General features: G+C 37.0%; 2 protein-coding genes across 5 annotated transcripts; both read right to left on the reverse strand.

Moving 5' to 3' along the window:
• Positions 1-13088: 13088 nt before the first annotated feature.
• On the reverse strand, positions 13089-57831 carry LOC129260715 (zinc finger RNA-binding protein-like). Of its 4 annotated transcripts, XR_010296696.1 has the most exons (21): positions 57610-57802; positions 48225-48428; positions 47799-47983; positions 47089-47277; positions 46411-46700; positions 45167-45352; positions 44037-44226; positions 42816-42929; positions 40418-40599; positions 30645-30790; positions 29945-30194; positions 27163-27359; positions 25684-25864; positions 24637-24775; positions 22501-22586; positions 21013-21108; positions 20369-20480; positions 18859-18956; positions 17364-17511; positions 14868-15279; positions 13089-14487 (listed from the first exon to the last, which is right to left on the reverse strand). XR_010296696.1 is itself a non-coding variant. In XM_054898667.2 (20 exons), the coding sequence occupies exons 1-20, from the start codon at positions 57657-57659 to the stop codon at positions 15197-15199; spliced, it is 3126 nt and encodes a 1041-aa protein (XP_054754642.2). In that variant the 5' UTR covers positions 57660-57831; the 3' UTR covers positions 13089-15196. The 4 variants fall into 4 exon arrangements, 1 of the variants encoding a protein (XP_054754642.2); XR_010296698.1 differs by lacking the exon at positions 22501-22586; XM_054898667.2 differs by having other exon boundaries at positions 13089-15279; positions 57610-57831.
• Positions 57832-59209: 1378 nt separating this feature from the next.
• Positions 59210-60811, reverse strand: LOC135157757 (uncharacterized protein K02A2.6-like). The gene has a single exon (XM_064114578.1). The coding sequence runs from the start codon at positions 60809-60811 to the stop codon at positions 59210-59212; it is 1602 nt and encodes a 533-aa protein (XP_063970648.1).
• Between the last annotated feature and the right edge of the window lie 11278 nt (positions 60812-72089).

A 72089-nucleotide genomic window follows, 5' to 3' on the forward strand; every position in this document is an offset into this window, starting at 1 on the left:
CCCTTTCACAAAACAAAAGTCACACTTGGTGATCGTGCATTTGCACATGCTGCCCCCAAACTATGGAATAGCCTGCCAATTGATATAAGAAGCTCTCCATCATTGACTCTCTTCAAATCAAAATTAAAAACATATCTCTTCAGTTAAGAAAGTTTGCTGTGTAGACATAAGTAAAAAGAGCTCTGAACAAGCGCAGCTGAATATATTCAAATAAAAGCTGCGCTATACAAATTAATGTTTATTATAATGTTTATTATTATAATATAGTGCAAGTGATTTCAATTCAATATCAAAGTTGAGGGGCTTGGGATAATATATCTAAAGGAATTTTTTTGAAAGAATATTAAGGTTTATAGCATCTTCTTCATAAGAACTTATTCTGTAGAGCAGTACATCTTCTTTAGCTTTAATAAGTTTGAGGTCTAGGTCTCGGGCCCCTGATCCTGACATGGAATAGCAGATACCTAATCAGGTCAGTAAATGTCAACTAAATATCACCATCATGATGGTGAACTGGTATAGTACACAATCAGTTGTACATTGTGTATTGTGGGAACATGCATGGATCTATTTTACAGCTCAATGTAATATGTTCTTACATATAAATAGATTTATAGGCAGTGGACTGATCAACACACTGCAATTTAAGCATCGTCGCTACAATATATACAATATTTCCTAGTAAAACATTTGAGGAAAATTTACTTTATTAATACTCTGACAATTAATATTTTGATGTTATAATGTTTTAGATTCGTCATCATAGACATGGGTATTGCTGGCATGCAGTTTATAAGAAGCAAAGACGAATTTGATTTTTTCATTCACAACCTCAAATCAAACGAAAATCTGTATTTTTACCATTGCTCTGGGAAGCATTATATCAATATAATATAGCAGGAACTAATGCACATCTTATAATACCCCCAAAGTGTGATAGTTATAGATGCGTAAATTTATACCTTTAACATTCAAATTAAACAAACATTATAAAAATCACATAAAGATTAAATCTGGACCCGATGAAACGTCATATTATATTATTCTGACAAATTTTTATTCCATTACAACCGCGTAGACGACGAACATAACCTACCTTGCGTATACGTAGTGCTATTTCAACATCGTCGGGAGTTGATCGCATAGACGTGGCCAACGACACAACGTAGTAAATAATGGACGCCATTATCACACAAACTTTGGTATTCTCACAAACAATTTTAGATATTTTACAGAGGCACAAATAGTGGTTAAAAATAGTACTTTGAGTAAAGAAAACTTGTAGGAACGCCTAAAGTCAAGACTATCTGTGGCGCCTCTTTATGTTCGTAAGGAGCTCCATCTTGTACTTTGTTGTGTCTGGTAATGGTGCTGTACTTCACACTTGAGATGTTGTTTTGGTAGACTACATATATACCTATTATTCATTGGAGTAGTCATTTAAGATAGGTTGGCTTACATTCGAAAATCCTCTTCGATGCAATCCTCTTTGAATCACTTAGTGGTCAAGATAGGAGTTCCACTTTAACAACATATCAATTAAAACATACCCTCACTTAACTTTGCTTTCGAATACGTAAGTAATTCGCATTTTGTAACAGCATTTCATGTTTCTTAATACCTGGTAAAAATTCAAGAAATGTTCTCACCCCTCTGTTTCTTGCTATGAAAAAGGATGAATTATCACCAAAACCTTGAAGCTATCAACAGCTTTAAAATCAGATTTTTTTATATTGCGTTAGGGAAATCAATTAAACTAAAGCTAAATTTATTTCTTGATTATAATGATGGGTATATACAGAATTTAAGGGAGAAACAAAAAAAATTCTTAAAGAAATATATATTCTTATAATGCAGTAGAAATTCATGTAATTTACAAAAATAACAAAATAATTACGTTCCCCTAAAATCAAAATATATAGCTTTTTAACTATAAGGTTTTTAACATTAATTTCTTGGTCATAATACTACTACTGTAATTGACTATTATCTCTGTAAAAAAATGATGCATTAGGTCATACATGAAAGAACGCACATTGAAAATAAAATTTTGTCATTTTTCCATGAGTTACAAAAGAAATTATCGGAATTCAATTGTGAAAAAAATCTGGTTTGATATTGAGGTGATGTAGTATTTTCTTATTCATGACTAAGCCCACTTGACATATCCTGATATATGGGGTGATATTTTGATAGTTCAACCTTTGATAGGTTTAACCCTAAAACAACAAATTTAGTCTATATACACTTAATTCCATTGAATGCTAGATTTCATCTTCTTCAATATTCATGATGAAGACAAGATACCAAAAATTTGTCAGGGTAATTGTATTTTCATACATCACAATAATTAATTTGGACAACTTTTTACCGAAAGATCTGTATATTTTTTACATAGTGTTGACAACTGACATTCATAAAATTCTGGTGTAAATTAACTCATAGGTTAAACCAAACCATGGTTGTGAGAATACATCCCCATATTGTGTTTGCACTCGTCAATGAAAAGATTTTTATGGAAAATATCCGTTGTTCAGCCCTCCTAAATTTGGTAAATTCCAACCCATTCAGTTTAGTTGCAAAATAACAGATTTCGCATGCAAAATGTGTTGTAAATTTCATAAATAAAACGCCTTTTAATACGTAATTATTATATCATATTGAGTGAGTACACATTGAAAGAAATAGCAGAAATGCTGAAATAGACTCTCATCATGGTATAAAAATGTATCGTCTGAACTTTGAAAAGAGACAACTTTGCATTTGATGACTGAGTGCACGTATATGGTTGACTTAAAATATTAATTTCATTGTCAAATAAAACTTCGACAATAAGTATAAGAACCTTCTACCAAGTTATTTAGATGATTTTTCTTTTGTTGTTAGATACTTACACCATTTTCATTCCAGGGAACTTGCTTTTTGTGCTCTGCATAGTTACGTTTCAATGTTTATTCATAAAGTGTTGATTTTATTAGTTTTCACACGACTTAATCGCAAAAGGTATTCACATATCATTTTTTGTTCTTGCATTTAATCCCCACCCTCTTCATGTCTATGTGATCATTGCTAGTGGAGTTATGATCCAAATATTTTGAGGGGCCAGATCTAGCATATGAGGCAAAAAAAATCAAGAAAAAATTGTGAGCGATTAAAGCGAGCGATCAAAAAATGTTAACTTTTTTATACAAAAATCTTATTTGACAAATCTTGAAGGTTTGGAATTCGTGAGTTGGTATCGATTTTTGATCTAGTTTTCTCTTTAATATGCTATTTTCTTCAGATTATTTGTCTTCCCCCCCCCCTTTTTTTCAATTCGTGGGAAATTGGCTCATTATTGTAGACTCTTGTATTTGTAGCTATACGTCACTTGTTCATGTCACACCAACACCGGTGACGTATGCAAGCAGTTCCTTATGCCAATATAATAATAATCAATTAAATCATCTGGACCATTCTATCTTTCATTATAATCACCCCAGCTGGATGGCTATAACTTCTTCATTTGAACCTAGTTCTATTTATAAAATGATCCTTGAAATTATTTCACCTCTGTCCCTTCAACACCTTCAGGGGCGGATCCAGCTTTCGCCAATAGGGGGGGGGGGGATATTTACCCAGATTTTCCCATTTGTTTCTTAGAAGGGGCAGTCTTAACAGTCACTTCTTAGCTTTATTCTCACAAAAGTATGAATAAATGATGTCATATCAGCTCTAATTGAATAGTACGAGCGCAAGCTAATTTTTAAAGGAAATTTCATGTATTTTGTCCTGAAAATTGAACATTCTGAGCAATGATTGTGATCGTGAACAAGATGTGTATATAACTAAATAATTACTGCGAGCGCGAATCGCAAGCAGAATTTTTTAATATACGTTCTGGCATGATAGGAAATAAACCGTAAGGACTGTTTGCATGCAGATACCCATGAAAACAATACATATTACAACAATCAAATAATGCAAAATTTTGACCTAAAAAATGGACATTCTAAACACTTTTTGTAATCATATACAGAATACGTATATAACTAATATTTCATGCGAGCGCGAAGCGCGAGCGAAATAAATGAGATTAAGACCTAAAAACGGGACACACTTTTCATGTTTCGTAAATCACAAAAAAAGGATGACTAATTGGGTATCTTCCTACATTAATAATGCGAGCACGAAGTGCGAGAAGAAATTTTTTGATATTCTGATATGAATCTGGATAATTCAAGCACGTTTTGAATTAAGAACAAACTGCGTGTCTTTGAGATTTAGACCTAGAATCTAGGCATTCTAGATACATTTCTTTCATTATGAAAATCAATAAAACGCAAGCGCGAGCTGGAAAAAAAAATTGATGGCGATCTAAAGAGGGTCAATTCATCAAATATCGTAGGAAACTTGTGAAGTGGATATGGATCGTACTTCACAAATGATGCGAGCGCGAAGCGCGAGCCGATTTTTTAATATTATTATTTAGACCAAGCACCCGGGGAAATTGTAAGGACATTTTGTCATCATATGATAATGAATATTTTCCTATTCCTCTTCCTAAGTGCGAGATGAAACTTGTCGATATCGATATTTCATTCTGAAAAAAGGGACAATTTCATTATTAGGAATTCATGAAACTGTTACCTTATTTATCAATCTAATATTAATGAGAGTTCTAAATCTGTTGATATTAAGGCCTGAAAACCAGACATTTTAAGCATAAAGTTTAAATATTGTTTTACGGCCTACTTGTGCACATATGGTAATCCTCCTATGCAGAGCTAAAATCGGCCGTTGATGGAGTGCAGGAGACCCTTGTGCAGGAGAATGTCTTGATGCGCGCAGTTGCAGTAGCGTGGTTTACCTACCAACAGAATGCGGTGCCACTGCAAGTAGGCCTGGGATCGGGCCGGCCATTATGAGGCTGTAAATTAAACATGGATATAATACCTCCTTCGTACTTTTCTTTCTGTTTTTTCAGCGTTTCTCTCAAGTTAAAAGGACATTTTTTTGGCGGGGTTGCCAAAAATAGGGGACGGGGCCGGCTCGGCCCTCACCCCCTTGGATCCGCGCCTGACCTTACTTAATCTTTATATCTTTATATAATGTATATGAATATACCAATTCAGTTAATTTATTCGTAGATAACAATTCATTACTAATCATTTACTCGTTAAAGCAATATACGAATATTAAAGCTACATTATATAAAGCATTAGATTAATATTTTAATACAAAGATGTTTTATTTAAAAATAAAACTTACTATTCAAGTCAACGTTCGCCATTCTGAATTGCAGGTTAAACTCGATTAAGAATGCAAAATTTGATAAATTTTGGATGATGAATGAAAATATGAAATTGAGTAATAGGGGTTAGTGTGATATGGATCTGAAAGAAATGACATAAAAGTATTTATCTTACCTATATATTATGATATATCTCCCTTTATTTATATTTCTCTATATAATGATTTACCTCAATACAACCCCAAATCCTTCCCATCAGCACAACAGAGTACTATATTACATATATTTAATGTAAGAAATGAATAGTCTGGTATTTCATTCATTTCCACAAATACGGGGGATGATGATGGCGATGGGCCATAAGCTCCCCTACCGCGTCATGGCCTCGGAATTTTCCCTAACGCCATTACGAAGCCCGTTTACCTTAGAACGTGCTCGCATTGGCCATAGTGTGTAACATGTATGCTACCCTCGCCGTGATGGCCAAAGACGGCTATAACAGGTCAAAAAGCATTGAAACGACCCGCAACCAATGGCACCATTGGTATGCCAACTATCTAGTCCTATATCATCCCCCGTCCCTGACTGTTAGTTAGGGTCTCCAATGGGAGGCTTGCATCGCTGTTCGTTCCATTATTACACAGGACCTGAGATGCTTGCTACCCGTTGACATTGCTTAAATTACAACAAACTTGATGGGCTAACTCATATCATACCTTGGTTTTGCGTCACAAAATTACAAATTTTCAGCCTTAACCATTCATACAATCTTCATTATAAGGTTTAGGAGCATGACCCCAAAAGTTTGATAATTGAATGTCTACTCAACCTCAGATTTATGTAAATTTCTTCTATTGTCTAGTAAATATTTTGATAAAATCATGGCACTGGTCATTACAGAAAATATAATGTTCACAGAATTTAAACAAAACTTACGCAGAATTATTTTTTACACATATGAAGATGTATAAATTTATAGATAAATGATATCTGCCAAACTATTTTTCAGGAAACTGTATAATCACAAAGTAATGAGCAAATGAAAAAAAATACTGATATTATTAGTTTTATCTTTATTACAATTATTATTGTTATTATTATTATTATTGTTATTGTTATTATTATTATTATCATTAGCATGATTAATATATTATTACTACTATTACTACTACAGACCTACAAAGTTCTTGGAAAGAATTTGATATAACGTTTCGCTCCTGAAGGACTTGGGTAGTATTTCCCCTGATTACACACTGCAAAAACTCCGGTGTTGATTTAACACCAGCCCAGAATCTATTGAAACAACACCAGTTTGGAATCAATCCGATGCTGTTTTAATACTAATTGGTGTTGTATAAACACCTATCTGGTGTTAGACCAAAACGAAACTGGTGTTGTTTAACACTTCTCTGGTGTGGACATATATAGATTCCGGGCTGGTGTTAAATCAACACCAGAGTTTTTTGCAGTGCAGCAGACAAGCATTTCAGTGAATGATTCCTGCCTTTAATATATATCCTGATCATGTTTTTCTCAATGACGTGTTGTAATTTTCAAAAATTCTACCAAACTGTTAATACACAATGTTTGTAAAGAGATGGAGCGGGAAATAGAACGAGAAACCAAACTCTCAATCACAATTGCCTCTCTATACCCGTCCCCTCATACCATCTATTCATATCTACCTCTGATCAATGGTAGAGGGGCGTGGCTCTCACTCTGCACTCTCTTTTACCCCTACTGAAAGACGTTTTTCCAAGAAATCGTTCCAAATCGGAAGACTGGCGTTACGTTTTAATTTTCTTGGAAAAGCATCGAGGCAAGCTTTTTCCAGCTAACAAGTCGGAAGTCAAATGAAAATTAGCCCATTGACATCTTTATGAATGAGTCAAGTTATATGCGTTGGTCTGTTATAGATGATATAGCTTGATACGATAGGTAAATAACAGACGAAGGGGTATGTATAGAAGGCGTATCATAATTAAGAGCAATGTAAAAGAAAATGCTAAAGATTGTAAAGAACAAGACAGTATAGTAAAAAAAAAATATTAGAAATGAAAGAAAGTGACAGTCTTTGTGCCAATCATACACTTACACCATATATTTTTTCAAAAGCCAACATGTGTATTCGATATAGTTCACTTGATATTTATATTTTCTGATATTCGAAAATAGTCCAACGTCCTCCCCAACCCCGGAAGTTTTCCCTACTTATTCATTCATCATAATAGATGACTATAAAAATGGTCATCCACCCATCTATGAAGTTACTATCTGATATGTAGCCTAATCATCATCATAAAGCTTGTTGATAGTAATAGATTAATTAACCAAAGCCTTGGTTTTGAGATAACAAGCAATATTGATGTTTCCCCTAATTTCTTAAAAGGTTTATTAGATCTTGTGGTGGTGTCTTTGAATAAAAAAACGTATTGTTATGTATTCTTCTCTTTTTTCCTAATCACAAGTAAGCAACAGAAAGAAAACTGCATCATTATGATTAAAATTTTATTAGAAAACTCTGAAGTACCGTGTTGAAGTACAAGTAATATGGGGATTAAGACCTAATCAAATTTAGTCTGCTGAGTTACATGGCATCATAATAATGATGTCATTGGAATAACCTTATTCTAACATAATCACAAACATGTAGCACATAGTCCCAGCAAAGAAGATCATAATCATAAATGGGCTATGTATTTCGTACCACCACAGGGCGTGCATTATTTGCGACAGTAGTATTGGCCTGGCATGTTTATTGAGACGGACGGGGAGATAGGTTTGTGATGGGGAGAGTATCCCGATGGAATGCTAGGAATGTCCGATGGGCTTATTTGGAGTGCACCAGCGGGTTGATAAGTTTTATCTCCATGCCGGAGAGGATGGGCTGTGGACAGATAGGGGTTACCAATATGTGCCATCTCGTGGTGTAGGGTGGAGGGGAGGGGGATCTAAGATGAATTGATCATTAAGTATGGATGTGGATTAGCCTGGTGATTTTTTTTTTCAGTCATGATCCCTTAACATTTCATCTCTTGGACATTAGTTTATTCAGATGTCAGTCATTTCGAACATATACAATATCCGTTACTACTTATGATAATTCAGTATCAGAAGTTGAAATTGTTACATCACACTGAAAGGAAATTTCTCTTGGAAATATTTCCTCGAGGAAATTAATTTTTATCATGCAATACGGGTTCAAATACTATATTGGAATTGACTCTTTATAGGACATCATGGTCATGATAAAGAATGATACATCGAGGGGACTAAAGATATAAGGATAGAGAATACATTGGGGAGTTTATTAAAACATCCAAGTTAATTTGATTTATAAACATAAAACTTGAAGAGATAGATTATTAAGATTTCCTCTTGACTGAGGGCAAATTTTCCGTAAGAGCAATCTCAGCTCGTGGATCTTCAAAGGAAGCGGCCGAATGAGCAAAAAAGTGCCAAACACGGCGTATTGGGGAATTTGCAAGCTTGTGTGGCGAGCGGGTGAAACTTGCTACCTTTTGAAATAAAAATGTATTATATAAAATTATATTTATAAAATGATATATCATCCTTTTCATTTCATTCTCTTTCCTTATGCATTTTATAAAACGACAAAAAATTTCGCTCGCTCGTAAAAAGATTGCCCCATCATTTTGGTTTTTTTTTGGGAGGGGGCGGAGCTCATTACGTCACTACCGATTACCATCCACCCCATCTCTATTTCACCGTATTTTATCATGAACTTTTTTCCGAAAGTAATCTTAGCGATATAACAACATCGTACTGTATTTCGATCATTTACAAGTTCATTGAAAGAGTGGTCTTAAGAGTATTTAATTTATTTAGGAGTTCATAAAATACCGTGTTATCTTTGTTCCTTGTGGAGTTCTCTTGTTTTAAGTATTTTTATGTTTGGAAGTATGGCGCAATTTACCAGGGGCCCGATTAAAATTGTGTTAATAACTAATTTGCAATAACATATTGAAATACTTAAATCATTGAATTTGACTGGCTGATAGTTAACTTATAATTATCAGGGGCCAGTCTTAAGCCCGGTCCACACTGTGCGATTCGTTGCTACCCGAACATTTTGTACAGACATTCCAACTAATAAAATCTTACAGATCAGAATTCAGAATCGTGGTAGAACTACTGAAATCGAAATTCAGTCCAGTTCGAGCCTCCCTGAATGAATAAAAACAAACTCAAATCCAAATCGCAATGACGTCATCATCGGCTGCGACTTGAAGCCGAATTATACTTTACTCCGACCACAGGGCTTGCTGCAAAGTAGAAATATGATTTTAGTATTCCTTACATTATGCCAAACTTTAACTAAAATAATTCTACTTCTTGGAACTTTCTAGAAAAATCGCGTCGCAAAGAATCGCATAGTGTGAGCTGGGCTTAACAAAGAGTTGCGATTGATCCGATCAATTGCAACTATGGAAAGCCAGCAAAGTCAACATAGAAAATGCATGTTTGTTCAAAAACATTTCTAGATATGATTGTATTACCATAAATTCATTGATTTCATGACAATTTGGTGTGTTTTCCTTTGTTAACAAGGACATTTTTCAAATTTTCTGTATAAAAAATTATGACATTGATGGATTTCCATGGAGTTATACGATTGATTGGATCAATCATAACTCTTTGTAAGACGGTGCCCAGGTATTTGTGAAATAGGGTCCATGTGTGTTAACAATGTAAAAAATATTGGGTAAAATTTTTACCACCACGAGGGTAATCATGTTTCCAAACGATTTTGGGCGGTATTTTACCCAATGCGGGAAGCATATTGTCCAGTAAGTTTTAAAAATAAGGAGCAATTACTTTAAAATGGGCAAAATTTTCATCACACTGGATAAACAAAATGCCCAAAAGAAATGCCCAATGTTGGTTGGACACATAATTACCCTCATGGAGCACTTTTACCCAATATTTTATTTTAGATGTAATGGTGGGAATTTGGAAATCGTTTTCCTGGCGCCATGAGAATCATGATAGTACCATTCGCGGTTCTACTGTTCTAGACTTCTATTTTGTATTCATGTATTTATTTTTGCGGGGGTGATGGGGGATTTTGGGAACTCAATCGGCGAGAGCCGAAGGTGTATATACCACATAAATATCGAGTTTTAAATGTGAATCTATTTTCTCTGTTCACTAGTCCCGAATAGTCTTGAAATCTCTTAGACTAATATAAAAAAATATTACGAGCGAGATGAGCAAGCGAAAAAAAATCATAATGGAAACGCTTTAGTTTTTCAACAAAGTAAGATCTGTGTCTACTTTTACTTTGGTATTTCATGTTTATTATATATTGTATAAATGGGAAACAGATATCAATGAATCAATAAAAATATGAATACTTTATATCATGATGTAATTAATAGTTGTTAGTTTTCCGAAACCATGAAGATTTATACATAAAAGTCTAGACCTATCCGATATCATTATCATTACAAACTTATACTCTTTGCTTACCAGGCTTAAAACTCATTTTGTCTTTTATGAACATGTAGCATGTTACCCTTTTTTTTTCATTCTTAGCTGGAATGCTCTTTAATCAATTTGTTCTCAGAGGGTTAATTTTTCTTTTGCTTATCTTTCAGAGACCCCCCCCCCCCTTCACTTAAAGTATTCCACTAATTATAAGACGGAATTCTTTTTGTTTTGACTGCTATCATTCGCTGTGATAAAGCATCTGCCCGCATGTATCAGCGGAGGTATGTGTTCCAATGTATAATGATATCTGTAATATCAATTAAAAGCGTTTCTGATACAAGGTATGCCCGGAATGTGACCGGGTGTACATTCTAGCCCGCCAAAAATCGCCCTCGCAGCCTGAATTGTATCTGATGGTTGATCACTCCCCGGAGAAGGGTTCACATCTTCAGAAGACGGAAAGAACGTGACGGTATTTTATTCTCTGATACAGATAATATTGAATGAATGGCTGGACCCTTACTGCCCTTAGACAGAGTTATTGAATATTTTTCTACCAAGATCTGTAAAAATTGGATTGACAACTGATTTAGTGCATTAGATATACATTGCTGCAACTTAGTTCATTATAAAGTAGACACATTATTCACACATGTATGAAAAAATGAAATAATTATGATTTCATGTAATAACATAATAAAGAGGAAAGTGGGGATGTGGCATCATCAGCCCATCTAATGAATATTCATGATGATGTACATATAACTATTTTCACAAAATATTGCTACATTTTAGAATTCAGTAACTAATATAAATAAACTCAATAATTTGTTATTCGATTTTAATGAAATTTTCAGCATTTTGCTTTGTGAATTTACTCTATTTATTTAGATATAAATATTTACAGTCCAGAGTACCCCTTCCGTTTGCAATTCGCTGTATTATGGAAATCAGGACTGGTAAATAATGGTAAGATAAAAACTGGACTTTCATTAACTAGTCTTTGAAAAAATGGGAGACATGTTTGCTGATAAGATAAATGTTATTGTTTCTTGGTTGTTTTTTTCTTGAATATTAACCTAATTCTAAACTCCATTCCATTCTCCCATCCAGGGACAGCGTAATGGGGTGGGGAGCAAGGGGCAGTCGCCCCTTATAGTTTTTAAGTACATTAGAAGGAAGATAGAAAAAAAGAAGAGGTAGAACAAATAAGAGAAAATTTAAAAAAAGATAGGCCTTTAATTCAAGCGAGAAAATGACGTTATGTGATAGTGTTGCCCCCCCCCCGCTATAAAAATACCGTCACCGTCCCTGATTCCATCTTATACCCCATCTCTCTCTCTGCGATTTAAAATTATATAGGACAAAGTAAGATATTATTGCATTGAATGAATCCATATAGGCATGAGTCATGATTAAAAAAAGAGGAACCGTAAAATGATCTTCACAACTAAATTAACACATCCATCCTCCCGTTCATGCACATATCCATCCACCCTTAAATCTATCCATCATTTCATCCCCCTTACAATCCATCCTCTCATTGCTCCATCCATCCATCCTTCAATTGATTCACATATGCACCTTTCCTTCTATCCATCCAATGAAACATTCAACTTCAACCCATTCATTCATCTATCCATCAATCTATCATTTCGTTCATGCATGTTACATTTATCTTTCCTCCCATCCATCCCTCCCTCATCCACCAATCCTTTTCTCATCCATCCTTCTCTCCATCCATCTCTCCTCTAATCAAGCTATCAATCCATTCATAAATCAGACCATCCATCCAACCACCCATCCATCCATCCACCCATCCATCCACCCATCCATCCAACCATCTATCCATCTATCCAACCATCCATCTATCCATCCATCCAACCATCCATCCACCCATCTATCCATCCATCCAACCATCCATCCACCCATCTGACCATCCATCCACCCATCTATCCACCCATCTGACCATCCATCCACCTATCCATCCATCCATCTATCCATCCATCCATCTGCCCATCCATCTATCCATCCATCTGCCCATCCATCCATCCAACCATCTATCCATCCACCCATCCATCCACCCACCCATCCATCCATCCATCCATCCACCCACCCACCCACCCACCCACCCATCCATCCACCCACCCACCCATCCATCCATTCATCATCCATCCACCCACCCACCCACCCATCCATATATCCCATCCATCCAACCAACCACCCATCCACCAAACCACCCATCCACCAACCCACCCATCCATCCACCCATCCATATGTCCCATCCATCCACCCATCCATCCATCCATCCACCCACCCACCCACCCATCCATCTTTCACACGAACAAACATACACCACATTGTCTTCTGACTTTAAAAAACCACATAAGATTTAATGGTATTCAATAGCAGGAAGGTTTATTATTAGCAAGATCGAACAATTGATGCAAACCAGAAGTGTGATATCTACAAAGATTTTTATATGAGCTCCACTTGATGAGAGATAACAATTCAACCTTGCAAGAGTCAAGCCATTTGTGATGTCAAGATGATAACGAGTTAACTCTCTTCACTGCCTGTTTAGTCATAAATAATCCAAAATTCACTGAACTTGTCAAAGTAAAACCTATTTCATGACTCCAAGTTACACTAGACTTATGCAAGGTTTAATCTATATTACAATTAATGAATGAAAATCTACTTTCACACACCACAGTCAAGATAATCCATGATTCTACCATTAAGAGATACAATCAATTTAGTAGATTCTCTGTATTTCTTAATACATACAGAAAACAAACAGCATAATATTTTGTTCACCAGTAGCCATATTTATTTGAAACTTATCATTTTTTTAAATTGGCAACAAATCCTACTCCAAGCAATGGGACATAACACTTAATAATTTTTTTCAGCTTCCAATTAACACTTCTATGATCATGAAATAAGCATGTGAGTAAAAGCTCCTAAGAGTACAACAAGTGATCACACATGTAAATAGTGACTAGATGAAATTGATCATTCTGGAGACATTCACCAAATTTGAATGTTGATGCAAAGAAGAGTAACAAAAACAAATAACAAAATATATCCGGACAAAACATCTGACAATATACTATTTCCAAAATTCAAGACTACTAGTAACTCATAATTAAAAGTGCAAAGAAAAATTAAGTTAAAGGCGACATCTATACAGAATCATAAGACAGATAATCAATATTTTTTTCCTCCCCCCTCTTTTTTTTTTGGTTGTAGTTATATTTTTGTGTTTCTTTCCCCAATCACAACCGACATAATATAGTTTAAAGTCCATTACCTAGACAAGGAACACATAAAATCATACTTTAAATCCTGTAAGCCCTCAACACTATATCACTAATAGGTGTGATCTACTTTGCAATTCATTACACAACATTTATCTTCACAGAATGAATCAATGAAATTTGTTATACAGCATATATACAAAACAATCATTCTGTTAATCTAGCAAAGTAACGATGCCCCAGTTTTTACAGCCCAGCAATTTTTCTTAATATGATTTCTTTAAGGAACCACTGACCTAGAAACAAATCAATACAAAAGAGACATGTTAGCATTGTCACAAACCACTCTTAAATCTTGGCATTATTAAAATCTGTTTCCATGGAAATAAACTCCTTTCTGTCACATTATACTTAAGAATTTCAAAGATCAATGATTCTGTGCAAGGTTACAGTGATGCTTTGTACAGTTTGAAATATGTAAAGGGTGTTACATTACAGTTTTAGTGATATAACTAAAGGCCACCGCACACCTTACGACTGTTCGCGATCCGATTTTGGAACAAATCGCATTTTGCTCATTTTCTGAAGATGTGAATTGAACATATCATTTTATTTGAGGTTAAAATTAATTGAAAGAATATTATAACCATTTTGAAAGATTGCAAGCCTTTATTTTGGAGTAAAGGACAAATTAGTTTCAAATCGTATGACTGCTATGATGTCATTACGACTAGATATTAAATTCGCTTTTATTCTAAGGATGATAGCATAGTCACAGATTTGATCATAGGTATTCATATGATGATTTAGAACATTACACAGTAAGATATTCCAAGTCTCAATATTAGCATCAAATTCTACATTTTATTCTGAAATCGGGTCGCAGACCAGTCGTAAGGTGTGCGGTCGCCTTAAGCTGCTTGTCCTTTTCATAACATTTTAAACATTAACATTCTCTACAAACCAGCTGATAAAATCGTACAACTACACCGCTTTTTAACACTAACATTCATAATGAGAAATAAACCTACAAGTGTGTTGAAGTAGCTTTTCCACAACAAATGAAGTAAGAAAATCAGATATCTACACAGGAACTTCACATGAATAAAAGCTTTTTAAGTGGCATTAGTAGGGAATATAATCTAGCAGAACAGATGGTATCCTTTCCTCGATGAATCATCCTTCAATGTGAGTAACGAGAGAAGGGTGTGGTAGGGGTGCAAATTATTACCTCTCAATATTGATCCTATTCTGTACCAGTCCCCTCTGGCACACCTGTCTCCATGCTGGTAGTAGTATCTCCTTCTTTCTTATCCTTCTTACCCTCCGCTGTAACAACAACAAAAACCAAATATTTAATTCAAAATACGTCTGTCTAAAACCCATGGGTGTGAGTGATCAGAAATAAAGCTAAAACAAGCAGAGTGTTAAATTGAAAAAGCTTTCATACCATTAGAGAAAAGCAAAAGTAAGCTAAAATAAGTTGAAATTACGCTGGAAAAAAGATATAAATTGTTTGAAAAAGACTTGCCTTTTTTTCCCCAACTGATAGCCAATTATGAGTGCTCAAAATATATTAACATTCCCACATTACTTCTAACACTATGGTTTGATATACAATATCATATTGATTAGGCCCGTTTTGAAAGTCCATTTTTGATGCACGTGTACATGGCATGTTTTTCGGTCGTGTACACGTTGTAAACACAAACAGCCAGCTATGATAGGTATGATAACTTGCGTTGTCTGAAGTTCCAATGTCTAAAAATTTCCACCAATAATTCATGAAATGATGATTACAATACTCACATTTTTTCACTTGATTTTTCTTTCTTATAAGCAAATATAGTGTTGAAAAATGACTGTAGATTGCTTTGATATCATAAAATCGCCAATCTCACTCGAAAGTTTGTGCGGGAGATCGGAGATGACACTGACATAACCGCCACTTGATCGCTAAGGCATGGTCACTGCAAGCAGTGTACACTCCTATCCCCGTGCACACACAGCTCAATTTGATTGTACCATGAATTTATCGCGCAATCCACAACTGGAGTTGAATTACATGCACTTCGATCATTGACCCCTATTTGAACCCTGAATAAGGGCAGGCTTTCTTGAATGTTGATAAACAATGCGCAGAAGAAGGGGTGGGGGCAACAGTGGAGAGAGAGGTTGGAGAAAGAAGAGAGAGAGGGAAGATAGTTGATCGAGAGACGGAAAGAGACATGTATAGGAGGGGGTGGGCTAGATTGAAAGAGCTGGAAAAATCAGGCCAACTCAATTTTTAATCCTTTCATTTTATTCCTTCATTTATAATCATTCATGTAATGTATACATTCACAACCAGATTAATTTCATTTTAATCATCTATACTGCATTATTTGCACACATTATCTTCCTCTATGGTTCAAGTCATAACACAGGAAACATGCATGTCTTTGAGTGCACAATCCACAACTAGAGTTGACCCCTTTAATACTGAAACCCACTGTGAACAAAGGGCGGGTCTACAGACCGCACCATGTGCTTTGTTTGCATAAAAGTTGAGAGTTCATTAGGAGGGGGAGAGAGTGAAAGGGACATGGGGAGAGGGAGGGGTTTCAGACAGACAATATAGTAGAGAAACATGCAGTCAGAGAGGGGGGGGGGGACAGAGAAAGGGAGGGGGAGAGATAAACAACCTGATCGGAGTGGAGGAGAAGGGAAGGGAGAGAGGGGGAATTATGGGACTGTGGATACAAGAAAGAAAGAATGAGAGACGGCAGTGGAGTAAAAGAAGTCAAGGACAGGAGGGACATAAGATAAGAGGTCAAAACAATGACATCATAAAAGTTACGTCTTGAGGTCAACAAATTTTGAACCTTCGACGAACACGTTGATGTGAGCTGAAACATGAACGAGAGTGAGTGTTTGGCTTAACTTGTGTCTAGAGGGAAATTTAAGCTGATCTTGACTGTTTCACCTGGGAATTCCCGGTGGGAATTATGTGTAGTGGTTTCTTGTGAGCGCTGTGGCTTCTTGCACAAATACAGAACTTCAAAGCTGGGTATGAAAGTGGAATTTTAGTGATTAAAATTTGTGCAGCGTATGAGAACTTAGAATTAATGCGAGGCTGTTCACTTGTTTACAACTCCCACGCAAGTTTTATGCAGATGCTACCGTGTACATGGTCATGGAATTCAGTAAACATGCACTGACTTGACCGTGCATGTACACGTGTACCGAAACGGGCCTAGCCTAATATTGACCATGAGTGATATTGAATTAGTTTCTTTATGTATTATAATGATTAATAGTATATTCCACCCAACTGACAGAAAAGGTCTACCCATAGCAACTCTGCTGCCATCACATGCAATCATATATATCAGTAAAACACATTCATCATTTTCCATAACAACAAGACTCACCATCTCCGTTCTCAGTGCCTTCTGTATCCTCACGACGACGCTTGCGGTTGCTACGTCGGTTACGGTTGAAGTTCCTGTTCTGGGAGTACATGGGTTCCATGGCAAGCACCTTATGGACTTGACGGAAAACGATCAGACGCAGAGCATGCTGGGAACGGAAAGTTATGCGAGACAAAATACATTAGTTAAAAGTTATCACAAGGCCAGTCAAAAAGATAGATTTCGTTTGGATGCAGCTTTATGCTATTTCTTATAGGAGACTTCAAGACTTGATTGTTAAAATTGAATGCATGCCCAGATTTACTAACGCTCCTGACTTATTTTTGTACTCCAATGTATGTTAATTTTTCTTTTTAGTTTGGAAGCCTCAAGTGTTAACCAAAACAGTGATCATATTCATCAACGTATACCATGTGACAAAGATCTCTGACTCTCTGTACACATAAATGATACTAGTTTTACCAACACAAGATGGAACAGAGGAATGGTCTCACAGGTCTGTAAGAATTACTTGGAGGAAAACCCAGCTGATGAAATATATTTGCATTCAAGTACATCAAGTTACTTTAGAAGTTTTCAAGGTAATAAAAATCACAGAAGTACAACATTGTAATTTAAAGGTCAAGTCTACCTCATAAAAATGTTGATTTGAATCAATAGAGAAAAATCAAACAAGCATAATGCTGAACATTTCATCAAAACCGGCATGAAATAAGACATTTTAAAGTTTTGCTTATTTTTCACAAAAGTTATATGCACAATTTAGTCACATGCAAACGAGAATCGATGATGTCCCTCACTATTTCTTTTGTTTTTATCGTTCAAATTATACATTATGTCAATTTTTGCACATTTGACAATAAGGACCAACTTAACTGAACCGTAAAATGTTAAGCAATGGTAATTCAACATGTTCAGGGAGAAATAAAACTTTGTTTCACAGGACAATGAGAAGAAAATTAGAATATTTCATATAAGAAATAGTGAGTGATGTCATCAGTTCACTCATTTGCATAACGACCGGGATGTGCATATAACTCTTTTGTGAAATTAAGCGAAACTTTGAAATGTCATAACTTTCTACATCCGATTTTGATGAAATTTTCAGTGTTATGCTTGTTGGATTTTTCTCTTTTTATTCAAATCAATTTTTTGTTGGGCTAGACTTGTCCTTTAATAATGAGTGGTAATTATGAGATTGATAAACGGGTTATGATGATAATATTTAGTTCTAGTTTTGAGATAATGGAGGAATTTGCCTCAAAGTGATACGAAGTTGACTCAGTCTATCAAGAGTCAAGGGCACTGAAGACAAAAATACATGAAAAGGAATGAATGCATCAAAGATTAAAGTGAAAAGGTGATACAATTAATAATACAAATTTCTCTTCTCTTACCCTAATAATTTGAAGCATCCTTTGCAATTAACAATGAAGATATTGTCCATATTCATGAGAAGTTTATTTTGAAGCCAGCATTGACTTTGTTTACTCACCTGTGCACTAGCTGTAATATCTTCACATTCTTGAGGAGCTAGGTGAGCTAATGCATCAGCTTCATCTTTCTCACATGGATCAAACAATCCTGGTCCTCCTATTAATCAAATCAGTACCAAACCGAAAATACAGTGTTAATAACTTTCATTATTTATTTTTTTATTCATATATTCATTTTGAATTAAAACCTTTAACTTAACTATATTTTAAATGGGTTGTTTCAGACCAGGTTTTTACAGGGTGGGGGAGGGGTCAATTTACCCCCCCCCCCTTGGCCACATTTTTTTAAGAGGGGGTGCTGATGCAAATTAAAAAAAAAAAAAAAAGGTTATCACTACAAAATAGAGATCATTTTGGCTACATTTTTACACATCTCCAGAATACCCGGGGGTGCTGCCTCTGGAGAATAATACATGCAGGCAATTTAACCCCCTCCCCCTGTTCACCCAAGTTAACCCTTCAACCTCCCCCCAACATTTTCTACGACCATTCCGCTGACTTTTTACTTTAAAGTCTTGCCCATCTTTTGAGACCAAATTTACGATGCCCGGGTATGCAGTTGAAAAATTATGCAAAATTATGTAAGTGCGTATCAGACCCAAAATTGCCCAAAATGTGATTTTGTTTGCAAAGTCAGTGTAAATTGAGTTTTCTCATCTTATTCACAAAGATATGATTATTTTTACTTTCATCAAATGAAATTAATTGATTTAGCATAATTATGCTTCAAAAAGGTTCTGCTATAACTTTGGCGAAAAAACAAAGAAAAAACTAAAGTTGAAAAAGAAAGAAATACATCAGAAATTCATAAAACAATAAAACATATAAGAAATTCATTTTCAAACCAATTTTTTCATTTGTAATTGTTAGCAATGGCTAAAAAGAATATTTAAACAAAAAATCAGCCTTCTAGGAGCTTTTTTTTAGCGAATTAGATCAAAAAGTATGATTTATACATAAACTAATTAGATTATTTCTTAAATTCGTTTAACCAAAAACATAATTATTTTGGAAAAATTAATTATCATGCCAATTTTCACAGCATGTGTGATCAGCAGCCAAGATCTCAAGGGAGTTGATTCAACCCCCCCCCCCCCCCAGTTTTTTAACAGCCAATAAAGCCCAGCCTGGTTAGGGCTAAAGACCTATCTATTTCATCACTCATGATTGCACATAAAAGAAGTGGTCACTCTGGAATGTCATAAACTCATTAACATTTGATGTACTTCCAGCACCTTCTCATCACATAACTGATATACATGTAAGAATGGCTCTAGAGGCATTGGGGATATCTTAATATCTGCAAACGGGAAGCCAAGCTTTGATGATAGATGCATCAGCCTTGGAGCAAGTTTGCAACCGTTTCTCAGCTATGGGAAGCCAAGCTTTGGCAATCTATGCATCAATTTAGAGCAAGATTTATATTCTTGATCACTTAACTAAATCAGAGGAAAAATATGAAGAAAAGAATACAAAAAAATCATAAGAACGAGGGTAACTAGACCATACCTGGTAGGAGCAATCCTCCAGCAACAGCTTCAAAGACTCGTCTAAGAGCATCCCCAGGACTGAGGGGCTGACCAGCACTAGCAATCACCCTCTCACACAACAACTCAAGGGGCTAAAGGAAAGCAGATTCAACAGGTAAGCCATGGTCTTTTTATTACGTTTTAGTTGCATATAAACAACAAGTGGAGGGCCTTTGGCAGTCTCGCCTGCATTACCCGATTTAATATAGCAGCAGTGGCGACTTTAAAAACCACTATAGAATAATTAATAAATAATTCATACTTTATTACTGGACTATGTAAAAATAATAACTAAATAAAACTCAATGATTGTCGACTGGATTGATTTTTCAGGGACAGGGCACAGTCATAAGAGTACTACACTTTAGATTCAAAGCCCTTGAATATGAATCGGATCAGAATTAAAGTGAATGACATGGATGATCTCCCCCCCTTCCCCCTCCCAATAATAATGATGATGATTATGACGATGACGACAATGATGATAATCACTTTTTAAAAATGTTATGGTACTTCCATGATTATCTACAATCCTGCCTTTCATCAATAAAAAGCACAAATCAGCCGATGAGGGATACATTTTCATACAGATATAATTAAAAGTCTATAATGAAGATTATTTACCCATCCTCGTAGGGGTGCCCAGGTAGGTACACGCTCGCAGAGATCCCGTAGAACTCTGATGATAACAACACAGGACTGAAGACCACCAGCTCTAGCCTAAGACCATTAGAGGAGGGGGGGAGGGAGGACAAAGAAACAAACTGACCAATCAGAAACAGTCTACCATGGTACATCATGAATTCCTATCCAGCTTATGAACAATGACTGGAACTTACAAGTGGATCAGAAACATTTTAATTTCTATGCACATACATTACCCTTTTGAGTCTAAAAAGAAACACTGTTCAAAGAAGCTTCTCCCAAACAAAACAAAAAATAAATATAAAAAAAAGAAAATTTCATATATTTGTTTTTTTATAAGGGGGTAGGTGAATTTATTTGGAAGATAGATGTATTCATATAATAGCAAATTCCAATGAATAGAGTTTGCTAGTTTTCAGTTCTTTGCAATTTTTACTGATAAATGATATTACATGACAGAAGTAGGTTTCATCCAAGCCTACACAATGAATTACAGCTATTCATTTTAAATGGATGAGGAAAGATACATTACATATTATTGGTGAGAAGTTTCCCATTATCAAAAATGATATTCAAGTTTTGCTCAAAAGTATGTAATAATGTACTGATTCATATTGGGGCAGAAGTGTTAGCCCTCTGATTAGGGGTGGGGGGATTATTGGGAGTTGGAGTAATTTCATATATTACAAAAGCACACTCCACTGAATAGAATTTGCTACATTTCAATTCTTAACTTTAAGTGACAATTATTAGTGTTTTGATGACATCTAAAATTCTAGAATGAAATAAACACAATGCACTTATAATGTTGTCATCTTAATTCATACTGATACAAACATATCAATATTTTTTTGCAGGTAAGGAATACTTATAAGAATAATATTATTGTCAATTGGGACTACAACTGCCATACAATTTTATGAAGATGAGGGAAATCCAATACATATTTGATAGGAACTTTCTCTTTTTTCTGGAATATACACAGGTTTTTTTTTTGTTTTTTTTTGGGGGGGGTAATACAGTTAAACACAGTGACTGTATGAAAAACATTTTATGTATGACACGTTAACAAAAAATACTTTGAGAAAATTGGACATCATGGCAAAACAAAGCATACGATGGACTACCTACATTACAATTGAGAAATTCAAATTGACATTCATCAACTGCCTCACAATTCATCTTACACACAAGAATTTAAAGAAAAATTGAGGATGGGTTTTTTACTCATCTATCACATACAGCAAACACAACTGGAAAGTTGGACACTAAATAGATCTTGATATGAACCAAATATTTGGGGGATTTATATAAACATTTTAATATTATCAGCACCTGTTCAAACATTACATGTCATTTGAAAAAATGCCGATCTTAATAGAAGGAAAGGTCACATCATCATTCAGACGGATACACACAAACACAATGGAGAGACAGACCAAAATCAATTTGAGAATGATATCGAACCTGGAACCATTTAGCATGTCGTAAAGCGGCCAGAGCCTCTAGGCATTTTTGCCTGCACAGGACGTCCGGAGGGTCTCGAGATGAATCTAAGTCATAACATGGCAAGGATGGGTGTTTGATCATTTACAGTGACCCCAGGTCATAATAAGCTGACCCCTTCACCCTTTGACCTTGCGACCTCCAACGCAGATCTAGGGCTATCAGGGGTCGGAGGGAAGTCGGTCTGGCGGACAAGGCTCCCCAGCAAGAACTAAGTGCAACACTCATTTCAATTTTAATATTTTGACCATTATCATTATTCAGTTACAATTAGATATTTGTTCTCAATTAGAAAAAAAATAATAAAAAGAAAAGAAATGAGGTAAGACTTTATTTGATATTTCATTCAATATTTTGTCAAATAATTTTTCATCAACTCTGAAAAATTAAAAAAATTCAAACACTTATTTCTTATAGACATCGGATGATATGACAGTAAGTCATAATCTGTCATTAAAACAATATCTATAGTTCCTCTTGATAAATATTTGCTGTATGAGAAGAATTTTCTGCAAGTTCATAACTAATTTATGCATTTAACATTACTCAAAAACTTACAAATATTTAAAATAAACAAATAAAAACTTTAAAAAGACCATTTACAGAAAATAAACACAAAATATTTGTGTCAATTGTTACACATATATCTTCTTATTAACTAAGCTTGAAGAATAATGCAAGAGGACCTATAGCATTTGGCTAAATGTTTCCAGTCAGCTACTATTAAAGTTTAAATGTGTGAAAGTTTTGGAAGAAAGCACATATTGTCTAGCTTTTTGGGGCCATCCTATCGTCCGACTCAAACCCTGTACTTATCGTGAGACCCAGGGATGATCAAAAATCCTCCACAAGGATGCCCTGTAGATAATGCTTTCAATATGCTCTGTGGAATAGAAGGCTTTGCACAGAGAAAACAACTTGGAACACAAAACAAATTCAGGCAAAGAATTAAAAAAATTGAATTATACCCATTCTATTTGATAAATAACCACGGTCTGATTGAGCAGATCCGGTTATCAACCAGTTTTTCTTCATTTTTGGCAGAAGCCTATATCTGTTTCATTTCACAATTTCTCCGTGCAAACATTAGCTTTGAGCCTTCAAATATGTAAATGATGTTATCTTAAAACTAAGGATACAAAGTCCACATAAAATTTATTTTAAGTGATGCTTTTTAAGACTGAACCTTAAACTAAGTCCCTTTATTTTGTCATAAATTATAAATCAGAATGAATCATACATCATTGAAAATAGAATAATAAAACCTTGAAATTTGATAGCATCAAGCAAAAATTGGATAGGTGGACTTTGTGTATTATCATTCACTGCACCAAATATAGCCACTATCACCTTAAATGATATAATTTGATAGAGGTATTATAAGAAGATACTCACCTGTAAGAAAAGAATATTAGACAGTGAAAGTCATAAAGATTACATTTCATACAACTTCCAAACAATGTTTGATGAATTGTTTAAAATCCCAAAAGAAATTAAATTTTTGCTCCACAGTAAAATGTGCAATATACATGGAAGTGAATAGAGCACTGAATAGTGTGCTACTGAAGAAATAAGGATGAATAGTTATGCAAACTTTTAACAGTGAAATAATTAAAGTCTTTCAATCTATGACTCATAATTCAATCTGTGATGTCATATTTTAAAATTTCAAAACCTTTTCTCTTCTTGATCATGGTCAAATAACTTCTTCCGTATTTTTCAAATCATCTTCATAAATATACATTGATCCTTTTCTATGAATATCTGAACCCACTGCTTTTTGGATCCAGTTGGTACTTGCACAAAGCCAATAAAAATGACAAAGCTTAGGTCCTCAACTGGTTAATGTGATAGGGGCTGTGAGAGGTGCAGTCTTTATGATAAGAGGCCCATACCCTGGACGACACCTAGCCAGCATGGAACACCCAAGACCTAGAGCTCATCTAAGGATTTGATTCATCCTCTAGAGTGAACGCCAGGTGATGGATCACTGCTGGTTGAGTGATCGCTACAGGATACAGGCCTCTCATGGAGGAGGAGGAGGAGGTGGTGGTGGTTGATGATGTGAAGATATGGAGAGGAAGGGGGTTAACGTACCTGCTGCATCCGGTGATGGTTGATCTCTGAAGGCTGGAGAGGTCAATGATATCTTCATGGTCATAGCTGGTTCCTTGGTCACAATCAATCCAGCTTCCTCCACACACAATCTGATCTCATATTTCTCTTCAGTGATATCCTACAGAGAAGTGCAAAACAAACATTTCTGGATGCACCGAAGAACTTGTTCTTCCTCACTAATTAAAATTTCTTTGCCTGATAATTTTTATCAATCGACATATCAGATTCAGGAATAACCCAACTGACATCCATAGAAACAAGAATAAATTTTAACACTGGATATGGTCCTGTAATCCTCATTTGATGTGCAGATGAAGAGTTTGGGTAAAAGTTCCTAACAGATGACTTTTAGCCAGCAGGCCTTGTCTAAACATACAAGTATACACGGAAGTTGAATTGAAAAAATACAAATATATATATACACTTATGTACTTCCAAAACCTTCTTTTCATGTAATTTACATACATGTAAGAATGGCTCTAGAGGCATTGGGGATATCTTAATATGTGCAAACGGGAAGCCAAGGTTTGATGACAGACACATCAGTCTTGGAGCAAGTTTGCAACAATCTTCTATTGCTACTCTTAAGAAGTAATTTCCAACCTTTTAATTTATTCACACTCCTCTATTGCCATGTCTAAATCTGTATCTGTGCCTTGTTTATGTTATATGACTCCATCTAATATGAATAGTAAGTCTATAGACAAACCATTGAAGAGTTACAGTCTTACTTTCTTAAAATTGCTATTCACTCTTGATACATGGAATAACTCTCTCTAAACAATCATATACCTCCTATCCATTCTTTTTCTGTAGTCTTTTTTTTCCTACAATTAATATTCTTTTGTTTTGATATGAGAAAAAAGACCACTTGAACTGGAATTAATTGGAAGATTGTACTGTTTTATAACACAGGATACCCAAGATAGCAATACAATATAATACCACCAAACATACCTATACTGCAATATGTCATCTACGCATAAAATCTAAACTCGGAAGCTGCTTCACTAAAATGTTTCTAACCTGTAGATGCTTTGGAATGAGGTTGGCGATGCGTTCAAGTAGAGTGCGGGTTGGTTTCTCAGAACACAGTACAACTAGCCCCATGTTAAGAGCACCTCTGAGCAACAAGCCTTTGGCTAGAACTCCAACACGCATCACTCCCTTCAATACACGGGGTGGCATGGCTGGATCCTTGTCTGATCTGAAGGGGCAACACAAATTAAATCTTATCTAAATCATCAAAACAAACAAGCAAAATGCCTCTAGCAGTCTTTCCAGCATGACGCAACTCAATACAGCAGCAGTGATACTTCATTACCCTTAAACCAGGTTTCGTGCAATAGATCCATTTGCTTTCCAAGTTAAAACATTTCAAAAATTTCACCTTAATTAGGATTTCAATGATGATACCACAGAAGAGTAAAAGTTTATTGACCCTAAATGACCATTGACCGTAGTCATCATGTGACCCAAAACTTATGCCTGATGATCGGTGATACTTGATTACCCTTATGTCCAGGTTTCATGAAATAGATCCATATTTTTTTAATTTATGATATTTAAAAAAACTTAATTTTGCTTTCAATTTCAATGTTGCTACATAATACAAACAAAATAAGTATTCAATATGAACCGTTCACTAAATGTTTAAATCAGGGTGAAAAGATGACATTTACATGCCTTTTGGAAGGATTCAACTATTGCCTTGGTTCTGATGTATAGGGACAGTGATTTTCCGTTTCTAAAAATTGCCTTTTCCGTTTCAGAAAATCGTAAATTCCGTTTCAGCATGTCTGAAAACAGAAATTCTGTTTCCCATAGACTTTGTGTACATAAGAAAAATGACAATTCTGTTTACATAGAAAATCAATACACAATGCATGAGCGATGTCAAATTGCTTCCGCTGGTCAAACTTTGTATCTGCCACTGTACTAACAACACTTCAAAATCTATCGTAATCAAAGAGATACAAGTACAAAAACTATTTAAAGAAACATTATCAACATGAATACGTCCTCACCTTTCACATTATTAGCATTATTTCATGGATGAATATGTTATCGATAATTTGGGGACTTTTTTTTACATCACTTTGAGCAGTCGACGACTTTCACCTATCCGCCATTTTGGATTTCAGAAGTACCGCAATCATATTATGACCAAACGCAGAGGGCAGCAACACAAGGCCGTAGTTAAGTTCATTGAGAGATGTTCAGTCGCTATGCGGGCGTGAATGTAATTTCGATACAATCTGTGATGGAGTCGAGTGCAGTCACGATGTGTGGATTCTTGTAACGAAGTGAGATTGTATTTTGTTGAGGATTTAGGAGCAATTTCTGTTGCTATTCTGTGCATTTTGAGGAAAAATATGTTTTCCGTTTGAAAAGCCACTTTCCGTTTCAAAAGGCCGATTCCGAGAATTCCGTCCGTTTTCCGCGATCGCGGAAAATCACTGTCCCTAGATGTACAGTGGTAAAGGATTCTTAAAGTATACTTACTCTTCTTTCTTGTCAGGAGTAGTAGCAGTAGCAGCAGCAGCAGCTGTACCATCTTTAATTCCTGGTTCACTCTTGATAGTTACTTTGGTTTCTTCTTCTGCAGTAGGTGGTGTAGGATTATCCTCTTCAGCAATGTGATCAGATACTCCTTTCAATGCCTTCTCCATCTGGGATACCATGTTTTGTACAAGCTGAAGCTATATAGGAAACAACAAGTTTAGATTGAAGACTACTAAATAAACCTCAAAGTATATTTCCCAAGGCTACCAAAGGAAACAGGAAAAGTGGTAACCATAGACAGGTGTCCTTTATCGACAGGTTCTATAACACATATTCCTTACAAATGGATGACAATTCTGGTTGTCACTAAAGACAGGTTATCACTATAGACATGTGGCCACTATCAACCATATCTAGGCCAGAGTATTTTGGGAGATAATATGGGGGGGGGGGCTTCGCAGCCCCTCCCTTGAAATCTCAGCCGTCGACCGCGCCAAAAATTGGCACGCAGGTTGTCTAGGATTTAATCTACAAAATTCTATTTTATTTCATACAAAATTGCTATTAATTCATTATGCTAATTTATTCACAATTAGAATACAAAATCATACTTTTCCTCTAACTCCGAAAATACAGCTAAAAATTTTCTATTTTTTGGTGTAGAAACTCTTTGTGGTGTTCGTATCAAATTTACATGAAAAATTTGGACTTTTGATCAAGTTCTTATGTATGATATTGTTTTTTTGCAATTTCTTATGTATTTCTGTTTTTTCTTCCTTTAGTTTTTCACTGTTTTATCAATGAACTTTGTCAGGGACTCTATTAAGATTGTAAACAGAATAAAATAAATCCATTTAGACCAGCAAAACAAAAAATAATCATACATTTATTATTAATGGTTGAAAAAAAAATTGTATTGACTTTGTAAATGAAATCATGATTTTGAGCAATTTTGGTTCTGACATGCACTAACAAAATGTTGTGTAATTTCGGAACCATGTAGGCCCCCCCAACACAATTGATATACATGTAAGAGTGGTTGAGAATGTAAAGAATTTGCAAATGCCAGCAAATAATTTTCAGCAAATCTTGATGCTTGTAAATTTCAAGAAGTTATTGTCATTAAAATGATAATACAAGTAAATAATATTGATGTACTTCCAGCGCCTTCTCATCACATAACTAATATACATGTAAGAATGACTCAGAGGCATTGGGGATATCTTAATATCTGCAAACGGGAAGCCAAGCTTTGATGATAGATGATGCATCAGTCTTGGAGCAAGTTTGCACCTCTTTCTAAAATTGTTGAAAGGATAGAAAAAGGTATCCCATGAACATAGAAATTACAGATGAGAACTCTCCTACAAGGTATTTATTTAGATCCGGATAGAATTTAAAATGCAAATTTCACAAGACATGGACACATTTTGACTATTCTTTCTTGGTAGATAGTGGTATCAAGCATCCATATAACCTACATGGTAGTTTTTATACTGAAAGAACTATTTCTTGTTATCAATGTTTACGTCAGTAAATTTGAAAATGAATGTGTATACAATTGGGGCGGTACTTAGACATTTACAAGTATAGTAATCAGTATATAATCTTTGTAATGACATTGATAAAACATCGAAAATATGTGATGCAAATTCTTCAACACCTGACCATACTGTGTTAATACTTATATTGCAAAAGGAGAAACCATGTACATGAAAAAAACAAGTGGAATGCCTCTGGCGGTCTCACCTGCATCACGCGATTCAATATAGCAGCAGTGCTGACTTTGAAAACTACTAAAAAATAATTATTCACAAAAAACACCATTCATATAATGATACAATACTACGTTCATTGACATTTGACCTTGATCATGTGACCTAAAACTTGTCAGTGATACTTGATTACCCCTATATCCATATTTTATACACTATATCTATAAACTTTGATAGTTATGACAGCAATCTAATAATTACCTCTAAAATGGCCAAAGTTCAATGACCTTTGACCTTGGTCATGTGACCTGAAATGCGCACAGGATGTTCAGTGATACTTGATTACTCTTATGTCCAAGTTTTATGAACTAGACCAATATACTTTCAAAGTTATGATGATAAGTCAACAAATACCCCCAATTTGGCCAAAGTTCATTGACCCTAAATGATCTTTGACCTTAATCATGTGACCTGAAACTTGCACAGGATGTTCAGTGATACTAGATTACTATTATGTCCAAGTTTCATGAATCAGATCCATAAACTTTCAAAGTTATGATGGTAATTCAACAGATACCCCCAATTTGGCCAAAGTTCATTGACCCTAAATGACCTTTGACCTTGGTCATGTGACGTGAAACTCATGCAGGATGTTCAGTAATACTTGATTAACCTTATGTCCAAGTTTCATGAACTAGGTCCATATATTTTCTAAGTTATGATGACATTTCAAAAACTTAACCTTAGGTTAAGATTTTGATGTTGATTCCCCCAACATGGTCTAAGTTCATTGACCCTTAATGACCTTTGACCTTGGTCATGTGATATGAAACTCGGGCAGGATGTTCAGTAATACTTGATTGACCTTATGGCCAAGTTTCATGAACTAGGTCCATATACTTTCTAAGTTATGCTGTCATTTAAAAAACTTAACCTTCAGTTAAGATTTGGTGTTGACGCGGCCGTCGGAAAAGCGGCGCCTATAGTCTCACTCTGCTATGCAGGTGAGACAAAAACCACTTTATGAAAACGGAGAAGAAATGGATTGGAATTGCCAGTGTGTTTACCTCCTGTTCAGTGGGATAGATAGAGCCATGCTTGGACATGACATGACGGTCAATCTCAGTTTCAGAACGCTTGACCTGCATGACCGGACCATCAGCTGGCACAGGTGGCTTAGGTGGAAGGGGGCGGGGCAGATGGACGCCACGACGACGCTGCCATTCAAAGTACTCCATCTCCTGCTCAAAACGTCTGCGTTCCTCCCAGTAACGCTCCTCTTCCATACGTCTCCAATACATATCCTCTTCATAACGCCTGTCAGTAAACCAAATTCAGAAACAAAATCCAGAAATGTCAATCAATCTCCATAATTCGAAAGATTTAATCTTTGAGGTAAATTTGTTATTTTGGATTCTCGCATCGCGTTTTGTCAATAACATCTCTACAAAGACAAAAAAGGTCAAGGGTGTATCCAACCTTTTTTTTTAAAGGGGGGTGGTGGGGTTGATTTAACATCCCTACACCCACAGTCACTTACAAAAATATAGATGGATGAAGCAAAATTTAAAAAGTTAAAACAAGTTAATTCTTTGAAAATGGTTTGTAAGTACATAATACTTGGGCTTTCATCACACTGATTGACACAATCACAAATTACACTTGGGGTTTTTTTTACAGTGAAAAACATGAATTCAAAATTCACAAATGTGCAATTCTACCATGTCCAACTATAGAGATATTGGAGTATCTATAAGCAAACATTACCTCATCTCCTCCCTCCATTGGAATTCCTCTTGTCTTTGTCTCATGAACTCTTCCTTAGCCATCTGGCGTCTCAATTTCTCTTCCTGGAGCTTGCGGGATCGCGCAGAAGGCTTGATATCGACTGGATAACTGGGATCAACTTTCTTCTGCACAGTCCAGAAAGTGATATATAATTGAAAGAAAAATTCAGTTTAAATAAAGACTATAGTATAGTTTGACTATAAGATGAATGACATAACTTCTGAAGGTTTCCATGGTGAAGAAAATAGTGCAGTAGGTTTCACGGTACACCATGTATCTTTCTTGGGCAATTGTTGGTCCTTATACACTATACAGGTTAATATGACTTCAAGATAGGTATGTGTCCCTTTTATTTTTCATCCATAGATAATCAGATACACACGTATAATTGAAGCCAACACTTCTTTCTATATCAGCATAACAAATGTCTCAGTCAGACCGCAGTTCCCTATGCTAATGAGCAAAAAGGCCAGATTCATCCAAATCATCTCGCGGCTGAATCCTCCTCCTTGCAAAATCTCGTGATTCGTGAGATTTTCTTTCTCTAAGAATTTACCTGTTTTAACCTCAAGTTAAATGAAATATTATTGCACCATCAGATAGAGTAAATGTTATTCTTTCATATTGGTCATTTATTTTGTATACAATATTTTGATAAGTAAATTTCTGGCCTGAAAATGTGCCTCAAAACTGATTTTTCTTCCTCTGTTTTCTTTTGCAAATTGTGCAAAACTTTTTATTTTGAGCCTCTATGATATATATATCACCATAAAGCTGAAGTTCTGTACTTTCTCACAATGCCACTCTTGATATGTGGCACATTTTAATCGGGTCAAGATCACACTTTTCCCACCAAGGTACAAGACAAGATTTCTGAAATGTTGTACTTGCATGAAATCCAGAGTTCTGATTGGCTGGATAAGGTTCACAGAACGACAAGCCGGGGAATTTGAGGAGATTACCACATGGGAAGTGTGACCTTCCCATGAACCCAGGCACTGGAACCATTGGAATTTGCCAGTGTGTGGTCTCTTTGACCAATCAGAGTGCAGGGGCCCGTTTCTTAACACCTGGACAAATTAGTCATATCTTTATCCACCAACCACGGAGTTAGTTTCAATCTTACTAAACCCGTTTCACGAAAGGCTTCCTAACTAGAATACCTTGATATCGATACTATCGGTTGAAAGAGCAGACGAGACGTAGCCTTAGTCACAAAATAGCATAATTTTTAAAAGTAAAAATATGATAAAACTGCAATTATTGTGATTAATTTGGAAATAAATTTAATCAAAATAATAGCAGAGGCAAAATATGTACCATGCATACTTAAACCATGAAGACTGGAGCATTCATTTGCTGAGAAAATCAAATTATGAATAATTCATTTCATTACTAAAAACTTTCATGTGGACATTGAGATGGGTATCCCCGGGATAGTAAATTTTGATAGTTTACGAAAGTAAACTACAGTTGTTTTCTTTGTAAAATAATGATAATTATACGTTTATTAATGGTTCCAAACATCATCAAAATATAGTTTAACATAAATTTTAAATGTTTACATACCGAAACACACGATTTGACAATTTTTTGCATAAATTAGAGATAGCATTTATCAAAAATGTTGATAAGTGTCTGAAAACGACGAATACGAGTCCAGTTATGGATGGCCTGACGTGGTAGAATCTTTATCGATTCAATTATTTTACTATTTCAAAATGATGGTTTTGTTGCGTTTGACCAACAGTTTTTATAGTTTCTGTGCATTACAAAAATTATTGAATGATCTATCACACCTGTTTTGTAATGTAATTTCAACTTCTATGAATGATTACGTAAGATTATAATTTTCAAATTTCGAGGCACTTTTGCAGGCTTGTTATAATCACTCGGGTCGCGTTCGCGTTCGAAATCACTCGGGTCGCGTTCGAAATCACTCGGGTTTTGGATTTTTGGCGATTTTTTTTTATTTCGATGCGATTTTTTTTTCTAATGGTGTCTTCAATGGGACAAACACGCTGGGAAAATAAAATGAAATTCAAATTCTAGTTTCGTTTTAAGCCGGCAAGTGCCTTAAAAAAAAAGGCACTCGCCTACTGCTTAACATAACAAACAAGCAAATCAGCCATGTGGCTCAACTATCCTAGAATACATCCAGACTTCTACTGTTTTTATACGAGGACTCCGAGTCGGAACTTGCCATATCTGCCACATCGATATTACATCGTCATTCCCATGTACGGACATGTATGCCTGCATGCAATGGCCCCAAGGCGGGACCCGGCCACGGTCGGACACGGCGTGCATCGGTAGCATGGAGCAAGGTAACGTGAGTCCAGCCGAGTTAGATCCCACGTTACAGTGCCAGTCAGTCTGCAGCTCGTCCGAAAGTATTTTATTCAGCGGTATGCATAGCCAGCCATCCGTGGTTTAATGCATATATACGCAATTAGACCAAAAGCTTCGGTCTCCAGTCTGTAATGTTCGTTGTTCCGCTGAACTCCATTAGCTCCACTCACCAATACAGAGACCGAAGTTCTAGCTCGATCTGTACAGGGACTCAATGGCCATATGTTTATGCATTAAGTTCCAATAAAACGGGGAAGTGAAGTTGCGCGACAGCCGAAGCAATTAGTTACTGTTTTCCCCTTTTAAGTTTATTTTCTCTTTTTTTGGTGCATTTTAGGACAAAACGGAATAATAATATATTTGATACAGTTCTTTCCATATATTTTTATGAAATAAAGAAAAAAATCGATGAGCGCTGTCTGGGGGATTTTGCATTGTTAACCCCGTAATGATGGTTGCACCATAGCGAGCCGTCTGTGTACGAGGAGAAATAAAAATGTTAAAAAACTCGAAACAGACGGCTGCCAGCTGTCTAATACGTAATGAGCTTTGAGGACGATCTTTCCGATAGGCGTTTTAAAATTATGCTCTTAACTATTGTCCATTTCTCATAAAATTTGTCTTATTTTATAGATAAAATCGCCATTTCATGTTTTAAGTAACTGGAGACCTAAAAAATTCCCTACCTAAATTCTCGAAACATTGCATTAGGTGATGTGCTTAATTGATCTTCTTTGTGCTCGCGTGCCAAACGTATACGTTGAGCTGAACGGGGATCAGTCTCTCTCTCTATCTCTCCTACCTTTCCGAAATTAAAACGGTCCTTCGATCGGACATAGTTATTTAGACGCAGGACAAATAATGCTCTGACAACCAAACTAACTTTTCGTCAGCATCAGTAAAAATGTGAATGGGCTTTTAAAAACTAATACTAAAACTGATCTAAAATTGATCTTAGATCGATTTTAAAATTGATTTTGGAAATCGATTTTAAATTAATTTTAAAATCGTAATTGTACCTGTTCTAATTAACCGATTTTAAAATCGGCTCCCGATTTTACCACAATCGGCGCGATCACCTGCCAATCTTCGATCATGCCCCTTGAAGGAAAAATCGGATATAAAATATCGGCGTAGATCTAGTTACAGTGCGTGATCGTTCAGAACATATTTCAAGATTTTTTTGAGGTGCTAGCTATTTAGAGGTCGCATTAATCAGGGAGAAAGACGCAGTATTATCTCTGACGATGTTTGCGAGGATAGATATCTTCTCTTCAACCTCGTGGTGATAGCGGACGCCGCCGTGAACTTTTAAAGGTCGTATTACCGACGGACATCACTGCACTACTCTCTTACCTCCTTTATGATGATAGACACTTCTCTTCAACCTCGTGGTGATAGCGGACCCCGCTTCTTTTATATTTGTTCTTGGTTATCAAAAGTTAATTTCTGAAGATAGTAATAAATTGATTTGAAAACGTTAGCTCCCCAAAGCATTTTAATAACATGTTCCGAATCATCGCGCGTGCTTGCGACTTCTATTACATTTTAATTGCACTTGCGCCTTTAAGATGATGCATTTTATTTAAAGCCCCAGTCACATATAGACACGGATCCTCACGGATCAACACGGCAATGCCGGCATGATCCGGGGAGGTCCGGGATAGCTTTGCCCCGGATGACTGTAAACACGGCATCAACACGGCAGCTTCACACGGATCTACACGGACCATGCCGGCAGAGCACGTCGTCAACACGGACCGACACGTCAGCAACACGGACCTACACGTCAGCTACACGGACCAACACGTCAGCAACACGGACCAACACGTCAGCAACACGGACCATCACGTCAGCTACACGGACCAACACGTCAGCAACACGGACCAACACGTCAGCTACAAGGACCAACACGGACCAACGCGTCAGCAACACGGACCATCACGTCAGCTACACGGACCAACACGTCAGCTCAAGGACCAACACGGCAGCTATATTGACCAGCACGGCAAATGAAAATCTGTTCATAATAATGAGCTGATATTTATTTATTTAATTTTTTATTTATTTATTTATTTTATTTTTATCATCCTTGTCGCAACATTATATTATGTTGTTTTTAAAAAATATATCAAAACTCAAAACTTCCTTAACCAGTAAAAACGCTGTTTTTTTTATACAACACAGTTTACTGTTTTAAAAGTAGTTGTTAAGTACTTTAAATCTTGAACGACAAATTTAATTTCGATTTGATTTGATATCACTTTATTGAAATCACAATAAAGGAAAGAAATTTACAAAGTCAATAGAAAACATAATACAAATTAAGATAGGCCCAGGTCATGACGCATAACTGTCGATGCAGGGCAGTAGTATAACACTTAATGTACAATTTCGATGTAACAGGTACATTACATAAATTATATACATATAACATATTTAAAAAAAATGAAATGTGAAATAATAATAACAGACAAAGTTGGGGTAAATATTAGAAAAAAAAATATTCATACATGCACTAAGTTTACAAATATTAGGTTGGGGCCAATATCCAAAGCGTAAGAAAATATCATGAATCATTTAATCATCCATTTAATCATAAATAAATTGAGCATGTTTGTGTCAACTGTTTAACAACTACTGAAAAGTTCATAAAGTAAATAGCGTTGTAAAGATTTGATGGGAAAAAAGAACACGGACTGCCAAGGATACTCCAGGCAGCCACACGGACTTACACGGCAGCTACACGGACCTACACGGCAGCCACACGGACCTACACGGCAGCTACACGGACCATCCCGGATGGCTTTGCCAACCCGGCAGTCCACGGATGACGCCGGATGTTTTTGACAGTCAAAAACTGCCGTGTTGGCCTCCCGGACGTTCAAGGACCAACACGGACCACCCCGGACCTCCAAGGATGCCCAAGGCGCCAACACGGATCTCTCCCCGGACCACCCCGGATCAGATCCGGGGTGGTCCGGGGTGGTCCGGGGTCTATATGTGACTGGGGCTTAAGGCATTTGCTGGCTTAAAACGAAACTAGAATTTCAATTTCATTTTATTTGCCCAGCGTGTTTGTCCCATTGAAGACACCGTTAGAAAAAAAATCGCATCGAAATAAAAAAAAATCGCCAAAAATAAAAAACCCGAGTGATTTCGAACGCGAACGCGACCCGAGTGATTATAATAAGCCCTTTTGCATGTCATAGTCTACCCACGTGATGCCACTACGTCATTAAGAAAGAAGTTATGACAGGTTCGGAGGTGTCATAAATATTTAGTCAGGTTGTTGTCCCCGATCTTGGCAAAGAGGGCTTCGTGAAACGGTTAGCGGACAAGTAGCTCACTATCTTCGATTTAGTCAAGAAGTTAGACTTATGACGGTGTTGAGAAACGGGCCCCAGTATTCTTGTTTTCAAGCTGCTTTATATACTTGGCCAATGAAAAGTGTGATCTTGACCCGATTAAACCAATTCTTATTTTGAAACCTATACCATTTTAAAGCATACATATTCAGCTTTATCATGATCTAAAAATCATTTGGGCTCAAACAAAAATAAAGTGTGAAAATAGCAGATTTTGTCAGGTAAAAATAAATATTTTGTAGCATATTTTAGATCAAAATTTTAACCTATATTACAAAAATCTTTGAATAAATTCAAACACATGACCTGAAAGAATGATTCTTCTTTACAATGATACCAAAATCATGAAATTCGATGCACAATTAGAGCAGGTGTTTTGGTCCGCATCAAGCTCATTAAATATGCAAAACATCTCATGAATATGAGGTCATGAATATCACTTGGATGAAAGATGCCGCTTTCTTGGGACCTGCCGTCTGCTTAAGCTGGTGTTACATTCATCAACTTCAGCAATAAATTCATGTTTAGTGTGTACCTTCATCAGTTTCTTCCAAACAATTGAAATGCATGGTAGAAAGATTTCAAAGGCATTGGGGATATCTTGATATTTGCAAACGGGAAGCCAAGGTTAGGTATTAGGGTAACCAGTCTTAGAGCAAGTTTGCACAAAATTCAATCTCATTTTGAAAAATTTCTGGCATATGAAACCAATCCCATTACACGATATCATTCACATGTGAAAACCAATCCCATGTACATGATAACCTTCACATGTGAAAATCAATTCCATGTACATAACCTTCACATGTAAAAAAAAATCCCATGTACATGATAATGATAACCTTCACATGTGAAAACCAATCCTAAGATAAGTAGTAATCCAGAAGCTCAAAAGTAATATTTTTGACATAAAAATTTCATATGATTCACACAGTATTATAAATTTCTTTGAAGAGGTTATATATACAGTCCGACCTCTCTTATCCGGACACGTTGGGACCAGCACCAATCAAGATCTGGGAGACCCAATATTAAATACATACAGCTACTGCCTCAGCTCCCCAACGGCGGTAGCGGCGCGCATACAGACAGTATTCACTGCAAATTATGTGATGAAATGTTTGCGCTGCACCCTGATTTACTGGAAAATTATCCTGCCTAAGTTCTTTCGGTGATTTGGGTGAGATATTTTCATGAAAAATAATGTTGTTGTATGTAGACTATATTGGAAAATATATGTGATCAAAGTGAGTTTGCGTATAGGATTGGTTTCAGACCGCCTCGAAGTTCGCCAGTTCCAGGTATTCTCTGATCGGGAAATTTACCCCGATCAGAAAATACCAGGTATTTTGGCGGTCTGAAAGCAAACTACGCGTAATATCCCCGAAAGAAAATACCCGATAAATAGTAGGTACTTGGCGAAATTACGAGAACTTTCGCGGGGATTTTTCCAAGGTCGTGGGTATTTTGGCGGTCTGAAAGCAAATTACGGGAACTTTTAGCCCAGCGTGTCATTGGGTGCGGCGCCGTGCATGGGTTGCTGCTGGGCTAGTGATTTTGAATTTCGCGCCTTGCTGCTTATCAGACCATACTGCGCATGCTCGTAACTTCAGGAACTTATCCCGAAGGGTATGTTTCAGGGCGGTGTGAATGCAGGAATAATTAATGGGTATTTTTCAGCCTAAAAAAGTTCTCGTAATTTAACGGGGATTCTTGTGATCGAGGCGGTTTGAAACCACCTATTGAAATCTCATTTCCTCACATACTAGATTGAATTGAAAAAACAAAATCTCGGCAAGTGTGCGTCCGGATAATATAGATATCCGGATAAGGGGAGGCCGGATAAGAAAGGTCGGACTGTATATGAAGTAAAGATTCCTTAAAGGGAAATGAATCCTCTTTCTTTTAACACTCAGATTAAGGATCGCCTCTGGTACCCTCTCTTTTGCATAAATCCATGATAAATCCAAAAGGAAAAAAAACACAAGATACATAAATATAATTGAAGCAAACACATCTTTCTGTATCAGCAGAATTTAAGTATGTGATAACATTCAGAGTGATTTAAAAAAAGATACACGATCATACGATTAATGTATTGGCCATCTTCAGATGAGTTCACCACTGCCCAATGTATCAATATATAGCAGAGCTGCCAACCTTGTGCAAGCAAAAAAATGAATCATTATGGCAATTTCCAACAAAAAAAAAGGAATGTGTTAAAACGAACCTTACAACCACACGCGACAAACATCCAATGCAAAAAGTATGTATACAGTGAACAATTTTAAAAATAATTAAATATCTAGGCCTAGTCTGGGCTAAGTAACCGAGTGTTACAAATTGATCCCTAAGTCTTGGGCCTGTTTGAGATAATCTACCAACTTTAATTAAGTCAGTAGCAGGGTTCGAATTAAGAATTGAGAGGGGCAAGGCCGTTTTTAAAAGGGCACTTTCAGCTTGGGGCAACCGGCAAAGTGGCCTTGGATGCCCCAAAATTTCAAGGGGCATCAAGGCCATTCTAAAGGGCATGAAGGCCACTTTTTCTAGTCAAAAGGACACCACTGCAATTTTTTCTAAAAATGACAAGTAGGCCTTTGTAGTGCAACCTACTCCAGCACTTCCTTATCAGAGTGAAGATCTGTGGTGAAAGAATTCTTTTAGGGGCATCAAAATCAATTCTGGTGAACATTTTTAGGGCTCCATTTTTCTGGGGCTTCATTTCCACTTCTAAAATTATTCAATGTTTTTTTGTGTTGAGTTTCCTGACAAAACTACCAAATTGTAGACTAAGAGAAATTTGAAAAAAGTTCACATCAATTCAGACTTCTCTTCCCAAGTAACATTGTTTTTGCCAAACAGTAGGCCTACCCTTTAAAATCAAAGTGTCATAAAATGGAAGTACATGTAACATTCCACAAATATAAACAATTATTCATAAATCAATCTGTCTAATCTAAAATTCAAATACATCTATAGACAAGGAGTTGAAATCATTCCACAAAAGTCCAATCGTAGATCACTTCACGATGTGCACAGCTCAGTCTTTCCAACGCCGAATTCATTGTATTTGTTTGATACGAGTTGATGAAAATTAACCAGACAGTACCATTATCCGAAGGGAACTTATATTAATCAATTCAAGAAAATAGCCTCATAATTTCATTTCTATATCACCACAATTAATAATATAGTATATGAAAAATATCTTTTGATGATTCCATGTTTAATATATGAGTATTTTTGTATAATTTTGCAAATGGAATAATAATTTCCCTCAAACCTCCAAATCCCCCTCCATTATAAATGGACTCTTCTCTTACTACATTTGGGGAATTACCCTACCCATTTATCGTACTACTCGCTCTGCGCTGCAGAACGTTTGCTCCACTCACCAATACATAGACTAAAGAGTGTTGGCCCGTGCGCAAAGACAACGTATTAGCAGTCACGTAAGACGATAAAATTCAGAAATATCGTACCTTAGACCGCAGTTACTGCTAATTCCTTTCAAATGATAAAAACATAGCCATCCTCGATCCTTTCGTTGGTCTTCGTAAGTTGCCATCTTAGATGACGTCATCATCCTTACAGACGTATTTACCAGTCGCTATATATCGCGATTCGTGCCATGCATGCCGCTCGCATATTCAACTACTAGTAACGTACATGTACGCGTGCGCTATCAAAGTGCGTTGGAAAGCTGCGCGCGCGGAAGTACCAGGCTCATCTCGGGCTCAACACGCACCACACATACATACAATTATGTACGCACATTATTAAAATTGTCAAAAAACGTAATTTGAAAAGAAAAACCATAGTGCCGTAATTTTAATGAAATAACGTAATGATTACGGCAAAAACGTAATGGTTGGCAGCTCTGATATAGTATTAAATGTTAACATACTTATTTGCCCTCAAAAGTGTAATAATTAAAGTAAAAAGGACAATGGCATAATTTGACATGAAAATCGTATTAATCATGACTTTTTCTTAATAGTTGGTAGCTCTGTAAGATAAACTCATACTAACCTTGTACTGAAGACGATGTCTACGTCCTTTCATGTGCATCTCTTTGGCATTAGGATCGTTAAACTGACATTCACATAGCTTACAATTGAAGCTCACCAGTTTACCTTCCTCATTCTTTAATTCCTCGATGTAGTCCTCACCGACTGGTAAGATATCCTTCTCCATGTCAACATCTTCCTTCTCTGTAGCAACACAGAATCAATGTCAGACATGACACGCTCAATTGTTTACAGGCCAGACAAAAAGTTAAAGGGCCTGGCAACTGACAAATCATGGGGAAATTGAATCAATACGAAATTTGCAAGAGGCCAATTGACTTGCATAATATAATCCGTCCGTCATGAGCGTCCATCGGACTAATGCGATAAAATTTGGACAGCACATCAATTTGACCGATGGTTATTTACTTCGGGTCGTCGCAGTTCTAGCTTCCAACAATCCCAATTCCTAGACTCATAGCAGGTCTCTTGATTGCTAAAGCAAAATAACCTCTGTGGAGTTACATGTTTCAAAGTGAAAACATGCAGTTTAGTTCTGGTTTGTTAGTCTACTAACTATTGCTCTCCTAAGATTAGACCTCCCAGACACGCCAGCGTCTATTACGTAACACCCCAGGCATGCAGCCGAGTGAAAGACTTGAATCCCTTCTCTGTTTTTTGATTAGCCTTGAATTCCCCATGATTTGTCAATGTAAAGTCGCTTTAAAGTTGAATTGAAAGAGAAAATATCAGATACATCACAGAACATTTCATAAAAATCAGATATAAACTACATGGATTCTAAACTGCATGCACTCCAAATCTGTGTTCAGGGATTTGCTTTCTACTTTAATAATTCTTTACTTATTTCTTTGGGAGGTCTGTTCTTCATATTTCATTACAATATCATAAGGTGATGTCTCCCACATTATTGAATGGTATGAGATTTTGCATACCAGGGCTCGAAATTGGTGGCGGTCCGGGGGCAATTGACCACCTAAAGCTCCGTCGTGCACCCTAAAAGTCGGGTAATAGTGCCCGGCTGACCACCAGAAAAAATAAATGTAGAAAACCGAAAATGAGTAGGTCTAAAATGAATCGTAGGGACAGCGATTTTACGTTTCAAAAATTGCCTTTTCCGTTTCAGAAAATCGTAAATTATGTTTCAGCATGTCAGAAAACGGAAATTCCGTTTCCCCATAGACTTTGTGTACACGGAAAATTGGCAATTCCGTTTACCATTCAGTAGCAATATATTACTCGCGCTGGTCAAAATTTCTATCTGCCACTGTACCAACAACGCAGTAGAATCCGCTCTAATCAGATCTATGCAGGTACACAAAATATTTTGAAATAACACATTTGACATAAATACACCCTTACCTTTCACATTATTAGCATAATTTTTTTGTTGAATTAATTTTTATCAATAATTTTGGGGGTTTTTGGACATCGTTTCGACCAGTCAACGACTTCAGCCTATCCGCCATTTTGAATTTCAAGACCAGAATATCGTGCTGTCATATCTTGAAATGTAGAGGGCAGCAACACACTACCGTGTTGTTTGCATGTGAATGTTTTCGACACGGCCCATTGAACTTGAATAAAGTTAAGTCCTTTCATAATAGTATCAAATTCAACGTGTGGTGAGCTTGTTGTGTGTAATTTGGTGATTGAGGACACATTTTGTGGTGTTGGGGAATGGACAACGACATGATCACTTGTTTATGTTTTGCCTCATCCAAGCCACTTGTGGTTTTGTTCCCACTCTTTCTGTAATGCAAGTATAAATTCTTTCGCAGCCAGAGGCTGAATTGTGGAATCTTTTACAAATCAAAAATATAAACATTACATAAACATCATAAATAATTACATAATTACACAATGCAAATGATATCCAAAAAATAACTATGAGTACAGGATGTCATGCATTAAAAGAAAACAAATTAAGCACAGAGATTCGGAGTTTACCTTAGAGTGACAGAGAGAAAGGGACAGGGACAGAGAGAGACAGTTACACAGAGGGAGAGAGAGAAACATGGACAGAGAAGAGAGAAAGAGAAAAGGATCATGAGTAATTTTTTTTTAATCTCCTTTGGAACAAAGTTTGTCCTTTTTAATCCACAAAAAGGTTCCACCGGTAATGTAGTGTCTCGCAGCAAACTTACACATACAGTGTTGATACACTTTACAATTTGTCATGATACAATATTTTCAATATGCATGTGATGACCACCTAAACTGCCATTTGACCACCTAAAGTTCAGTCCAGGGTGCCTGGCTGACTTCCAAAAATTAAAGTTAATCGAGAGGCCTGCATACAGTGAGAAAGACACTCTATTCAACTCAGCTACACCTCATAGAAAAGGGCATCTTCATTTTTAAATCTTTCATTATGACATTAATGTGTTCATGCTCACCCTCAGTATTTGATCCAGTAGTAGGTGTAGTGGCCTTAGAAGCTGGAGTAGCAGCAGCAGGTTTCTGTTCATTCTTCTTTTCACCATCACCAGTAGTAGCCAACTTAGAGCCACCTGAACATAAACAAGGATATTAACACAAGGCTCAATAGATTAGATGCCTTTCAAGTAACTCCATATGGTGGAATATCATTAAATCTATAAAGTCTTCGGGAGAAACATGTTGCAATAGAAAAATAGCAATCAGCTTGACATTTAACCAATTGAAAGTGCACAAATGGGATATATATTTAATGTTCTAGAATTCTTTCTGCATTAGGTCCCTTCTGACCAGTTCCTTCATATCAGAAGCTTTACGATCAGTTTAGACTGGGTTGTTTTCATAAAGCAATTAACACACTTTATGCAACCCTTTGTTGTGATATATGAGACTCCAGGGAGGGGTATTTTGAATCAACCCATCTCGCTCGCCGATCACATGAATGCCATGAAAATTGGCATGATAATAGTGTGGGATGTGATCTACAAGGCTGTAAGATTTTTTTTTTTATATGAATTAAAAGTATGCTAATTTATAAGTAAATCATGCTTATTGCTCAAATTCACTAAATAAAAAAGCTCCTAGAATGCTAATTTTTTGTGTTTAATATTCTTTATACCATTGCTAACAATTACAAATGAAAACAACTATGGCTTGATTATGATAATGAATTTCTTTTTATCTATTTTATTGTTTATGAATTTCTTAGTATTTCTCTGTTTTTCGACCTTTTGTTTTATTCGCCAAATTTATAGCAGAACCTTTTTTAAGCATAATTATGCTAAAATCAATAACTTTCATCTGATGAGAGTAAAAATAATCATATTTTTATGAATAAGATGAGAAAACTCAATTTACATTGACTTTGTACACAAATCACCTTTTGGGTCCGACATGCTCTTACGTAATGTTGTGTAATTTTTCAACCACATAACCGGGCATCATAAATTTGGTCTCAAAAGATGCACAAGACTTCAAAGTAAAAAGTCAGTGAGTGGCCCAGCAATGTGGCCCGGCAATGTTAGGCTGCAGCTGATGGGGATAAGAATAATTGAGAATCTAGTTCAACACCAAAGAAAGAGTCAGCAGCTGTGCAAAACCCAACCATATTTTCCTTGAACAGATAGATATATATATATATATATATACATCTATCAAAAGAAGCAGCGATATCTTCTTACCAACAAAGGTAATCTTTGGTGTGACCATCTTCTTGACAGGTTGAGCCTGTTTAGCAGCAGCCTTAGAAGGAGTGGTCTGGGTCTTGCCGGTTCCAGCGGTGCTATTGGTACCAGCAGTGGCCTGGTTTCCTATCTTGACTGGTTCTGATGATGGGATAGGTTTGCCTAGTTTGGTGTGTAGCTTGAGTACCTGGTAGAAAAGATGAACATAACATGCCCTAAGCCAGAGAATCATGATCAATGGAGCTACATGTACAGAATCTCCTTATCGAATGTAGCTGATACTCTGCGATATCAAGTATCGATACCAATATTCTAGGTAACTTTACTAGGACATGCACTTCCAGTAGCACTTTATACAGCAGCTTATTAACACTACCATTGACAGTGGGCTAACTCTGCTGAAGATAAATTACAATGTAGTCTCTCGCTCTAATGAATTTTTAAATTGTATGCACAATCATGGATCAATTTCAGCAATTGAAAGAGGGTTTTCAAAAGTTGTGTGTTCTTAACACTATGAAACAATGATCAGCTGGTCACACCACAAGTACCCCTAACAGTGCCCGGGTACCAGTACTTGGGAAGGAAATGTTTGCTAATATGATGGATGCTCAACAGCATGCACTGAAAATGTATTGCTCCCTTGATATAGCTGAGTATTTGCTCTTTGCAATAAAGATTAAAAATTACAGATAAAACGTTTCAGGAAATCTTGATGCTTGTAAATATCAATAAGTTATCATGGGCTATATTGCCATCACAATTATAATAAAAGCCACAGTAAATGATATTGATGTACATGTACTTCCAGTGCCTTCTAATCACATAACTGATATACATGTAAGAATGGCTCTAGAGGCATTGGGGATATCTTAATATCTGCAAACGGGAAGCCAAGCTTTGACGATAGATGCATCAGTCTTGGAGCAAGTTTGCAATGAATCCCACAACAAAATTTCATATCTTGCATGAAACCCATTTCCACATACAAGTTGAGAGAAGACATTGATAGTTTGAATAAACATTAAGAATTCATTGTGCTATTAGAGAGATTGAGAGAGCGAGGTTTGAGGGACAGACAACTCAAAAACACCTCTACGATCACCATAAAAATACAGAGTGCATACCTTCTGATGCTTAGATCCTCTTATATGAGCATTGTATGCATCTAATCCAGTGCATGAGACATCACAGAGTTCACAACGGTAGGCTTGAACCCCAGACCTGCTGCTAGGCAGGTTGACACTGGTCCCAGTCTTGCTTGCCAATTCTTTCTTCTTGTGCTTTTGACCTTCTAAATGCTCCTTGTAGGTCTGGAGGAGAAACAAGTGAATTGTGTTAAATACTACCCACCGATGTGCCATGATATAACTGGATGATTCACACTAAATGAAATCAATTTTGGTACTGTAATTTTTATTTTTTTTGAATTTTTGGAATTTTACATCCGGTTTTGGTGAAAATTTCAGTGTTATGCTTGCTGGATTTTTCTCTTTTTATTCAAATCAACTGTTTGTTGGGGTGGACTTGTCCTTTAAAGGACAAGTCCACCCCAGCAAAAAAATGACTTGAATAAAAAGAGAAAAATCCAACAAACATAACACTGAAAATTTCATCAAAATCGGATGTAAAATAAGAAAGTTATGACATTTCAAAGTTACGCTTAATTTCACAAAATAGTTATATGCACATCCTGGTCGGTATGCAAATGAGGAGACTGATGACGTCATCCACTCATTATTATTATTTTTTTTTATTATGTGAAATATGAAATATTCTAATTTTCTCCCCATTGTCAAGTGAAACAAAGATTAATTCCTCCTTGAACATGTGGAATTAGCATTGTTTGATATTATATGGTTCAGTCAAGTTGATCCTTATTGTCAAATCTGTAAAAAAAAAAATGAAATATTGTATAATTCAAACAATAAAAAACGAAAGAAACAGTGGGTGATGGACATCATCGACTCTCTCATTTGCATGTCACTGAGTTGTGCATATAACTGTCTTGTGAAAAATAACTTGATACCAATCAAGGTGCATGCATATCTGTGCACAGTCAGTAATGTGACAGACAGCTCAACAGAGACCTTGTCCTGACTGCGCAGACTACCCAATACAAAACTTTGATGGAGAGGTTTCCTAATGTTATGAAAAAAAGCTCACATCTTTATGATTATTGTACCATATTACATCAATTTTTATCCAGTAGCAGAGAATGCATTGTAGTCTAAACTCTAAAGGTGTAAAGATACAAATAATATGTTAGAATTTTAATATTATACCTTTCTAGATTGCCATTAACACTTTTTGAGACACTGTATAAAAGCTTTAAAGTCACATGATTATTGATTGTTTATAAATGACTTACCCGAGGGCCAGCACAACTGATCTTGCAGACATCACAATAATGAATCTGGGTAGGCTGAGGTGGCGCTTTGGTCTCCTTCATACCAGGTCCTTTGTTACCATGTTGGAATCCTTGACCTTTCTTCATACCCTTATAGCCACCACCACCCCACTGGTTACCAATCTTGACAGACTGTTGCTGCTGGTAGTAGTTGGTAGCTGCAGAGTAGATAGCAGCATCATAGCTGGAATATTGGTTGTTGCCACCACCACCACCACCACCGCCTCCACTGCTGTTGCCGCCACCACCTCCTGTAAGAAGAAAACACAATTCTTGTAGATTATTCTTTATCTCTTCTATCAAATACAGTAAAATGGTGACATGATCATTCAAACTGATTCTACCCCAAATTCTTTCCTATTATGAAGCAAGTATCTGTGTGACATATTGTTTAAGAAAGCTTTAACATCCAAACATTTAATGATTTCTACAACATACATGTAAGCCAATATGCCCCTATAAAATAATGAAATCTATTTAAAAGTAACATCCGGTTTAAAAAGATGAAACTCTGCAATAGCAAGTCATACTACTAATGAAGACAGTGTTCTCATGGTAGAAAGTCTACATGTTCCACAGACCTTCAATCAATCTCGATCTACTCTTTCTCTGTCCCCCTTTTCATATTGCTAGACTCACCGCTATACTTGGATTGGCCAGAGTAGGATGATGAAGAGGTTGTAGCATAGGTCGGGGCTGTAGTCTGAGCGGCATAGGCATAGGTTACAACAGGTGCAACCTTAGGTTGGGTTTGTTTCTGAATGGACTGATGTCCTCCGCCATACCCTGACCCACCACCAGAGGTGTACACAGACCCTGTCTTCCCTCCTAAAGAAAAATAAGGACAAATTACCGAGTACCAATATAGACATTTGTATAATACAGGCAGCTATCTTGAAATAGCCTATTCAGAAGTACAGAGTTACTGTTCTTAATTTTCATGATTGTACAGTTCGTCTTTTTTTCACTTGAGTTTAATTTTTGTTTTCTTTTTTTATTAATTGATGCCCCCCTACCACATCATATGTTTTAGCTGTGATTCTTAGGTCATTTGATGACCACCTCCCCCGACAACATCCTACGTTATAGCTGCCATTTTCAGGCCAATGTAAACTTCTTTCGCTTTTAAACCAAAGAAACAGGTGGAGCAAAATTATATTTGAGATGCATAACTACAAACAGCTATAGGATGGCAGCTGTCTTTTATAAAAGGTGTCCCCAAGAATAAGACCTTTCTGAATGAGCAGTGTCAATGGTGAGTTATCATAGATCCAGGGTACTCCTCAAAACAGTTGTCCCGTTAGCTTTATTTCCATGCCACTTATATGTAAGTCTAGGGTATATTTTACCTGCCATTTTTCCTCTTTGAGAAAAGTAGGATTCGTTGGAGTGTTGCTGAGGTTGGGCTTGGTAGTAGGTCTGCTTTTGAAATGCTCCTGTACTTTGCGTTTGTTCAAAACCTGCATATCCAGTGCTATCCTGATACGTCTGCGTGGTTTGACGAGCAGGGGTTGGGTCCTGACGCTGGGGAGTGCTAAATGGGGTAAGGAATATGATCAATTATTATGTCAAGCTATGTTGCTTCTTATAACAATTAAACAGGTCAAGATTAATTAAAATCAAGGGGCCTCACTTAAAGATTATCTAGTCTTGTCACTCCACTATGTATGGTTTCACATGACACATGATATTGAAAAAAACGAGCACTGCCACCCTTGACAGAAAGTTATAAAATATATTTGTTAGCATGAGAAACTTCTGAAATAGCTATGTACCTGTATCCATAACCACCAGCTGGTTGAGTTGTAGCATAACTGGTGTCATAAGAGGCTGCTTGCGTCTGTCGAGGTGTTGCTGTAGATGCATAGACAGCAGCAGCCGTTGGGTGGGTAGCCTGAGCAGGAAACAGCTGTGCAGTTCCCTGGGCCGCAGCTGCAGCTGTAGCATGCTGAGCAGTATACGTTGTAGCCTGGGGTTGGCTGTAGAATAAAAAACAGGCAGGAAATAAAGACCATAAATGCACAACTAAGAAGAATTCCACACATTATCATCTATATCCTATCATAAAATGAACTAGCATAAAATCAAACAAGTAGAATGCTTTTGCCAGTCTTGCTTGCATGGTAGATCAAGACTGTTGACTTTGTGATATTGAAATAACAAACACTTTCTTTTTCATATATCCTTTAAATACATAATTTGGGAAGAGTTCCACATGTACCCCCACTAAAATTGAAAGTAAAAATATAAAAAAGGTTCAAAATAATATAAATGTATCTAGCCCTTATATATAACTGATTGGGGAGGGGAAATATGAGGCCTTGTTTGTACCAAAATTATACAGACCAATAGTTTGTTATATAATTGTTATTTATTAATAATAACAATTATTTACATATAATTTACATTTTAAAGGTCAAGTCCACCCCAGAAAAATGTTGATTTGAATAAATAGAGAAAAATCAAACTAGCTGAAAATTTCATCAAAATCGGTTGTAAAATAAGAAAGTTATGACATTTTAAAGTTTTGCTTATTTTTCACAAAACAGTGATATGTACAACTCAAATGAGACAGTCAATGATGTCCCTCACTATTTTTGTTTTTTATTGTTTGAATTATACAATATTTCGTTTTTTATAGATTTGACAAGGACCAACTTGACTGAAATGCACCTCGGAATAGAATATTTCTAGATAGATGGCGCTATACAAATGCCTATTATTATTATTATTATTAATCATATAGTATTAATCAATGCTCATTCCACATGTTCAGGGAGGAATTAATTGTTGTTTCACTCGACAATGAGAAAAATAGAATATTCCCTATTTCATATAATAAAATACAAAAGAAATAATGAGTGGATGACGTCATCAGTCTCCTCATTTGCATACCCATCAGGATGTGCATATAACTGTTTTGTGAAATTAAGCAAAACTTTAAAATGTCATAACTTTCTTATTTTACATCAGATTTTGATGAAATTTTCAGTGTTATGCTTGTTGGATTTTTCTTTTTTTATTCCAATCAACTTTTTGTTGGGGGTGGTCTTGTCCTTTAATTTGTAAATAATTACTAAGCCTGAGTCGAATCGATTTTAAAATCGGTGTTCGATCGATGTCATCGAGCGCCGGTGCAGATTTTGCAAAATCGGTGCATCGAAGAAAAAAAATAAATAAAAAATACGTCGGCCGGCCGATTTGTTTGGATCACACAATCAATCATCAAAAATCAAAATAACAGTAATGTCCAACTTGATTTATATTGCCCCCAAAATGAAACCGATTGTGTAATTATGATGCCTATTCACCGTTAATTTGAAGTTTATTTTGATCATAGTTCGAGTCTTACTCGTCTGCTCGTGCCGAGATAATTTATGCACGATGAATTCATGAATGGAAGTCATCGCCATCGATCGTGCATGCGCAGTACTGTGCTTTAATCAAACCAGAAAATGGCCGAAAAATTGGCGCGATCAACGTAAAATAAATCTTGCTTTCATGAACAATATTAATATCATGACCTTAGAACACGATTTAATCGTAATAATTAACAATAATTCGCATATGATAATCATTAATATGAATTTAGAGCTTGATGTGAAACGTTTGTATTTCGTATCAATTTTCAATGACGGACATCACATGACGATCGACTTGAGTGAGTGCACTTGTCTAAAAAAATAATTATCACGTCAGGATTGATTCTCGAACATTGTCAACATGCAGAAACACTTTCAAAATCGTAATATCACCATGTAATAATATTTTAGATGACAAAACAGAGAAAATTGCGTTTGGGATATGAACATAACATACTTTGCTGACATCGTCATTATTTTTAGTATGGCCATAAAATCTTATTACCGGTAAATCGTAATTATTTAACATCCAATAATAATTTATATGAATTTAGAGCTCGATCCGAGACATCCGTATTTATTTCGATCGCATGCTCTTGTGTCTGACTCTAAAATAAAGAATGGATTATCAGGATTAATTCTCAAACATCGTCATAACTCATATTCCACAATATTTCCTCACAATCGTTACATCAGCATTGAATACCAATTCAAATAATTACGTATTTATTCCCATCAATTTATTTGGAGCTCATTTTGGATCCAACTACCCCACCAACTACACAATCTCAGGCAAGTTACAGCGCTCTCCGCTGGTCGCACTTGTTTGCTGGCGCTGGCAAGCACGCCTGTCGTTTCGGGAGAGTGAGTGTACGGGCCCGGGCTGGTGTGTGCGAGTCTGGACTGCGAGTGCTACTGTAGTTGACCGAAAATCATTCGGATCAACTCTGCTGGATTCATGTCTTTAATATTGTTTCATTTTAAACTTATATGTTGTCATCTGCAAATATCATTGTTGGAGATATTTTGGGAAGAATTCTGCATTGGTACCCGGCCTTTTTTGTGTTTTGTGATGATGGAAAATACAAACGAAATTTGCTACGTCATCTGCTTGTGCAACGCTCACCCGGCCAGCGCATACCGTCAGTGCATGCGGTGCGTGCATAGCGCATCGACGCGACGGCCGGAGCAAACAAAAAATGACTTGATTTCCCCGCCTTCAAAATTTGATGCATCGATGTTCGATCGAATTAAAGCTGTCGAACACCGGTTTTCAAAATAATCGATATGACTCAGGCTTAATAATTACTATTATATAATTAAACATTTTTCATTATTAATATATAATCCCAAGTCATACTTCATTATTTATAAATAATAACAGTTCAACATTCCATTTAGAAATAATGATTCTTTTGTTTTTCATTATTTATAAATTTTTTTTATTTTTCATTATTTATAAATAATGACACAACATACAGGGTGCTACATAACTTTTTTGAAGCACTTGCCCAGTCGGGCAAGTAAATTTTCAAATAGTTGGAAAGTACTTGCCGGAATATAGATTTCACTTGCCCGAAAAAATCCTTCAAAACAAAGTTTTATTGCTTCAAAACAAGTTATAGCCTTTTAGTTTTACATACCATTCCATTGACGGTTAAAAATACATTTTTCAACATGACTACTGATGTACCTTGTAGTTGTTTTTATTTTTTTTAATGATTTTTATCTTGAATATCATGACAAAATAAATGGTAAATATGCTCTTTAATTAATTTCCTAATCTCATATATTTTGGAGGGGACTAGGACACACAATAAAAAAAGGGGAATCACTGAAAATAACCAGAGAAAAAAAAATTAAGAGAGGGGGAGAGAATGAAAGAAAAAAAGAAGAAAGACGGAAAGGACGAAGAAATAAAGGAAGGAAGAAAGACAAAAAAAGAAGAAATAAAGAAAGAAGGAGAGAGAGAGAATGGCTGCGGGGAATGGAAAGAAGGAAAGAAAGAAAGGAAGAAAGAAGGGAAAGGAGGATGGGAAGAAAAAAGAAAGAAAGAAAAAAAATAGGAAAAAAATGAGAGGAAGAGAAAGGAAGGAAAGAATAAAAGGAAAACAAGAAAGAAAAAAGGTAAACAGAAAGGAAGGAAAAGGGAAAGAAAGAAAACGAGAGAAAGGAAAGAAGGAAGAAAGAAAAGGTATAAGGATAGATGGAAGGAAGGAAAAAAAGACAAGAAAGATACAACGAAAGACAGAAAGAAATGAAGGAAGGAATGAAGGAAAGAAGGCAGAAAGAAAAAATAAGGAAGAAAAGAAAGGATGGATGGAAAAAAAAAAGATCAAAAGAACAAAAGACAAAAAAAAAGAAAATCAGAAAGAAAGAAGGAAAGAAATAAAGAAAGAAAAGAATGAAAGGGATGAAGAAAGTAAGGAAGAAAAAATACAGGAAGAAAAGGTAAAGAATGGATGGACGGAAGAAAGACAGTAAGAAAGAATGAAAGGAAGGGGAAAAAGAATGAAGGATTAAAGAAAGAGGTAAACAAAGGTTGGATGGAAGGAAGAAAGAAAAGAATGACAAAAAGAAAGACAGCTATAGTAACAGAAAAAATGAACAAAAGAAGGAAGGAAATTTAAAGAAATAAAGATAGATTCAAAAGAAGGAAAGATAGGCAGAAAGAAAGAAAATAGAGAGGAAGAAAGCTCAAACTATCCAGTCATAAATAAAGAAGAAAATTTATCAATTTCCTTGGGTTAAAAAAAATAGTTACGAAAGAAACCACGTTTATCAACATACACACAAATGCATATGTGGGACTGTCAAACAATGTATTTCAGTGTGTGCGATACAGGCGATCATTCGAAACCCGATCTTTTTTAAGCATAACAGAAGTGAAAATTTCTCCTTTTACTGCTTACAAATGACAGAGCTACCCCAATTTTTAGGAAATATGGACATTACAAGAATTTTCTTTGGTAAGAAATGTGAATTTTGACAGTTCTGTGAGAGATTTCTTCCAGAGCAAACTTCGTTCGTGCAGCACTGTACTCCGTAGAAACTTAACTACATGCATCGGCTGCGTGGACTAGGCGCTAGCTAGCTAGGTGTGCTAGACTGCCATTGATTCTGTGTGTGTGTGTGTACGTCTCTGAGCTGTGTGTTTATTGCAGAAAATGGTGCAAATTTTGCAATTCGAATTATAAACTTCTTTGAAATAAGAAATTAATGATATTGCTTTTTGTTGTCTCTTTTTCTTTTCTATATTTTGATGGTGAAATATGGGGAATCTTTCTAAAATATAATTTCCATAGGAGAATTTTGTTTTCCCAATTCGGGCAAGCAGTTTTTGTCTTTGCTTTAAACACTTGCCCGACTCTAACTTTTACTTGCCCCGGGCAATCGGGCAAGCGCTTATGTCGCACCCTGAACATACCTGTACTTCATTATTTATAAATAATTGCAATTCGCTTTTCCATTATTTGTAAATAATGATATTTTATCCCCAATCATAAATACATGTAGTGACAATGCAATGCATACTTCTATATTTATGAATAATTTCAATTCAATTTTCCATTACTTATAAATGATTTTTGGTTTTCCATTATTTATAAATAAGTGTGTCTGAGTTTTCTTTTATTTGTAAATAATAATTATTTATGAATGATGACAGCGCACATTTCTTTATCTATAAATAATTTGTTTAGTTTCCCATTATTTATAAATATTACTTGTTAAATAATGAAAATGTTTAATTCATTATTTATAAATATTTTTTCGAGTGCACCATTATTCTCATTATTTATAAATAATCATTATTTATAAATAATCATTATTTATTCATGATTACATTTTACATTTCTTTATTTATAAATAATTTTCAAGGGGGGACGTGTCCCCCCTACTCAAAATAGTAGGGGGGACACAATATATAAAATTCCCCCCCCCCCTACAATTTGTGGTCTTTTATGATGGTAAGAAATATACATCGTTCAAAATCGAAATAAAACATGTATTTTGGGATGAGATGACCTAACTTTTGGGATACCGGTAACCCTTTTTTTTTTGCTTGTCAAATTTATTTTCGTCGAAATGACCTTATATTTGGGGTGATAACCTTTTTTTTTTTTTTGCTTGTCAAATTGTCCAGCCCCTTGTCCCCCCTACCTTTTGGGATATATTTCCACCCCTGGAGGTGGGTATCCCCCTCCCACGGTAGGGACTTTCTGCATTTTGGGACTTTAAATTGTGCAATTTTGTGCATACATGTACCTGGAGGGGAAATTTGGCCTTAAATCTTTTGTTAGTTTTAATCACATGTATTGTATATATATATGTAAACAAGAACACTACACAATGTGAAGTTTTACCTCATCCTCTATAAATTATTGATAGTAATAGATCCTAATTAAAATCGGCATTTGCGCAGCTAAAACAAATTATTTTATCAACAATTAAGCAATTATTTTGGGGTCTAGAGCGCGATTTAAATCGCCAAAATTGATCGCGGCGCACAACTCAACACATCCGATATTTGGAAACTTGCGTCCGATTTTTTGCAAAAAACAAGCTTCTGGTAGTAGATCTAAGTACCGTAAGTAACGGTGTATTCCGCACCTTTTTCTCGGCGGGATATAAGCAAAAGTCGGGGGTGCGGTTTATCCACGGTGACGGGTCTGAGCCCGCCCGCGTAACCCCTCCCGAACATGTAAGAAGTCTGCCAGTTCACAACACATCGAGTGGCCGGGCGTAGCCGCCCAGGGAAATGTCGTTTAGAGGGGTATGAGCCGCGGGTAATGGGAAGCGATTATTACGATCTTAATCAAATAGTGTCCATAACAAATGCACCCACCTTCATGACACTAATTTCGACTTTATTCTCGATTCAAAGCAGCGAAGTTCCCTGGCTAAGTTCAAAGAGACGCCAAGCATTCTCGGTAATAATTTGTCACAGCTGAGCAAGAGCCGAGAGCTAGCTTGCGTTGTATTGTGGTTTTAGTGCGACTTAAGCTGGCGCTATTCATTTTAACTCCTCAAAGTCCCGTTTCGCGCCAGCTTATTTTTTTCTTTCCTGTTTGCTTTTCATAAGATACCATGTACACCGTGCACCACGTATGAGAGAGACGGCACGAAGCCGTAAAACAACTGGAAAAAATGCAAATTTCTTTGTTTCTTGAACCTTCCTGTAATCCCGTATCCAAAATTCATGCTAAGCCATCGAATGCTAGACAAATTCTGAAAGTGATTGTGAGGTTGTGATGCAAGAAATGTGAAAGACACAGTTCACAATTTGATAAGATGTACTGGTAGTGGTACCGTATCGAAGTTTGCAATGTACATGTACAAGAACGGCAGTGCTGTGTGTGTGTACACTGTGACTGTGAGGTGAGTGTGTAAGTGGCCAATATTGTCGGGACCTTTCTTTCTTGCTAACATTTGTAGATGAATTGATCAAGAACAGCAGATTTCCGCATACCGGTAATCTCTTTGAATACTTTGAAATCTTTAACTTAGTTTTTGTTTCTTCGTACCTCAAATATGCATGTAAATGTGAGAAGGATTTTTTTTTTTTTTTTTTTAGTCCAAAGTTGGGGGTGCGGTTAATACACCGTTACTTACGGTAAATAATTTCTGTTTAACAAGTTAGATCCTACCATAATTTTTTCAATTCTATTTTTTAAAGACATTAATATTCAACCGTTGTAGATCTACTAAGGAAATAAACATGATTTTTATTTGATTCAATGATTGTATTTTTGTTTTGGTCCAATTATGCTTAAAGGTAAATGCTAGTTTTGGTAACGATATCAAAATGAGTTCGTACAGAATCCAATGAAATGACCACCAAAGTGTCTGTTTGTATAAATAAAACGCATGTGCCAAAGGATTCTGGAAGAAATTGTGTAATTGCTGAGAAATCAGCAAATAAGCACAGGATTCGGGTAGAGCGTCGGGCCCGACGCTCAAAGCAATAATTATACACTGTCCCACGTGCGCTTATCTGTGTTGGGGAAGTTCAGTCTGAACATTTTTCAGCGTAGATTTCAAGATTTCACAAAGTTCAGTTTATGTAACTGTTCCAGATCTAGATCTTCGATGATATACTGACAATTAAGCCTGGTTTTACAGACTTTCTCATAAAATCAGTGTTTACTGCAACTACTGGAATTTCTCTTTAAGTTTCCGATATTTGGGCACTTTACTCTAGGGGCCTAGATCTAATTGGTGAGTGGAGCTGGAGCCAACACTGACCGAGTTCAGCGGAACAACCAATAACAATAGAAACTGAAGCTTTTGGTCTAAGTGGCTTATAAGTACATGTATAACACGATATGGCCGGGAAATCCATCCTTGTTGACAAGTCTCGCTTTAGACCGAAAGCTTCGGTCTTCGTGGAAGACCATGAAGAGCCAATCACGTCTCTCGTACACTTATACACGTCATCAAAAAACCCAAATTTCGCGGACGTAATTGTGCGTGTTTGAAGCATTCAGAGAGAGAACTTTAATTAAAAATAAACTATCAATTAAGTGAGTTTCATCAGTCTCCATGATAAATGATGTAGGCTACATGTAGGCTACACCATCGTGTTCTTCTTATTTAACCCTTTAATTTGATATAGGCCCTATAGTTCTTTATTTTTATGATTTTCAATATATTTCTACTTTAACCCCCTATGCTAATGCTAATATAACTATAAGTAATAATGGTGGCATAGCGAGCCATCTGTGTAACTGTAAGGACAAGGTCAAGGACAAGGTCAAGGTAGGGAGTTCGGTGAAAATGCCACTTTCAGAATTTGTATCTGTCTGTGCACCCATGTATAAAACAAATATAAAGCCATTAAAGGAGGAGGAAAAACCCTATAGAAACCTATACCATGAGAAACTTTGAAGTTTTATGAATAAAATGATGTATAATTCAAGGGCATGCCTTGCCCCGCATAGCAGCGCATTGCACTTAAAAAAAAAGTATTATACTGTCCCATTCATTGCATTTTGTGTAAGTTATGAAAATCTTTTTGCTGTAAAAAAAATCTGCACATTCTCCTGTTTAAACAGAAATATCTCTGTCAATATTTGACATCATGAGTTGATTTATGCACCATTCTTTTTCTTATTTCACAATCTTTCCAATGGTACCAAATTTGTTGGGATTCCTTCAAGATTTCAAAAAGCAACTGTCTCCCCCACTCAAACAAGCCTTAGTTTTTTGGACAGAACGAAATCTGCATATTTTTACCTGTAAATTGGAATATCTCTGCAATATATCAGACAATGAGTTTAATGAAGCACCATTATTTTTCTTATTTCACAAGCTTTCCAATGATATCAAATTTGTTGGGATTCTTCAAGATTTCAAAAAGTCACCGAACTCCCTAGTCAAGGAGAAAAAATAAATAGGGCCTAAATAAAAACATGAAAAATATTTTAAAAACTCCTCGAAGCAGACGGCTGCCAGCTGTCTAGTCTCGCTCCATATACATGTATGACAACCATTTCAAGGTTCCGTGATGTACTTATAGACTAGCTATATGTAAAAATATTTTTAAATATCAATCATTATCATCACGTAGTCCACAACAGGCTACAGACTACATGCGGCAATGCCATGTACATGATGTATTGACTATTGTGTTGTAGGATTGCAGACGCTCTTGAAAAATACGGACTCAGAATTTTAAGTTTAACTTCAGACAGCTTTACCATTCCCAATTTGTTTTATTTTCAACTTATTATACACCTCATTAATCAGCATTAATTGTTACATATTCTACAATATCAAAATGAATTCCAAATCTCACCTATACTGCGTTCCACCATGAGTAAACCCAAAATAATTTCCGGACGCCATTTTTCCTGTGAAAGATTACATACAGTTGGTACACACACATGCATACACACCCAAATGCACGCGGTAACGTTACGGCGCAGAGTTCAGTGGTACGGCGTCGCCTCATGACATGCACGCTATAAGCGCCTAGGCCTAGCCATGTGGTCATTGATCACGTGATCTTTTATTAAACGTGTTACAAAGAAAGGCTAGTTTGCGGTCGCAAATGTTTTATTTGTGGAAATTTTTAGACATAATGACCTGATTAGGGGGTTTTAGTGTGAGAATTTCGTACCAAAGTTGATGCCTTCCAACTGCAGAATACCTCAAAAATAGTATGTTTGTTTTCTTTTTGTTTTAATCGTAATAATCATCGAGTACGATTCCTCGCAAGACAAAGTATTAGTTCGTGTCTGTATCTGTAGACTACGCGTGTATAGGAAATTTCCAAAGGCGAGGAATTTTTTTGCGAGTAAAAGCAGGGGCGGATACATATAGGCGAAGGGGCCTCCCCCACCCCCCCCCCCTAGCAATAAATAAAAAGAATAAAACACGAAAGAGGGGGAAGAAGGGAATCGAGGTAAAATGGATTGTCAAATAAATTGTTGACGACAAACGGGCGACAAACCCGTGGCGACAAACTTGATTGGTCTACGTCTGAGCAGATTAAAAACCTACCACACTCACAACCAAAGATTGTTTTTCCTTCTGAAGAAACAGTTTCAAGTAAATGAGATAATATTTTACTTGTTTTATTCATCTGTTATTCAGAGTATCATCACCCACGACTCACTGTGTTGCCTGCATGGTATCAGTGGACCTGGGAAGCGGGGGTGCTGGGGGTGAAGTTTTCCTGGGGTGCTGCGTGTATTATTTTCCATAGGCAGCACCCCCACGAAATCAGGTTCCCCCTGTATTTTTTTTAAATATGTTATTATGTACGTAATTATCACTTCCGACAATCACAAATCATGTACTACTGTCTTTCACATATTCCAATAACATATAGACAACGCTTGGCGTTTGCCTTGTTTATTGTTGCAATATTTCATTTTTTACAGATTTGACAATAAGGACCAACTTGACAGAACCATATAGTATTAAACAATGCTAATTCCACGTGTTAAGGGTGAAATTAATTATTTTTTCACTTGACAATGAAGAGAAAATTAGAATATTTCATATGATAAAATATGTAGTATTTAGGAACTCAGAGACATAAAACTAGATACAATGAATTTAGAAGCCTGAGATGATTTAATTAATCTATTCCAAGATGTCCGATCATATTCAGATCATGTGTACATAAAGGGGATTGAGCCCTCGACGTTGACTGGTAGCACAGTCTTACAAACACAACATATTTCCCTCCTTTAAAGAGATGAATAATGTTATATAACCAAGTCCAGATATGAGTTCAAAAGTTTATGAGTCCAGAAAATAAAACTTGTTTATTAACAACAAGCCTGAAATTTTATTAACCTATATTGAGCAATTGTTTCATATGAGTCCAAAACTTAAACGTTCCAGTTTTTTAATTTCTATGCTCAATACTTGTCGGCTCTAAGGATTTAAGATCTGTAATCTCGTAGATATCCAGGTCGTCTCCTTAGACGCTGAGAACGACGAACAGTTCGCGGTTCTGCTCGCTGTTGCTCTTGATCTTCAGTGCTTGTAGGGAATGGAAAGGTGTCTTCCCAATCGCTTTCATTCATGTTGCCTGGCTTGCTCGCGATAAGGCGTCTGGTGTTCCATCGCGTTCCGTCATCTAGTACAAATGCATTCGAGCCGAGCTTCTTCACGATCTGTTTGGGTTTCGATACCCCCGAAGCTAGCTTGTGCTTGCGATTTGGACGCTTTACACGAACCCAGTCACCGATAGCGAATTTCGGTGTGATTGCTCGTCTGCGTTTGTCAGTGTACGCTTTCATGCTTTGCTGTTTCCTCTCAATCTCTCTCGCTTCAGCCTGTGTGCTTGCAGGCTCTGAAACCGGTGGTTTCAGGATGTTGAATGGCATACGGAGGTTCCGTCCCAACATCAACTCTGCTGGAGTTTTTCCGGTTAGCGAATGAGGTGTTGAGCGATACGTGCGTAGTAGGGTCTGGATGGCCTTATCGAAGGTCATTCCATCTGCGAGATTCGCTTTCAAGCTCTCCTTGATTACCCGGTTGAAACGCTCTACGCCGCCATTGCTTTGAGGGTTGTAGCGAGTTGTGAGGCGATGTTGAATTCCATTAACGGCTAGGAATTCTTCGAACTGTTCAGACGTGAACTGTGGTCCATTGTCCGTGGTGATAGATTCTGGAAGACCCCACTTGGTAAACATCTTCTCCAAGATGCTAATGACTGATGTCGTAGTGACTGAGCTTGTTGCTGCTATCTCAGGCCACTTGCTATGGAGGTCGTGTACAACTAACAAAAATCGCTGACTTAGAGGAGCGGCTTGGACTTCCCAAAAGATGTCGACTTGAAGTTGCTGCCATGGCTTCTTCGGCCATGGGGTCGGCTGCAGTGGTGCTGGCCGCGGTTGAGTTTTCTCGCTGAGAGTACACGCTTCACAAGATCTGACGAGATCTTCTACGCGTCGATCGATCGCTGGCCACCAGATTGCTTCGCGACATCGTTGCTTCATCTTCACCACACCTGGATGACTTTCATGTGCGGTTTGTAACACACGATGTTGAAGCGATTTCGGGATTACCGCTCGGGTGCCACGGGCGATACACGTGTCGTCGAAGATAGCTAGCTCATTGCGAACACGATGATATGGAACGAGGTCTTCGGAAATCTCTCTAGGCCATGCTGTTTGGAGATAATGACAGACCTTCTGTAGAGTTGCATCTGCGGCTGACTCTGTTTTCAGCTGCTCACGCGTCACAAGCTTTGCGGTCACGTGAGAGATCACCATAAGAACGTAGTCTTCGACGTCGTCTTCGATGTCGCTTCTTGCATGGCTATCGCGATTGCTATTCGCGTTCGGTGTACGGCTAAGCATATCTGCTACTCGGTTGCGTGAACCCGCGAGATATTCGACCTTGAAATCATATTGGTGCAGTCGATCTGACCATCTGTAGATGCGGAGTGGGCGGTGTCCAGATCCTGAAGTGTTCAACAAGGTTGTTAAGGCTTGATGGTCAGTACGAAGTGTGAACTTGCGACCGTAGAGGTACATATGCCAGTGTTCGCAGGCATAGATGCATGCGAGAGCTTCGCGTTCTCCTGTAGAATACTTTCGCTCTGTGTCCGACAACGCTCGAGATGCGAATGCGACCGGACGTACACTGCCGTCGATCGTTTGTGATAACACTGCTCCGATAGCGAACGCTGACGCGTCTGTAGTCACGTACGTTTCAGCGCTTGGAGTGAAGTGAGCGAGAACTGGCGGCTGTTGAATGCGGTCTCTTGTGCGTTGTGCCATTCCCAAAGCGCGTCCTTCCGGAGAAGCTTCTGCAGAGGTTCTGCGATTTCTGCGTATTGTGGCACGAATTTGCGGTAGAAGTTCGTTGTTCCCAAGAATGAGGCTAGCTCCTTCACATTCGTTGGGGCTGGGAGTGTTCGGATAGCTGCAACGTTGTCGAGTGTAGGCGTCAGACCACTTGCAGTGACATGATATCCCAGAAAATCAATGTCCGAAGCAGCGAACGTGCACTTGGCCTCGTTGAGCGTCAAGTTATGCTTGGCGAGGCGCGTCATGACTTCTGCTAATCGTTGATCGTGCTGAGCCTTGTCCTCTCCGAAGACTACCACATCATCAAGGAGATTCAACGTGCCCTCGATTCCAGCTAGAACTGAAGAAACGATTTTCTGGAACGCGCTAGGTGCTGAATTCAGTCCATAGGGCATACGGCGATACTGAAACATGCCTATGTGTGTGTTGAATGCAGTGAGATGGCGGCTCTGCTCTGCTAGCGGAACCTGGAGATAGCTACGTCTCATGTCTAGTTTAGAGAAAACTTTAGCTCCGTGGAATGAAGCTGAAAGTTCATTCATAGTAGGAAGTGGATACTTATCCGGAATGATTGCCTTGTTGACTGCCCTCAAATCTACACAAAGTCTAAGATCTCCATTCTTACGGCGTGCGATGACCAGATTAGACACCCACGGGGATGAATCGATGCGCTCGATGATGCCATCGGATTCAAGCCTATGAAGTTCCTTTGAGACTTCATCCCTGACAGCTAACGGAAGTCGGCGGAGACTCTGTGCAGTAGGTGGGACTGAGGAATCCACCCTTGGTGCATGGTAATATCCTTTGCATTTACCAAACTCGTTGAAAAGTGCAGCATAGCGTTCTCTATACGCATTGTCTATGAGCCGAATGCGTTCACCAGTGTGGTCGTTCATCTGAAATCCTGATGTTCTGTACTGGAGTTGCCTGATGTGCAGTATGACTATGTCGTGTACTGGCACTCACAGTCACATCGTGTTGTTTGAGGAGCTTGGCGTCCAGCATTGCGGCTTCGATCTGGATCGCTAGATCGAGCGCCTTCTTAAGTGTCAGACCGTCATCCTCCATTAACAGACGTTCTCTAATACGGGGAATAGACGTCTTTTCGATTAGTTGATCTCTAACCAGTTCATCGTTTAAGGTGCCAAACTTGCACTTGGATGCCAGTTCGGTTATGGCTGCCACATATTGTTTTACTGGCTCCCCATGACCTTGTACTCTCTGTCGGAAACGATATCGTTCAATCATCACACTTGTTTTTGGCCCAAAATATTTCTCAAGTTCATCAACAGCTTTATCGTACGTACCGGTAGTAGACACTTCCAGCTGTCCGAAGATCCGCTGCCCCTCTGCGCCCAAACAGTGGATCAGGATTGCGCGGCGGCGGAGGTCGGGTATCTCCGCTGTGTCCAACCCGCTTGCAGTCAAATACGTTTTGAAGCTCAAAATCCATCGTGACCAAGGCACAGGAGGTTCTCCTGGGGTTGCTAGGAATGGGTTAGGTGCTACAAGACCTATTCCAGCCATTCTCGTCGCCAGATGTAGTATTTAGGAACTCAGAGACATAAAACTAGATACAATGAATTTAGAAGCCTGAGATGATTTAATTAATCTATTCCAAGATGTCCGATCATATCCAGATCATGTGTACATAAAGGGGATTGAGCCCTCGACGTTGACTGGTAGCACAGTCTTACAAACACAACAAAATACATAAGAAATAGTGAGTGGATGATGTCATCAGTTTCTTCATTTGCATACCGACCAGGATGTACATATATAACTGTTTTGTGAAATAAAGCGAAACTTTAAAATGTCATTACTTTCTTATTGTACATTCGATTTTGATGAAATTTTTTGTGTTATACTTGTTGAATTTTTCTCTTTTTATTCAAATAAACTTTTTGTTAGGGTGGACTTGTCCTTTGAAGTTATTGCCCCATTTTAAGGTCTTAATATAAAACTTTTACTGTCCGTGCTTACGTTCGCATAGGTGGATTGGTGAGATATGTCTGATCTTCATGAATTCCTAAAATCAGTCCTTAAAATGAACCCTTTTTCTGATCTGAATTTCAAAAATTTTCAGCTCGCACTTCGCGCTCGCATCAGTGAAATACGTATGGTCTTAGTAAATTCCTACAAACAAGCCTTAGAATGCCCCTCTTGCAGGTCTGAATTTCCTATAAATTTCAGCTCGCGCTCGCAATATTTGATTAGAGAGATGTGTGTGATAATCATGATTACAATGACTACAAAAAGTGCTTCATGTGTTTAGATGTAATTCTAACAAAATCAGCAAGCGCTTGGCACTAGCATTATAGATGAGGCTATGGTGAGATATGTATACTCTTAATTGATTCCTAAAATTTAGTCCTTAAAATGTCCCTGTTTGGGGTCAATAATATATACAAAAATTTTAGCTTGCGCTTCGCGCTCGTATTGTTTGTTTAGCGAGACAGGTATTATCATAATAACAAAAAATTGCTTATAATGTCCCTTTTAAGGTCTGAATATCAAAAAAAAATCAGCTCGCGCTTCGCGCTCACATTAATTGATCAGTGAGATACATATCCGTTTAATGGCACTGTCCTTGAAATCTCTATTAGGTCAGTATACCTGGCAACTGAGCGCGCTTCGCGTGCTCACTAAGTGACTCAAAATTTTTGCTGGTGCCCCCCCCCCCCCCACAATGCCGTGACCCACGGTACGCCATTGGCGGGAAGGAATATACATTTCCTCCCTGCATACCTTTCTTCTACTCTGTTTTGCAAGTGTAATGAGGCTAAATCTTTTGCTATCAAATCTTATCATAAGGTAGGCATTTTATACTGCGTTGTTCTCAATTTTTATAAAACATTTTAGCTTCAGAGAAAAGAAATCATTTCAAATTCTTCTTTTCCCATATTTAGGGTGCTCATAATTTTTATCAAAAACATTTTTTTTAATCTCAGCATTTAAATTAAATTCGAGGTGATAAGGATACTAGAGACGCAAGAGACGTCCTCTTTTGATTTGAATTTTAGGAAACTCCCCCTCACCCCTCCCTGTAGCTCCCTGGGGAGCGCGCTTCGCGTACTCTGTAAGTGTTGGCACTTACACCGCCACCTCCAAAATTAAAGGGAACTTAGATCCAGCCTTGGCAAAAATGTTGTGTTGCAAAAGAGAAAAATAAATAAAACTGAATTCTAAAAGTTTGAAAGAAATTGGACAAGCAATAAGAAAGTTATGGCTGCTTTAATATTGAAATCCATAAGACTATGTAGATTTCAAATTGGCAACTGGGTAAGTAAATTATGACAATTGTCAAGGACAACCTTGCGGTTTTCTCATATACCCATTCCCCTGGGGCAGTGATCTAAATAAAACCCAGATAGCATATTGTTTTATGTCCTCATGAAAGAAACGTTTGATTTGAAGTAAAAGTTTTGAAAAGTATGACATTTTAGCCATTTTAATTACGTATTAGAGTACATAGAATAGTAGCTCTTGCCTTGCATCACTATATATGACATCACATAATTATGCCAATAATTAAAGTCTCCATGGGTATAGTGATCACCAATTTTTACATCTTAAAAAAAATCATGCCTTATTGTTTCTCCGTTTTTGTTCAATCTTTCACCTATCAACTTGTCTGATATGTCTTTTTCCTCTAAAACAATTTTTTTATTTGGGTTAGATTCCCTTTAAACCCTGACTACGCAGTTGGCGACACACGACTGATTCAACACAGTAAATGTATTGAAAATGTCCGTTAAATATCTGTTTCTGTTTATGGTAACTCCCGTAGGAACTCGACAGGACATCATTTTGCTGGTAAACGCTGGTATTATACAGTGCGTATAAAAAAAAACGGGACAGTTTTGAAAAGTCTATAAAAAATTTGTTTCAAATTATGATATCTATATTTTTTATGTTAATACATGCTCTGAAATCTTGATTTTGAAATGCAATTTTAGAAAATAAATTTTGTTCATGCTTGAGCGAACACGGGACGTTTTTGTTGGGGGTTCAAAAATAGGCTTGCGCCAGAATGGCAGCATATGAGTAATGTGATGATCAGATTTCTTGCTAATCAGCAGACTTCCTCTTAACCTTTTCATTATCTGTGCCATAACTTTCGAATTATGCTGTCAAATTTTATTTACAAATTTATTTATTTACTTGAATTATTTTGTTTTTCATTTAAACTTCTTTTACCTTTGAATTTTCCTTCATAAGTAAGAAAAGAAGACTTTTTGTCAACCCAAGCAAGAAGATTTGCATTATTAATTGGGAAAACTTGTAATTATTCAAATCCTTTTAATGTGTGAAACAAATTATGTTATGGTATACCTTTAAAAGACATGAATCCATTTTAAAGGGGTTATTGATTCCTTGACCAAGTTTAATATATGCTTGACAGGACAAACAGGAAGGGATTCATGTCTTTCACTGGCAATGGTGTATTGAGTCAATTTTGAAAGAGCTAGATATGGCAGATCTGGTAAAATTTATTATAAAGTTGTGAGTGAGCGAAGCGAGCACACAAATATTCCCACTTTTTTATTGCAATATCAAATTTTGTATTAGATTTTGACATAACATTCAGAAAATAATATCATATTTTACTTTCTCTCTTTCCTTTTATTTCCTTATTTCCACTTTCTTCTTGGTCATTATTTTTTTTAATCATCATTTTTATAATTTTATGCCATTTTGGCGCAAGCCTCCTTTTTAACCCCAGACAAAAACATTCCGTGTTCGCTCAAGCATGAACAAAACTAAATTCTTTTAATGGCAAAAAGAAGCTGCTGAAAACTGCTTATCTAAAAAAAAAGGAGAGCCAATGGAGTAAATTAGAGAGTAAAAAAAGGGCCTAAGCTTTCGATCCTAGCAGAATCTTCGTCAAAGATAAGACTTCAGAGCACCTAATAACACCAAAATATAGGCATCATAATTTGAAGGAAAAAAATTATAGACTTTTCAAATCTGTCCCGTTTTTTTTTTTGATACGCACTGTATAACCAATTACCTAGGAACCATTTTACGTCTAGGTTAATCAGTCATAATGGCTGACCTTATAGACGACAGATATTACTCTCGGGCCTTTTTATCAAAGTGGAGACAATGGCAAAGTGGGGATTCGAACTCACAACCTTGCGATTATGAGTCCAATGCTCTATCCATTGGACCACACGACAATGACAATGAATAGCTTGGAGGTCTTACGAACTATGGTGAACAAGTACAGCAGTTTCGTCCTAAGTTTCGGAACTGACGAAACGTTTATTCATTTTATTATTATTATTTCATTTTTTTTGCAAATATGTCGTTTGCCCATGGTCCATAATACTGCAGTTTTGGTGTGACCAATTTTCGACAGACTTCTTGGTTGCTCTTTGCCATGAAGTGCGTTTCACAATACAATTATTCTATACTTTCTTGAGGTCGTCGTGCGTCGTTGAGCGAAACTTTCTAATGTGAAGTCTGCGGAATGCAGGAGGGACTGTATACTGTACAAAATATTGGGTAAAATTTAACCAGCACGACGGTAATTATGTGTCCAACCAATTTGGGACAGTATCTTACCCGATGCACTGTAAAAAATAAATTTTAACCAGCACTCGGGTAATTATGTGTCCAACCAATTGGGGGCAGTATTTTACCCAATGCGGGAAGCATATTGTCCAGTAAGGTTAAAAAATAAGTAGCAATTACTTTAGAATGGGCAAAATTTCATCACACTGGATGAATAAAAATGCCCAAAAGAAATGCCCAATGTTGGTTGGACAAATAATTACCCTCATGAAGCATTTTTACCCAATATTTTTAGAGTGTACATTATTCTGTACAAAATAATATCGTTTTCGAGTTTTTGTACACGACTTTAATTTTTCTTTTCGGATTTGTGGTGATCTACTTGCCTCAAATGCTCCTTCATTTCATCATTAATAAACTCAAACATTCACCCTTCTCGCACACTGCCGCTATTATTAAATACAAGTAGGCCCTACTGTATATCAATTATCGAATAATTTTATGGATGCAATGCTGCGCAAAAATCATTAATTATTCAAACGCATTTTATAGGCCTACTAATATTGTTTTTTGCAAAATAATATTCGCGAAGTAAACTTTTGTTCCAACTTGGTCAATTCAAGGACGGGCCATTATGTTCCGTAAAAATTCATAACAAAAACTGTTTTACTTTTAATGAATTCAGAGAGGTTCGAGAGTCCTTGCTTTGCTTCAAGATCATTGAGATAATAAGAGGGGCGACAAATTGTCACTCTGCCGACCTATGAGGGGATGAGGGAAATATTTATGAAATAAAACCACTTGGATGTTTAACACATGATTTTGATTTTTTATATCGATTAGAGACAGTGGAAAGAATTTTACCATTAATACCGTCACTAATCAATAATTGGGCCTAAATATATCTCACAACTTGTTTCTACTTACAATATCAAAAACGCTTTTTAAAAATTAATAACAGCACAAAAAAGTTTCTTGTATAAATATCAGCACAAAAAAGTTTCTTGTATAAATATCAGCAATATATTTTAAGGAGCAGGGGTCGTTGGCCAGGGGGGGGGGGGCAAGAGCCAAAAAATTCCCGGTCATACCATGGTATGAACAGGCAGTGACGTAATGCAAAAAAAAATTCTGATAGATTGTGACATATTCAGGGAATAATATCATATTTCACCCTTCTCACTTTTATTTTATTTCTTTTTCTCTTTTTTTTTTCTTGGTCTGTACTCTGTAGCAGTATACGCCACTGTGACCAGGATGTTTTTTTTATGATTGTGCGCGAGCATTATAGGGCGAAGCTCTATGCGGCAGTTGCGCGATGAGTAAAAAAAAAGGGGGGGCACAGTATGGCGCGTGTGGCAAAAAGCGAGTGAAACGAGCGAGAACAAAATCTCCTTTTCAGCAGAATCTAACTTCAAGATAAATTTTGGCACGATATTCAGAAAATAACATCATATCTTATTTATTCCTTTGCTCTTCTTTCTTTCCTCCTCAGTCCTTTTTTTTTTTGGTTCTTGTTGAAACCTTGGGGTCATGCATGGCCCAACCCTTCTACCTGTACGCCAGTGCTATGCAGGTGGGGTCGGGGGAGGAGCACCGGGAACCTATATAGGCCTATAGCCATTTTACACCTTATACATGCAGATGACCTCTATTTTTCACCAAACCGCGGGCATACATGCAGCTTTTACACTTTTACACAACACATTAATTCAATAATAACGCAGTTGCGTAATAAACCAAATATTTGAGGGGACATAACATTGTAAATGTGGGAAATTTGTAATAAAAAAAGTCACAGTGAGCGAAGCGAACCAGAAGAAAAAAATTTAATGAAATTCTAATTTTGTGATAGCTTTTTACATTATATTCAACAAAATACTAACATTATCATATCATTTTTTCAATTTTTCCATTTTTTTCGTTTCCTCCATTATTCCCTTGACTGTGTAACCAACCACCCCCCCCCCGTACGCCTTCTACGCTAGTACTTCAACGTAAAGCTTAATGCAGGAAGGGTCCATACAGGGGCATCGGGGGGCGCTTCCATTGACGAGTGGATACCATGCGTGAACATAGGCGGATCCAGGAGGCCCGCCCCCCCCCCCCTATCGGCGGGGGGGGGGGGGGGAGGGGGGGGGGAAAGAAGGGAAAGGAGCGGGGAAAAGAAAATAAAAATATGAGAAGGAAGACGAGTAAATGAAATAAGATAAGGGAAGACTTGGGGGGAAAATAGGTCACAATATATCATTTTCGCTTGCGCTTCGCGCTCGCATTGCCTTTTCGATGATGCATATTTTGCTCAATAAGCTAATTTAGAGCTTAAAATATCAAGTTTTGAAGTCAATATACAAAACATATTTCAACATGGACATCGATCTTTCATTATTTTGTTTGATTTATTACAAATATGAAAAGGTGCTTTGTAAGATGTTCGTTTTATGGTCTGAATATCAACATTTTCAGCTCGCTGCGCGCTCGCATTATTTGATTTGTCAAGTACTTATCCTCTTCATGTACTCCATAAAGTTTTTAAAAATATCCCTTTTCAGGTATGATTGTCAAACGTGTCAACTGCCCCCTTTCACCCGAGGAGGACCTGTTTTAGGTGTTACCAAGTGCCCTTTCTCGTATAAGTGCCAATTTTTAAAAGCAAAACTGCCCCCTCAGTCTCGAACGTGATATTTGCCCCTTTCACCCGAGAAGGACGTACCCGATTTATGTGTTAGCAAGTGCCATTTCTTGTATCATTGCTAATTTTTACCTTAAATGCCCCCTCACGAATGTGTTCTGTGCCCCTTTCACCTGAGAAGGACCCGTTTTATGCGTAAGCAAGTGCCCCCTTGCCTTCATGTCAAGTGCCCTTTCTCGAATCAGTGCCCCTTTTTACTCAAGAAACGGTGCCTCTCACGAACGTGTTCTGTGCCCCTTTTACCTGAAAAGGACCCGTTTTATGTGTGCAAGTGCCCCATTGCCTTCTTGTAAGTGCCTTTTCTCGAATCAGTGCCCCTAATTTACCCAAAAAAAGTGCCCCTCACGTCCTCACGAACGTGTTCTGTGCCCTTTCACCTGAGAAGGACCCACTAGCGAGTGCCACTTTGACACAAGAAAACAATTATTTAATTTTTATATATTACTACGAAACTCGTAAGGATCCTACGTGCCTTAAGCTTCATGAGTCATGTGAGTGGGGTCGATAAGCAGAGGCGTACATAAATTTTTCACGACCAACAAAAAAAGAGAAAACGAAAGAGAGACGGGTGAAATATGATATTATTTTCTGAATATTATAGTTGTCAAAGTCTATCACACAATTGGATTTTCATTACAAAAATGACAAAATTTTTGCTCGCTCGCAACTTCTTATAAATCTATGTGATACAACATATGTAGCCCCCTCAAAATTTTGGCCCATTACGCCACTGTAGATAAGTAATTTTTCTTTATTGTAAGGTATAAGTGCCCTTTTCGAAAGAAAAGGTGCAATTTTTTCATTGTGCCCCCATGCACTTTCAAATTCGCCCCGCCGCCACTGGTCCCATGTGTATGATTTTTGTATGGTTCGGATTCTCCTATAAGGAGATGCATAAGATTGATTTTGTTTAGGCTTATTATGATCACCCTTTGTATTTATGAACTTCCATTCCATATGAGTCATAGAAAGTTTTGATCCAGATTTGAAATAGACTTATGTCCGCTTTTGCTTGGATTCGCCATTCGCCCTGCCTTGGAGAAATTTCCAGAAATCCCTAGGCTAGATCGTAGTTTGTTATTGAGACCATAATAATATGAATCTTTGGTGTGTTTTTTTTTAAGTTGATACATCCCCCCACTGGCGTAAATCCGTGTTGATGGGTGGGGGGATGACTGAAATATTTTGGCATTTTTTTGCAATCATGTTTTTAGATATGCAAGGAATTGTCATTGATATGTCCACAGTGGCGTATCGTGGTTCACGGCATTGGGGGGGGGGGGCACCAGCAAAATGTTTGAATCACCGAGTGAGTGCGCTAATGAGCGCTCAGTTGACAGTTTTACTGACCTAATAGAGACATTTTAAGGACAATGTCATTAAACGGGTATGTATCTCACTGATCAAATAATGCGGGCGCGAAGCGCGAGCTGAATTTTTTTTATATTCACACCTAAAAATGGACATTATAATCATGATATGTACCTTGTATCGCTAAACAATGCGAGCGCGAAGCGCGAGCTGAAAATTTAGATAAAGTCAAACCTCAAGTGGGGCATTCTAAGGTTTCTTTGTAGGAATTAACTAGGACCATACGTATTTCATTAACCAAATGATGCAAGCGCGAAGCGCGAGCAAAAAAAAATTAATATTCAGTTCAGAAGAAGGGACATTTTAAGGACTGATTTTAGGAATTCATGAAGAGCAGGCATATCTCACCAATCCACTAAATGCGAACGTAATCACGGACAGGAAATGTTTCATATAACCGAAGACCTTAACATGGAGCAATCACTTTTTGAGTCATGAAAAAGAAGCATATGTCACTACATAAAACAATGATAACTCAAGTGCTAGGAAATATATTTGGTTTATATTGACTTGAAAACGGGATGTTTTAGTACAATAGGATTATATATATCGTTAAACAGACAATGCGAGCACCATGAACAATGAAGACGTAGGCCCTGGGCAAATTATGTTTTATAAAGTTATGATAAAAATGTTTCTTATGTATAATGTAACATAACATAATTATTATACACTGTTGGTCATAAAGGTGGAATATTTTTTTTCACCAAATTTTCACAGCGTAATTATTACAACATGATTTGAATATGGCATTTATGGTGCATGATAACCACTTTACTTTATTATTCTGCCTTTCACACACGTTTGACAGTGATATTTTACAAGTTTATGTCCTAAGCGATGGATGTCATGAGCATAGAACAACAATCAAGACAATGACGACAATATACAGTAAATTAAAGGATCATGAGATATTTATTTTCAATCTCTCTCAGTTTTCCAGATGACTTCTTTTTTGTGATTTCATGGACAAATTTGTATCAAACTTGAGTCATTGTTCTTACTCAGTCACTAGTATCGGGTATGTCCACCCCTGGCACAAACCATGCAGCGCATGCAGACGTCGTGGCATGCTGTCCACTAGCTTGTTGATGACGTCAACAGCCATAGCGTCCCATTCTTCCCTCAGAGCATCTGCCAACTCCTGCAGATTTTCAGGAATGACCTCTCTATCGTTGATGGCTCGGCCTAGGGCATCCCATGCATGCTCTATGGGGTTCATATCCGGTGAACAAGCTGGCAATGGCAACTGTACGACGCCCTCTGCCTCCAGGAATTCCCTTACTGCAGCGGCCCTGTGCGGTCTAGCGTTGTCATCCTGCAGTCGGAAATTGTGCCCATACACTCGTCTTGCATGTGGAAGACAGTGGAACTCCAAGATATCAGTCAGACTGCAGGTCCTACGAAAGTGGCTTCTTT

Source organism: Lytechinus pictus, unplaced genomic scaffold (genome assembly GCF_037042905.1).
Source record: "Lytechinus pictus isolate F3 Inbred unplaced genomic scaffold, Lp3.0 scaffold_19, whole genome shotgun sequence".
NCBI lineage: Eukaryota > Metazoa > Echinodermata > Echinoidea > Temnopleuroida > Toxopneustidae > Lytechinus > Lytechinus pictus.

What these genes read in the sequence shown, in the direction of transcription:
- LOC129260715 (XM_054898667.2), bottom strand. Translation starts at nt 57,659, where the DNA reads ATGGCGTCCGGAAATTATTTTGGGTTTACTCATGGTGGAACGCAGTAT. An exon ending in ACCAAAGATTACCTTTGTTG is followed by an intron (nt 42,930 to 44,036) that starts GTAAGAAGATAT and finishes GTTTATGTTCAG; the next exon opens with GTGGCTCTAAGTTGGCTACT. An exon ending in GACATCGTCTTCAGTACAAG is followed by an intron (nt 30,791 to 40,417) that starts GTTAGTATGAGT and finishes TGGACTGTGCAG; the next exon opens with AAGAAAGTTGATCCCAGTTA.
- LOC135157757 (XM_064114578.1), bottom strand. Translation starts at nt 60,811, where the DNA reads ATGTACCTCTACGGTCGCAAGTTCACACTTCGTACTGACCATCAAGCC.